The 71,446-nt window shown below is 51.1% G+C and overlaps 1 non-coding gene across 1 annotated transcript; it reads right to left on the bottom strand.

Annotated features, from left to right (window-relative positions):
- Window positions 1–52,519: 52,519 nt before the first annotated feature.
- TRNAC-ACA (transfer RNA cysteine (anticodon ACA)) lies at window positions 52,520–52,591 on the bottom strand. Its single transcript has one exon. It is a non-coding gene; the product is annotated as a tRNA-Cys (tRNA).
- Between the last annotated feature and the right edge of the window lie 18,855 nt (window positions 52,592–71,446).

The following is a 71,446-nucleotide window of genomic DNA, read 5'->3' as shown; positions in this document are numbered from 1 at the left end:
ATCTCTCCATTTTCATTTCTAATTTTGTTAATTTGGTTCTTCTCTCTTTGTTTCTTAATGAGTCTTGCTAATGGTTTGTCAATTTTGTTTATTTTTTCAAAAAACCAGCTTTTAGCTTTGTTGATTTTTGCTATGGTCTCTTTAGTTTCTTTTGCATTTATTTCTGCCCTAATTTTTAAGATTTCTTTCCTTCTACTAACCCTGGGGTTCTTCATTTCTTTCTTCTCTAATTGCTTTAGGTGTAGAGTTAGGTTATTTATTTGGCTTTTTTCTTGTTTCTTGATGTAAGCCTGTAATGCTATGAACCTTCCCCTTAGCACTGCTTTTATAGTGTCCCACAGGTTTTGGGTTGTTGTGTTTTCATTTTCATTCATTTCTATGCATATTTTGATTTCTTTTTTGACTTCTTCTATGACTTGTTGGTTATTCAGAAGTGTGTTATTTAGCCTCCATATGTTTGAATTTTTAACAATTTTTTTCCTGTAATTGAGATCTAATCTTACTGCACTGTGGTCAGAAAAGATGACTGGAATGATTTCAATTTTTTTGAATTTTCCAAGACCAGATTTATGGCCCAGGATGTGATCTATTCTGGAGAAGGTTCCGTGTGCACTTGAGAAAAAGGTGAAGTTGATTGTTTTGGAATAGGTGAAATGTCCTATAGATATCAATTATGTCTAGCTGGTCCATTGTGTCATTTAAGGTTTGTGTTTCCTTGCTAATTTTCTGTTTAGTTGATCTATCCATAGTTGTGAGTGGGGTATTAAAGTCTCCCACTATTATTGTGTTATTATTAATTTCCCCTTTCATACTCGTTAGCGTTTGGTGTACATATTGCGGTGCTCCTATGTTGGGTGCATATATATTTATAATTGTTATATCCTCTTCTTGGATTGATCCTTTGATCATTATGTAGTGTCCTTCTTTGTCTGTTTTCACATCCTTTATTTGAAAGTCTATTTTATCTGATATGAGTATTGCGACTCCTGCTTTCTTTTGGTCTCCGTTTGCGTGAAATATTTTTTTCCAGCCCTTCACTTTTAGTCTGTATGTGTCCCTTGTTTTGAGGTGGGTCTCTTGTAGACAGCATAAACAGGGGTCTTGTTTTTGTATCCATTCAGCCAGTCTTTGTCTTTCGGTTGGGGCATTCAACCCATTTACATTTAAGGTAATTATTGATAGGTGTGGTCCCGTTGCCATTTACTTTGTTGTTTTGGGTTCACGTTTATACAATCTTTCTGCATTTCCTGTCTAGAGAAGATCCTTTAGCATTTGTTGAAGAGCTGGTTTGGTGGTGCTGAATTCTCTCAGCTTTTACTTGTCTGTAAAGCTTTTGACTTCTCCTTCATATCTGAATGAGATCCTTGCTGGGTACAGTAATCTAGGTTGTAGGTTATTCTCTTTCATTACCTTAAGTATGTCCTGCCATTCCCTTCTGGCCTGGAGGGTTTCTATTGATAGATCAGCTGTTATCCTTATGGGAATCCCTTTGTGTGTTATTTGTTGTTTCTTCCTTGCTGCTTTTAATATTTGTTCTTTGTGTTTGATCTTTGTTAATTTGATTAATATGTGTCTTGGGGTGTTTCACCTTGGGTTTATCCTGTTTGGGACTCTCTGGGTTTCTTGGACTTGGGTGGCTATTTCCTTCCCCATTTTAGGGAAGTTTTCAGCTATTATCTCCTCAAGTATTTTCTCATGGCCTTTCTTTTTGTCTTCTTCTTCTGGGACTCCTATGATTCGAATGTTGGGGTGTTTCACATTGTCCCAGAGGTCCCTGAGGTTGTCCTCATTTCTTTTGATTCTTTTTTCTTTTTTCCTCTCTGCTTCATTTATTTCCACCATTTTATCTTCTACCTCACTTATCCTATCTTCTCTCTCCGTTATTCTAGTCTTGGTTCCCTCCAGAGTGTTTTTGATCTCATTTATTGCATTATTCATTTTTTAATTGTTATGTCATTTTCTAATTGGATCTTTTTTGCTATTAGGTTTTAAGAGGTTTCTATAAACATTAGTCCTTTGTCAAACATGCAGCTTGCAAGTCATTTCTCCCACTTTATAGCTTTTCTTTTCACATTCTTTTAATGGAAAGTGAAAGTCGTTTAGTCATGTCCGACTCTTTGCAACCCCATGGACTGTAGTCCATGGAATTCCCCAGGCCAGAATACTGGAGTGGGTAACCCTTGCCTTCTCCAGGGGATCTCCCCAACCCAGGGATCGAACTCAGGTCTCCCACATTACAGGCAAATTCTTTACCAGCTGAGCCATGTTTCACAAATCAAAAGTTTTTCATTTTGATGAGTTTCAAACTGTGAGTTCTTCCTATTTCAGATGTGCTTTTAGGGGTGAGTCTCGGAATTCCTTGCCTAGCCCTGAGTTCTGAAGACTTTTTCATGTATTTTTGTCCCATAGGTTTCATTCAAGTTGCAGTCCCTTTCAATGTGAAATCATATGCAAGAAGCCAATTGAGTTTTTGTTTGGGTTGGGTTCTGGGCTTTGTCTTGGCACCATTTGCTGAAAACGTTATCTTTTCTCCATTAGATTGCTTTTGCACTTTTGTCAAAAATCAATTGACATATCTGTGTGGACTTACTTGTGGATTCCCTGTTTGTCCTCTGGTATTCTCTGCCAATACTGGTCTTGAATACAATAGCTATGTTTAAAAACTCTTAAAATCAGATGTGTGTGCTCAGTCACTTCAGTCATGTCTGAGTCTTTGTGACCCCATGGACTATAGCCAGTCCATGGAATTCTCCAGGCAAGAAAACTGGAGTGGGTTTGCCATGCCCTCTTGGAGTGCATCAAAAAACACAATCAACAGAATGAAAAAGAAACTTCCAAGATGGGAGAGAAAGTTTGCAAATCATGTATCTGTATGAGGTTATTATCAAAACATAAAGAACTCCCATACCTCAACAATAACAACAAAACCAAACAACTTCATCAAACAAGTGGTCAAGTATTGAATAGACATTTCTCCAAAGAAGACACACAAATGGTTGCTGAGCACATGAAAAGACCTCCGACATCACTAATCACCAGGAAAATAAGTAAAAGTCACTCTGAGATGTCATCTCACACCCATTATTGTCAGAAACACAAGAAATAGCAAGTGTTGTCGAGGATGTGGAGAAACTGGAGGCTTGTTGGAAATGCAAAGTGGTGTAGCTGCTGCAGAAAACAGTGTGGTGGTTCCTCAAAGAATAAAAACAGAGCTGTCACTCAATCCACTGACTCTACTTCCGAGTGGATACACAGAAGTGAAAACAGGGTCTGGACAGGGGTTTGCACACGCGCTACACCAGGGTCATAGCAGCATTATTCACAAAAGCCAAAAAGTGGAAATGACTCAAAATAACTGTCAAGCAGCAAATGATTCTGCAGACAAATGATTCTGGTCTGTGTGCACTGGAGGATGCTGTCTTTCAGTCAGTAACTTGTGTCTGACTCTGCGGCCCCGTGGACTGCAGGGCATGCCAGGCTTCCCTGTCCTTAACTTTCTCCTGGAGTCTGCTCAAACTCATGCCCGTTGAGTCGGTGATGCCATCCACTCATCTCATCCTCTGTCGTCCCCTTCTCCTCCTGCCCTCAATCTGTCCCAGCATCAAAGTCTTTTCCAATGAGTCGGCTCTTTGCATCAGGTGGCCAAAGTACTGGAACTTCAATACAATAGGATATTTATTACTTAGCCTTAAAAAGGAAGGAAATTCTGACACCAGCTACAACATGGATGAAGCTTGAGGGCTTTATGCTAAGAGAAACAAGCCAGTCACAAATACTAAAAGCCGACAAATACTACACAATTTCATTTATATGAGGTACCAAGAGTAGCCAAATTCATTGAGACAGAGGTAGAATGGCAGGTGCCACGGGCTGGGTAGAGGGGACGAGGACAAGTTACTGCTTAATGGGGCAGAGTTTCAGTTTTGCAAGATGAAAAGAGTCCTGGAGATTAGCTGCACAACTCTGTGAGCGTGCTTAGTACTACCGAGCAACGCACTTCAATGATTAGGATGGTGATTTCTGTTTTGTATACAGCCCACCACAATCAAAAATGAAAATGAGTCAGGTCAGCCAATTCTTTCCACTTGATTCTTTTTCAAAATGAAAAATTTAGCAGTTTTAAGTACCTTTGCCTTTCCATATAAATTTTACAATGATCTTATCTGTATATAGAAAACAGATAGGCATTGCATTCAGCCTGTATATCAGTTTTGGGTAAAATTGACATCTTCATGACATTCCTTTTTTTTTTTTTTTTTTCCTGCTCTTATCTTTTCTATTGCTTGCTATGACTCCACTGTGCTCTCCTATTTTCAGGCTCTCAAAGTGGGAGCTTCGATGATTATTGATCTGAGAATTTCCCTCTTTGTAACATGTGCATTCAGTGTTATAAATTTACCTCTCATCCCCACTTTATCTGTGTTCCACAAATTAATTCTATTTCCATCTGTGTTCAGCTCGAGTATTTGTTTTAGTTCCCCGGAGATTTTCTTCTTTGACCCGTTGATTATTCAGAAGGGTGTTGTTCAGGTTTCAAATGTTTGTGGGTCTTTCTGTTTTCATTCTGTTACTCATTCCTAGTTTGCTCCACTATGGTCTGAAAGCATGCTGTGTGATTTCAATTCTTTTAAAAGCTGTTGAAATAAATTTCATGGCCAAGGGTGTGTTCTATCCTGGTGTATTGTAAATACTTCTGTGGGCACTTGAAAAGTGTGTGAATGTATTCTGCTTTTGTTGGCCAGAGCGTCTTATAAGATCATACTGGTTCATGGTGTTGCTGGGCTCTTTTCTATCTTCCTGGTTTTCTGTATAGTTTTTCCATCAGTTGTCAAGAGAGTGCTGTGGAAGTCTCCAACTCCAGCTGTAGCTTGTCTTTTTCCCTTTCCTAGCCTACGGGGTTTTGTCTCACGGATTTTGCAGCGCCGTTGTTCACTGCATCCAAATTTAGGATTCTGAGTCTTCCTGGTTGTCATTGTTCGGTCACTAAGCCTTGGCTGACTCTGTGACCACGGACTGTAGTCTGCCAGGCTCCTCCATCCATGAGATTTCCCAGGCAAAAATACTGGAGTGGGTTGCCATTTCCTTTTCCAGGGGATCTTCCCGACCCAGGGACCGAACTCAAGTCTCCTGTGTCTCCTGCATTGGTAGGCAGATTCTTTAGCCCTACGCCACCTGGGAAGTTCCCTGTCTTCTTGGTGGACTGACCTTAACATCATTATGTAGTGTCCCTCTCAGCCCCTGGTAATTTTCTTTGCTTTGAAACCTACTTTGCCTGATACCAATTTGGCTACTCCTGCTTTCCTTTGATTAATGTTTATGTCGTACATCTTTCTCCATCCTTCTGCTTTCCACTTGCCTGTATTGTTGTATTTGAAGTGAGTTTCTTGCAGACAGCACATGGCTGGGTCATGCTTTTAAACTCACTCCTTCACTGTCTGTATCTTAATTAGCATATTCATATTCATGCAATTACTGATATGCGATGAGTTAACTCTGCCACTTTAATTCTTGTTTGCTGTTTCTCCTCTCTGGGGTTTTTTTGTTTACTTCTTCCCTTCTTCCTGTGGGTTATTTGAACATCTTTTAGGATTCCATTTTGATTTATCTGTAGTGTATGAAGTATAGAAGGCTTCCCTCTCTTTACAGCCCTTTATCTCCACAGTTAATCACACATAAAATTGCCTCAAATAGCTTCTCTGCATATTTTGAGCACCACATCAGAGACTGCTGTAATTTTGCTTCAAGCATCAGATGTGATTTATAAGACCCAGAAGGAGAAGGGAAGTCTGTGGCGTTTGCCCACATTTTTGTTCACTGTGCTCTCTTCCTTCTTGGTGTTCTAAGGTCCCTTCATTTTGTTTTTGTTTTGTTTTGTTTTCTGTTTAAAGAACTTATGTGAGCCATTCTTCCAGGGTCGGCCTGCCGGTGACAACCTCTCTTGGTTTTCCTCCATCTGAGATATCTTGGCTCCATTTCATTCTTGAGATACTCTTACCAAGGATACGATTTGGGGCTGGCAGCTCATTTCTCTCAGGATCTGAAGTAGCATTTCCTTCTCACCTCCATGGTTTCCCACGAGAAACCCACTGTTGTTCAAACCGCTTTATCTCCAAGTAATGCGTTTTTCTCTGACCACTTTTCCATTTTCCCCTTGTATTTACCATTCAGAAGCTTAATTATGATGTGTCTTGACACAGGTCTCTTGAGGTCTATCCTGTGTGAGTTTCTTTCATCTTCTTGAATCTGTTGATGTCTGTGTCTTGACAATTTGGGTAGTTTTCAGTCATTATTTCTGCCAGTACTTTTCAGCCCTTCCCCTCTTCTCCTCCTTCTTGGAAACAAAATAACCCACATTTTAGACTTTCATTATCATCCTACAGGTCCCTGAGGTTTTGTTCTTTTCTTTTCAGGCAACTTTCTCTCTGATGTGCTGATTGGTTGTTTTTGTTTGCTTGTTTGTTTGTTTTTTAATTCACTTCACCTTCAGATTCACGGATCCTCCCCTCTCCATCCTGAGTTGAACCCACCCTACCCCACGGTGATTTTTCTTTTGTTACGTTATTCAGTTTTAAAACTCTGACTTGTTTTCCTTTGTAGCTGCATTTCCTGGCTTTTGCTTTCTTTGTTTCACTGTTCGCAGTGTGTTTATAATTGCTCATTGGAGCCTGTTTATCAGGGATGCTCTCCAAGTCTTATCAGCTCACTCGAACACCTCTGTCCTCTGGTGGCCGTCCTTCTCATTCAGCTTCAGATCGTCCCAATTCTTGGTCTGACAAGTGAGTTTCCAAGTGAAGCCGAGACATTTTTGTGTTCTATTGTGAGACAGGCTCTCCTGTGAGCCTGCGTCGGCTGCAGAGCAGGTCTGCTGGTGATGGCTTCTTTTCCTTCTCACGCTCGGGAGGGGAGGGGAGGGGCGCCCTGCTCCCAGCCTCTCTCCTTACAGGTCAGTGGAGGCAGACACGCGTGCCGGGTTGCCCACTGGACCTCCCTCGACTCCCACTGCGGGCAGGGTGCTTTGTTACTCTTGATGCAAATGGGGTTCCCTCCCAACGTGCTGGGTGGGGCTAGGCACGCTCACTCTTCCCTGCGCCCCTCTGACCCCCGCCGGCCAGGAGTAGAGGACTGTCTCCCTCCTGATGAGTGGGAGTGGTCCTTACCAATGTGAGCGAGGCGGGCCACAGGTTCTCCTGGTGTTTCCTGGCACGGGGCGGTTACTGTCAAAATCTTGCAAAGCTGCCCCTTTCCTTGCCTGTGGCTGCAGAGAGCAGGGTTTTGTGCTTCTTTTGCTGTTGCTTGCATCACATTTCCAGACTGTAACTTCGGCTCCGAGCCTAGGATGTAAGAAGCAAAAGGATCAACACCCAGAGAACTCACGGCCGTGGCACTCTTCGGGTCCCCAAGTCAGGCTGCATCTGCCTCTCCACCTCTTAGAGACCCCTTACTTTTGTTTTATATACAATGTCTAGGGGGTTTAGTAGTAGAAACAGGGGGAGTTACTCCATCTTAAGTTCTTAGTGATTTCTAAATGTTGCTTTCATGGTATGCTCCGTTAATGCCCTGGGCTTCCCTGGTAGCCCAGCTGGTGAAGGACGGCAGGCGATGCAGGAGACTCTGGTTCCATTTCTGCATTGGGAAGGTCCCCTGGAGAAGGGGACAGCTGCCCACTTCAGCATTCGGGCCTGGAAAAAATTCATGGACTGCATAGTCCACGGGGTCTGCAAAGAGTCAGACACAACTGAGCAACTTTCACTTTCACTTTAATATAGTCCCCCTTTCTTTTCTATAACATGTTTTCCTTTGATTTGGGGGGATCTTCAAAATACTTAATTTTATGAATAATTATGCAAATCATCTGCAAATAAAAATGATTTGTTTTCTCCTGTTTTCTAGCCCCTGTGCCTCTATTTTTTTTCCTCTCTTCGAATTACAATTATTAAAGGTCAGAGGGACGTGCCCCCCTATTTTCTTCCTGTCTTTAGCTGGAAGGATGTTTGTTTTAGCCACTGAGTTTTGTGCTAGCTTTTGGGCACACCAGTTGATATTTTATCAAGTATTTTTACATAAATGTGTTTGATTAATGTAAAAAGTCTGTTCTGTTTTTGAAGTGATCAGATTTTTTGCTTAGTCCTTATTCATTTAATAAATTATACTAACATGTTTTCTAATATTGAACAACCTTCCCGTTCCTGGTAAAACAACCACTTGGTCATGATGCACTATTTTGAAACATGCTATTTGCTTCTGCTACAGACTGTTTTATATAAGATTTTGGTGTGTCCATAAGTGACGTTGGTCAGTAATTTGGCTTTTTAATAAAAACTCTGTCAGGTTATAAGGGTTTTTACTTGTCATAGAATTTGGAAGTTTTCCACCTTTTCTACTTCTCTAAAATGATTTAAGTAGCATCGCTATTAATTGATCTAATTAAAACTTGGTATATTTCCTCTGTGCAAATGGTGTTGGGAGGAGTTAGTAACCTTTAACTACTGCCTGTAGTTTTTCAGTGCTAACTGGCCTCTTTATATCTTTTCTCTTTAACTGGGTCAATTTTTGTACTTTGTATTCTTCTAAAAAGTTATATATTCCATCTTGGCATTTAACTTTATTTGCAGGCAATGTTACAAAATAATCTTGTTTTTAAAATATTTTAGGGAGTAAACTTGTTTTAGAAATACGCCCTTCTAGATTTGATGGCTCCTTACACTTGTCATTCCTAACCTGTGCTTTCTCGCTCACAACCCTCAACAGCACTTTCTCCAAGATCACCTCATCAGTTCAGTTCAGCCGCTCTGTCGTGTCCGACTCTTTGTGACCCCATGAATCGCAGCACACCAGGCCTCCCTGTCCATCACCAACTCCTGGAGTTTACTCAAAACCACGTCCATCGGTAGGTGATGCCATCCAGCCATCTCATCCTCTGTCGTCCCCTTCTCCTCCTGCCCCCAATCCCCCCCCAGCATCAGGGTCTTTTCCAATGAGTCAGCTCTTCCCATCAGGTGGCCAAAGTATTGGAGCTTCAGCTTCAACATCAGTCCTTCCAATGAACACCCAGGACTGATCTCCTTCAGGATGGACTGGTTGGATCTCTTTGCAGTCCAAGGGACTCTCAAGAGTCTTCTCCAACACCATAGTTCAAAAGCATCAATTCTTCAGCACTCAGCTTTCTTCACAGTCCAACTCTCACATCCATACATGACCACTGGAAAAACCATAGCCTTGACTAGACAGACCTTTGTTGACAAAGTAATGTCTCTGCTCTTTAATATGCTATCTAGGTTGGTCATAACTTTCCTTCCAAGGAGCAAGTGTCTTTTAATTTCATGGCTGCAATCACCATCTGCAGTGATTTTGGAGCCCAAAAAAATAAAGTCTGACACTGTTTCCACTGTTTCCCCTTCTATTCCCTATGAAGTGATGGGACCGGATGCCATGATGTTAGTTTTCTGAATGTTGAGCTTTAAGCCAACTTTTTCACTCTCCTCTTTCACTTTCATCAAGAGGCTCTTTAGTTCCTCTTCACTTTCTGCCATAAGGGTGGTGTCATCTGCATGTCTGAGGTTATTAATATTTCTTCTGGCAATCTTGATTCCAGCTTGTGCTTCTTCCAGCCCAGCATTTCTCATGATGTACTCTGCATATAAGTTAAATAAGCAGGGTGACAGTATACAGCCTTGATGTACTCCTTTTCCTATTTGGAACCAGTCTGTTATTCCATGTCCAGTTCTAACTGTTGCTTCCTGACCTGCATACAGGTTTCTCAAGAGGCAGGCCAGGTGGTCTGGTATTCCCATCTCTTTCAGAATTTTCCACAGTTTATTGTGATCCACACAGTCAAAGGCTTTGGCATAGTCAATAAAGCAGAAATAGATGTTTTTCTGGAACTCTCTTGCTTTTTCAATGATCCAGTGGATGTTGGCAATTTGATCTCTGGTTCCTCTGCCTTTTCTAAAACCAGCTTGAACATCTGGAAGTTCACGGTTCATGTATTGCTGAAGCCTGGCTTGGAGAATTTTGAGCATTACTTTACTAGCGTGTGAAATGAGAGCAATTGTGCGGTGGTTTGAGCACTCTTTGGGATTGTTGTTCTTAGTGATTGGAATGAAAACTGACCTTTTCCAGTCCTGTGGCCAAACTGTGCTGAGTTTTCAAAATTAGCTGACATATTGAGTGCAGCACTTTCACAACATCATCTTTCAGGATTTGAAATAGCTTAACTGGAATTCCATCACCTCCACTAGCTTTGTTCATAGTGATGCTTTCTAAGGCCCACTTGATTTCACATTCCAGAATGTCTGGCTCTAGGTGAGTGATCACACCATTGTGATAGCCTCATAGCTTATCTAAAAATCAGATTTTGGGTACATTTACTGGTTCAATTTTTTTTCACACTTTTGTATTTCCGTTCTTTCCTTTTTCTGCTTTTTGGGAGGCTAACTTTGTTGTTCCTTTTCTAACTTTTTGTACTTGATATTTATTTATTTTTATATCTTCATTTTTTATTTATGTTCATTTTTAAGGCTAAAGTTGTTCATTTAGGACTATTTTTACTGTATTCTTTGGCTTCTTATACTTTTGGCTTTCATTATTGTTATTTTTATGAAAATTTGTAATTTCATTCTGAGTTTGCTTTTGTTCCAAGAGTTATTTAATAGCATATCTTTGTGAGCAGGCTTTTTTGTTTGCTTAATGCTATGATTAACTTCTAGTTTTATTGCTCATGGTAAGAGAATGCTGGTTGTATTATTTCTATGCTTTAGAATTTAATGAGATTCTCTTTATAGCATAAGATGTGGTCAATTTTGAGGGGATGTTTCATGTACTTTTTAAAAGATGTATTCTCAATTACCAGAGTTCAGAGGTCAATACGTATCTATAGGGTCTGCCTCATTAGTCATGTCATTTAAATCTTTTATCTCCTTCCTGACTATGTCTTCTTGATTTCTCTTGGATTGAGAGTGGTGCAGTGAATTCTTCTGTTATGAGCATATCTTTGTTCACTTCTCCTTATATCTCCTGCAGACGCCACTTCCTTGAAAGTTGCTTCTGTGTTGTTGGGTACTTTCTTCCTATTTTTTAAAAAACTTCTTTCATTTAGGCAGAGACTGCATGCACACAGCATGGTGCTGAATTTCACTTTGTTAGCCAGTCTGAAAATCATGCTTCTTTTATTTGAATTAAGTCCATTTCTATATATTACTTATCAGTATAATCAATGCTTGTCCACATTCTGTCATAGTTGTAAAATATGCAGATGTATATAAAAGTCATGTATGCTACACACACATATACTCACCCATCATGATCTATGCTTAATTTGTTCTTTTTATTTACTTATTTTTCTCTTTCTTAGAAATACCTTCAGGTATACAGAAAGACTCGTATTTTTGTTCTCATGAACAACTTTCCACTAATACCTTTATGTTTCCATCACAATCTCTTTCCCTGGACACAGATCACCAGCACCCTAGTGTCTTCCTGCCTCTACCCTTCTTCTCTCAAAGGAACTAATTCAAAGGAACACAGTTGTATTTCTCAGTGAATGCCTGTAAAGTAATCAGCTGTATCATTGTTTTTTCACTATCTTTGCCCCAATTTTGATAGTTTCCAAGATTCAGCATTGTTTGAGCACATGGTCATCACACACCTCCTGTCTTCCTCATAGTCATCACTTCATGTGACCTCTGCAGGTACATCTGGTATACCACACTGACTGTCCATCCTTCTGCCACTTCCTCTCCATTTATTTCTGTTGTAGACACTGGTTCTCAGCTATACACTTCAGGAGGGATTCATAGCAACATTTTCTGAGTTTTCATAAGTTTGTCTACCTGAAAGTCAGTCAGGCTGACTGACTCACATTTCCCCTCCTTGAGTATTTTACATATGTTTACTTTCCTCTTTTATAAAGACCTGTCATAAATTAAGGTCAGTGTCAGTTTATTTCTATTATAAGATTCCCATTCTTCTTGCATGAATATCCAAGAATGATTTTTTAAACCTAAAGCCCAACAGCTTTAATACACTATGCTTTTGTGTTGATCACTCTGTGTATATTTTCTCATACTTGGAGTGTGTCCTTTCTTAATATCTGAGTTTAAGTCTTGTTTTAGAAGGTGTATTTTTAAAATGTTGGTTTCAGGATTCATTGTCTGATGCTTTGGTGTTGTGCCTCAGCATCTCCCACTTTACATATATTGAGTCTTCTTTTCCAGTCTTCTTTATTACTTTCAAATCGTTTTAATGTCTTTTCCAATTATCTTTTTAACATATTTCCCTCTTTACAATTTTTATTCCTGTAATGGCATTTTCTTTGATAGACATTTAATTTCATATCCTTTTAATTGATCTTTTTCCTTCTATTTCTGATTATTCACTAAGTTCCGTGAGCTCTATCTTGTCTTTGCTTCATCATCTAACGTATGTGTCATTTTTAGTATTTTCTGCTCTTTCACCAATTTTGATTTTTGTAAAAAAAAATAGATTGTTTTTGAAAGTTTTTTGTGTGTGGATATATCTTTCTGTTGTGCCTAATTTTTTTGGTAAAGATATTATTACGCTAATTGTTCTCTTTCATTTTTTCTTATACTAACTTTGCATGTAATTCAACCATAATCTTTTGTTGCTACTGAAATTTAAGTGACATAATTTCCCATTATTATTAGGAGGACAGAGTGGACCAGAACAGCTTCTGTAGCTTCAGCAGTCTGGGGCTGCCTTTTCTGATGTTACCACCTAATGTTAAAAATGTGTCTTTGTTCTTTCGGAGATCTGAGTTTTCTTCTTCCTTCCCCTCTTTTATCTGGACCTTCTCTTTTATCCCCTAGTGTCCTGTCTTAGCAAGTTCAGACTGTTACAAAAAGATATTATTACTCTAGACTCAGAGGCTTAAACAAAATGCATTGTTTCTCACAGTTCTGAAAGCTGGCAAGTCCAAGATCAATATGCTGGAAGATTTGGTGTCTGGTGAGAGCTGGCATCCTGGTTCAGAGATGACTACCTTCTTGCTGCACTCACATGGCAGAAAGGATGAGCGAGCTCTCTGGGTCCTTCTATATGGGCACCATCTCCACTCATGAGGGCTCCACTCTCGTGACCTAATCACCTCCCAAAGGTCTCAGGTCCTAATACAGTCACATCGAGGGTCAGGGTTTCCACATAAGAATTGGGAGGGGGCAGGAAGAACCACAGTCATTCAGCCCAAACACCCTTCCAGCAGCTGCTCATCTGGGCAAGAGGCGCCAACGCCCTTGACATGCCCTCCCTCCTTGGTCACATCTCTTTCCCTAGAGCAGGAAGATGGTAGAGCAAAGGGCCGTGCCAGCCAAGGCCACTGCTCCCCTTGTAGACCACTCTTAAGCTTGCCTGGGGCCCTTAATTTAACACCCAGATAGCCCTAGTTCCCCATTCTCTATCCACAATCAATTACGCCAATAATCAGATCCAGACACAGGGTCATTGGCAGGCTTCGACTGAATGAGCACTCTGAATCCGTGTCAAGTGCTGCTCTTCCTGTTCACCCACTCCTGGGGTCCAAACAGATTCAATTTGGATTTCAACTCTTGGTCACTCTGAAAATTGAATTTTACCTAAGATCTAGGTGGAAGGATCCGATCCCCACACAGGAACACCATGCACCTAAACTATGAATGGTGAAGAGCCATGCCATCAGCAGGCCCACTCGTCCATGAGTCACAGGTGCATTTGCCGGCATCCTCTGAGCGCTCACCATATGCAGCAGCATGGACTTCCAAGGCAGGAAGGAAAGAGAAAAGTACAGACGTGTCTATGAATAGGTGCGTCTGTGTGTGTGTAGCTGGGCTTCCCAGGTGGTGCTAGAGGGAAAGAACCTGTCTACCAATATAGGAGACACAAGAGACACAGGTTCTATCCCTGGGTTGGGAAGATCCCCTGGAGGAGGGGATGGCAACCCACTCCAGTATTCCTGCCTGGAGAATCCCATGGACAGAGGAGCCTGGTGGGCCACAGTGCACGGGGTTGCAAAGAACCGACACAATGGAAGCGACTTAGCCCAGCACATACATCTAGTGAGGGAGATGATGCTCTGCTCATTTGTATTTGGAAAGCAAGACACAAAGAGGGTGAACGACTAGGGACATGAATGAGCTGGATTTAAATCTCAATCTGATTCCCAAACTGAGACTCTCAACGCTTCAACTCCACAATCTGTAACTAACTCTCTCATGACCATAATTCATCAATTTCAGTGGAAATTGAATTGAGCACCTCCTACATTCCAGGCACTAGTCCTTATGTTTCTCTTGGAGAAGCACATAAAAGCTATTTAGCAAGTGATCGCATGTCATATCAGAGTGCTGGTACACCACAGAACACTAAGCAGACGCTGGGGGTCAGGTGCCTCCAGGGAAGGGTTTGTCAAGATCAAGGTGGTGGATCTGAAGGACACAGGGGCAGAAGGCACAATAAGCAGTGCTCTACCTTCTTTTATTTTCCCTTCTCAGTCTGGTGTCCTATGACCTTGAGTGAATTACTCAAACATGATTTCCTCAAGCTGTCTCGCTGCAAAAATGTCAAATGAGCACCAACCAACTGCATTGGTATTAGTCAGGATTCTCCAGAGAAACAACCAATAGGATGGATGGATAGATGGATATATAGACAGATGATAGATCATAGAAAGATAGATAGAATGATAGGTAAATAGATTGATAGATGATAGATAAATGGATAGATAGAATGATAGGCAGATAGATAGATTGATTATAGATAGATAATACATAAAGAGATAGAAAGATCTTTTGGATTAGATTGATCTATCCAATAGTACCAATCTATCATTTATCTATCTATTTATCTTCCCTATTAGTCCTGATTCTCTGGAGAGCCCTGACTAATACAAATACAGATATTTTATCTATCTATTCATCTATCTCTCTAGCTAGCTATAGGTAGAGAGGGAGATTGGTTTATTTTAAAGAGTCAGTTCCTGAGACAGAGGTGGTTGGCATGTCCAAGGCTATGGGATGGGCTGGCAGGTTGGAGTTGATGCTGTAGCCCTGAATACGGAGGTGATCTGAAGGCAGGATCCCTTCCTCTTCAGGGAACCTCAGTCTTTCTTAAGGATTTTAACTGATTGGATGAGGTCCACTCACATTATGGTAGGTGATCACTTTCCTTGGAATCTGCTGATTCAAATGTTCATCTCATTTAAAAGGGCTTCCTTGGTAGCTCAGCTGGTAAAGAATCCACCTGCAATGCAGGAGACCCTGATTCAACTCCTGGGTTGGGAAAATCACCTGGAAAAGGGATAGGCTACCCACTCCATTATTCTTGGGCTTCCCCGGTGGCTCACCTGGAGAAGAATCCATCTCAGTGCAGGAGACCTGGGTTCAATCCCTGGATTGGGAAGATCCCCTGGAGAAGAGAACAGCTACCCACCCCAGTATTCTGGCCTGGAGAATCCCATGGACAGAGGAACCTGGCAGGCTGCAGTCCGTGAGGCTCAAAGAGTTGGACTCGACTGAGCAACTTTCACTTTCTTTCTCATTTAAAAAGGTCTTCTGGTAGCTCAGACCAGAAAGAATCTGCCTGCATTGCAGGAGACCTGGGTCTGATCCCTGGGTTGGGAAGAGCCCCGGAGGAGGGCATGGCAACCCACTCCAGTATTCTTGCCTGGAAAATCCCATGGACAGAGAACCCTGGCGGGCTACAGTCCCTGGGGGTGCAAACAGTTGGACACAGCTGAGCAGGTATGCATCCTTTGACCATCTTAAACATACCTTCTTGGCAACATCTAAACTGGCATTTGACCAAACAAGTAGGCACCAAAGGCCAGTCAAGTGGACACGTGAAATTCCCATCACAGGATTAAAAACTGACTGCAGGCTGTGACGTCAGAGGTGTCCTAAGGCCAGGATGAAGGGAAAGTAGCGGCAACCTCCCCACTGAATGCTCCAGACTCATCTTTCCCCACCACAGCAATGCAAGGTCATTTCTGTAGCGACAAAGCTGACATTTGAAGATGCCACTGATTTCATCTCTAACTGACTCCCTACATCATCCAGCATGACCCTGGTTGGCCACCCCAGGCTCTGCAGCCAGTGTGGGGGGCCAACCTGCGAGGGGGCGGAGTCGGAGCAGGGGATCCTCGTCTCAAATGTCACAGTGATTTATAGACTATATTTCCCGGGGAAAGCACCAAGATTTATTTCCAGCAGACAGGCTGTTTATAAACACACAGCTCACAGGTGTTGCTGCCTGGGTGGGTGAACCCTCAGGGGCTTATGCCTGCAGCCAGAAAGAGGAACACAGGCAGACCAGAGGCCAGACCAAGGCCATGGACCCGGAAAGCCCACCCAAGGATGCGTGACATAATAGCTCTTTTCTTTATCTCCTCGGGAGACAGGGTACCTTATGCTGCCTCCCTGGTGAAAAGGGAGAGGACAGAAGTAGTAGTGGTAAATCTGCATGCACAGAATAAGCTTCAGAAGCTATAAAGCGATTACTGATGGGAAACAAGACGAGGCTAACATATCTACAGTCAATCTGGGAGATGCTGACTCACCTCGCCCCGTCACTGACAGCTGGACGAGAAGTCACCTCCCGAAGCCAGGACTCAGGGGTCCCTGGAGAGAGGAGGTGAGCTGATGGGGGTGTGGGTGGAGTGAGGGAGGAAGAGTCCTGCAGAAGCAGAAGGCAGCAAAAAAGGTCTTTCTCAGCCCTGTCTTTGGTGGAAGGAGAGGAGCCTACCCAAGAACCCCAGGCCCCGTCACCTCCTCAAATAGGCCCTTCTCCGGATTTCCACAGGAGAGATCAAACCTCTATGAACTCATAACTAAAACTTGCACAACCACAGGGATGAACAAGTCACCCACAGAAAAGCCCAGCAAGCAGCAAGATCAGGAGAAAAGAACAGACCCAGACTTCAGAGGTTTTGGCCTCCATCCACGGAATGCAAAACAGAGCAAATGCAAAACCGGAAAAAGAGGGAATCAAAGACATGAGTGAGGATCAAAAGACTCACCTACAAAAAAAAGGGACAGATTCAAAAGAGGATGACATGGAGCCGCGGTGAATGGAAAATAGAATGCACGAGCTCTCTCGTTAGTTCTGATCTGTAGACGGTTTGGATTCTGGGCTCATCACATCTCTGCGTGAAGTCGTATGAGGGACGCAGGTGTCGAGTGGGCTTCCCTGCCCCTCCAGGGTCCTCCAAGCCCCTAGCCGCCTCTGTGCTCACACCCAAGTGCAAGGTGCACAGTTCACGCACCAGTGACACGCAGAGTCACTCACAGCCTGCAAGGAGCCGGCGGGGAGGGGGATGCTCCTGTCACCTCCAGCCCCTGGCCAGCATCTTCCTCCAGAGCGACAGGTGGGTACTTCCTCATCAGCTCGCATCGTGACCAGCTGGTATCCGCTCACACCCTGCCTCCCGGGAGCCCGCGTTCTGCCCCAGCGGGGCTGTCAGGAAATTCCCTCTGCCCAGGAGCGGGTAACCCCTACCTCGCCCGGGACGGTGGGCTCTGGGTCTGTGCCGTAGGCCCGCCCAGCCCCCGGGATGACCTTGCTAAGAGCAGGGCGAGGGCGGGAGGAGGGCCCGAGCCTGTGAACTGGGGCAGGACGTTTGCCCCCTGAGAACACCTTTCCACGCGATGGAAGGGACCTGGTCCCCCGAGCCGCCTGCCTGCGTGCCCCGCTGACCCCGCGTCTCCGCGAAGGGCAACGCGCCCCCCTGGCGCCACGAGGCTCCGCGCGCACGGGTAATGTCTATGCAAAGCAGTTGCTTTTAAGCTCTTTTATGTGCCTATCATATTAAAAGCAATCCTTTGGAAATTACCGAGACGTGAGGCGCACCTGCCTGCAATTTTTATAGCTTCTTTTAGCCCCCGAAGTGAGGAACGTAAAACGCCCGGCTCTAGACTCTTCTGTCAAAGCGGGGCCTGCGGGTGCCCCCTCACGCCCGGCCTGGTGGTGGGGAAGCTCCTCGCCCTGCGGGTTCCGCAGCGGCTTCCAGGCGCGGTGCCCCGCGGAGGCTCCGCCGCGGTCTCGCCTCCTGCCCCGGCCCTCTCCGCCTGCCCAGGCGGTGCCACCACACATGTCTGCCCCAGCAGCCCTACCTACGGTGTCACTCCTTGGCTTAAACCCACCACGTCCTCGGTGCTCCCCCACGGTGGCCCAGACCGCTGCCCGCACCCCCTCTTTAGGCCCCTCTCCCCCGGGGTCCCCCACCACCGCGTGACACACAGGGGCCCGCTGGACCCCTTCTCCCCACCCTCCACGTGTCACCTTTGCTATCTGAATGCTCACATCTCCCCATCAGCAGCCCAGATGCGCTCAGCCACCTCTGAAACAGAACCTTCCAGAACACCAACAGAACTCGCGGAGTCCTTTGCACACAGCTCCCTCTCGCTAAAGAAGCACCTGGCCCTGACTTCCCACCCTGCGTCCCTGGAGTTGTCCAGGTGGACGCGGATCTCAGGCTCCCGTATCCAGCCGCCACCCCACAGCAGCAGGTCAGCCTGTTCTTGGTCCCCCACCCTCGGTCCCCTTCTCCCAGGCCCACCCTTTGCCAGAATGCTGTATTTTCCTCAAACTTCAAGTGGTCCTATCTTTCTGAAGGTCCCACCTGGCACATCCCAGGAGCCCCCAGAGAGATGCCCTGGGTCAGCCGGGTGTAGAGCAGGTGGCGATGCTGGGTTTCACCTTAGAGACAGACTGCCTTCTCATTTCCAGAAGTATCCAGCCTGTGCTGTCTGAGTTCAGCATGGCAGCTCAGGGGCCACGGGGGCCGGGCTGGCTGGATCTTCTGCCTTGACCTCCACCCGCCCCCAAACACCTCGGGGACACCCCTAGCCCGGCAGCAGGAAGAAGGAGGGGCAGAGGACTCCAGCAGGCTGGCTGATCAGTAGTCCCCAGACTCCCCAGAGGGCTTCCCTAGAAGTCCCGCCGGAGCCGTGACTCCGCCCCTCTCTCTGCAGCCCCGGCCTTCTGGGAGGAGCGGGGAGATCACAGTTCGGGTTGGCTCCCACTGCCTCTGTTGCTAAGGAAGAGGGGAGCTTGGATTTGGGGTCCACAGCTGCCGCTCTCCAGCTCTACGCGTCAGGGCGAATCCGCCTCCACCCCCAGCCACGGCTCTCCTGCTTTCCCGCCCGCCACCGGCTGCCCGCCCCCTACCTGGCGCCTCCTCTCCCCTCCAGCCCTCACATCCATCCACCCCTAGCCGCCTCCCCATCCTCCCAGGGGACCAAGTGCCTGTGGACTCCGCCTGGCTCCAGGGGTGGGGGTCTTGAGTCACTGAAGGGGGGTGCGTGTAGGGTGCGGCCAGCACTGCTCTGTGTCCCAGAGGTAGGGGTGGGCCCTGGCTGGGCCTGTCGGCAAGGGGCCTGGGCACAGAGCGCGAGGTATGCCGTGGGCTGCCCCTTCCAGCTTGACTGAGACAGGTGTCCAGAGAGGCGCAGCTGGGCTTGGACAGAAGATTCCCTGGAGAAGGGGGCTCTCCATGCAGACCAGATCAGAGACAAGGGCATGGACTGGACAGAGAAAGGTGGCCGAGGGAACCCAGCCCAGCCCTGGGGGCGGGGCAGGTGTGTGGTCCACCTGAGATCCTGGATGCAGCTCTAGCTGAGCCGGGAGAGGGGCCTCCCCACCTCCCCTCCCTCAGTCCTGGTTGGAGTCGGGAGAGGCCTTCCCCGATGGACACCCGGGAAGGAGGGTGGTGTGGACTTCAGGGGCGAGCCCATGCCTGGAGCTGCGCTTGGCCATCTGGGCACACCCAGGACCCAGGCTGCGTGCAGAGCCCTGCTGCCGCACATGCCCCACAGGGGCCGGGGGTACGGGGTCTGCCCGACATTCGTCACGCATGTGCCTGGGCCCTGGGTGTGCACACAAATCTGGGCGAGCCTGTATATGTAAAACCACACGACATACTGGACTGTGCGTGGCTACCAGGCACACACACACTCTCACACACTCAGCACCGTGCCCCCAGCCAGGGCATGTGGGCCCTTCTCTCTGTGAGTGTCTGTCAGTCCCGCTGCTGCCAGGATTCGCCCTGACTTTCCCCAATTTCGTTCCTCAGAGAACATTTTATTAAAGACAATTTGTCAGGCCCATCTCAGTTTTTATAGGAGTAACAAGCTCCCTCTTTATCGCTTCCCGAGCATCCTCTGACAGAAAGAAATATGTTCCCTCCCCTGACCCCCGAGCTAGTAGATCAGCAGCGCCCCCACCCACCCCCAAGAGGCGAAGATTGCATCTGTTTGATTTATGGGTCATGCAGCCTGGCACCCGAACTTGCCTAAAAGTTGGGAAATATGATGACTCATCGTATTTGGCAGCTCATGCATACATATTTTTTCTAGAACATTCACACTCATACCCGCTATAATTGGGAGCTGTACAATCAGACATTCAGCTGCCAAAACAAAGAGCACAATTCACATCAACCTCCCAGACCAGAAGCAGAAGGAAGACTGTGCAGCAGAAAAAGGCTTAAAATGGGGCAGCACGCGTTTGCAGCAGCTCAGTGACCCCCTCAGAACACAGCCAGGAGCCCATTTCTCTCCAGGCTGCTCGGGAAGGACACAGGGTCCCGAGGTCAGTTTCTGGAGCTGTCACTCAGACAAGCAGATGCTTCTGGAAGGCAGGTAGCAGGAGGTGACAGTCCCTCCCTTGCCTGTAATCCACACTCTAGGCGATGCAGTAATTCTACTTTTACGGAGCAAGTGAGCAAAGCCCAAGAGAACCCACTGAGGCATAAGGGAGTGTGTTGATCCACAGGAGTGAATGGTTCAAAGGCAGCGTAGTTTGCAGTTTCAGCTTGATGGAGGAGTCTCAGCTCTCACTCCGTGTGTTTTACTAACAAGATGGCAGCCGCATCCTCCTAACAGCAAGTCCAGAGGGAACATCAGGTCCCTGCAACATGTCACTGAGTCCCCTTGGCCACGTGGCTCCCTGTCCATCCCTCTGTGGCTGGAGAAGTGGACCACCCAAGACCTCCTCCATGCCAGAACAAGCAGTTTTCCTGAACCCCAGAGCCTGGGCGTGGGACTGGGGAGACTGCTCTAGGGAAGTGTGTGTGTGTGTGTGTGTGTGTGTGTGTGGTGTGTGTGTGTGTCTGCCTGATGCTGAGTGGCTGAAAGACTGATTTATGTGACACTGTGTGTATATGAGTGAAAGTGTTAATCACTCAGACCTGTCCAACTCTTTGCAGTGCCGTGGACTGTAGCCCGCCGGGCTCCTCTGTCCATGGGATTCTCCAGGCAAGAATGCTAGATGGGGTAGCCATTCCCTTCTCCAGGGGATCTTGTCCACCCAGGGATCAAATCCAGGTCTCTTGCAGGCAGACTCTTTACTGTTGGGTTCCCCCTAACGCCTACGTTGAAGTCCTAGTCCCCACTGTGATGGTGTCAGGACGTAGGACCTTGTGGAGGTGATGAGGTCACAAGGGCGGGGCCCCCCAGGGTGGAGTTAGTGTCCTTCAAGCAGAGGAAGAGACCAGCTTGCTCTCTTGCCTCCACATGGGGACAGAGCGTGTGAAGAGGTGGCCTGAGGCCAGGAAGAGTCTCTCCAGGAACAGAATCAGTGCCCCTTGGTCGTGGACTTCAGCCCCCAGAATTGCAGGAAACAAAGGTCGGTTTGATTTAGGCAGCCTGGTCTGTAGTGTTCTGGAGTGATGGTGGCCCAGGCAGGCTGATGCAGGCCTGTCCCAGGGAGTGGGAGATGCACCCTAGTGGACAGCATGGAGTGAGGGGCGTGGTCAGGACCGGCCACTGGACACGAGGGCCCCTGGGGGGAGGCAGAGGGGAAGCTGGGCCTGAGCACCGGCCCAAGGTCAGTGTGGAAGGGACTAGAGTGGAAGGCGGGGCACATTCGCCTCTGGGAGGAGCTGGAGGAAGAGGAGAGGCCAGCAAAGGGGGACAGGTCAGGGGTGGCAGGACCAGGAGTGTGAGCGGGAGGAGGGTGTCTGTCCACCGTGATGCTATGACTGGCCAGGGCCAATCAGTGGCTGGAGGACACTCCTCCCCTGTCCCCAGGGGCCTGGTTTCTCCTCCAAACTCAAAATTCAATTTCTCCAGATCTTAGCGCAGTCCTGCTTTGCCTATTTTGGTGCCCTGCCCAGAGTGGGTGTGGAATTGGGGCCATCAAGGGGTGAGAAATCACTGCACTTCCCAGGCCTATTTCTCACAGTAATAAGTCATCACTCCTGTGTCTGGAGCCACTTCTCAGGATCTCAATACGTCCACTTATCAATCTATACTTAATTGACATTCATAAAGCGTGTTGACATCAGAGGTGAGAGTCGCCCTTGGAGAGGGGGCTCTGTGGTGAGGCCACCTCTGCTACGGGGCTGGATCGACATCCCGGGAGGCCCCGTGGCTGGATGTGCAGGGTGCTCACGGACCCCACCCCATTTGCACATGGAAACCAGGCCCACGGGAGAGCAGCTGCCCCCGCCTTCTGGGGGCCCACAGCCCTCCTTGGCTTCGCTTCGCAGTGGCAGCTATAGCGGTAGACGTGAACAGAAGCTTTTACTGTGCAGCCCGGCTCCCAGGTCGGATCCGCTGCCCGTTTGCTTCCGCCCTTAGCCAGGGCATGGCCGCCCTGGGCCTCTGCCGTGGGCTCAGTGAGCACGCCTCTCCGGAGAGCGCTGAGGGGCGTGGGGGGGTGTGGGAGAGCGTGCTCGGGAGGGCTGTCACCGAAACTCCATGTTGCTCGGTCACCAAGACGTGTCCGATTCTTTTGCAAACTGTATGGGCTGTAACCCGGCAGGCTCCTCTGTCCAGGGGATTTCTCCAGGCAAGCATACTGGAGCGGGTTGCCGTTTCTTTCTCTAGGGGATCCTCCTGACCCCGGGCTCGGACCTGCGTCTCCTGTGTAGGCAGGTGGATTCTTTACCGCCGAGCCTCCTAGAAGCCTCTGTCAGGCAAGTTCATTCAGCCCTGTTGTCCCTCCCTTCCCTGCACTGGTTCTGTGACTGCCGATGACCCAGCACGGAACCGGCTTGGCCGAGCCCAGGGCCGACCCTCACGGGCTTGGAGGAGCCTGGTTGCCAGGTTTGGGAAGGAAGGCCTGAACCGCCACGTCACCACCTGGCACAGGTGTGGCTTTGGCCAGGTGACTGCTGCTCTCCCCTCCGGGCCGTCTCCTCGAGGGGGAGATCCTGGGCTTGCAGACAGCATGAGGCCCCAAGGGAGATATAGGAAGCAGTGGAGGGGCGTCGCGGGGGCACCCTCCCCACCGCTGTGCCCTGCTCCCCTCACTGACCCAGCCTCGCTCGCTGCCCAGGTGGGTACCGGGTGGGTGTGCCCACCTCGTGTCAGGTGATAGACGCGTCCAGGCCACCTGGATGGAGGCCACCTGGATGGAGGAGGGTCCCTGGTACGCTGGCCGAGCGGCCAGGGGCCGAGTGCGCTAGGCCCTCGGCCGCCCGCCTGCTCCCAGCTCCCCTGATTGCACACGCCCTGGGCATCGTTTGTCTCCCTGACATGCTGTTCCGAGCAGGGCTCCCAGGTGCCCGCGGGGCCCGGGCCCTACGGAGAGCGGTGCCTGAGGCCGAGTCTGTGACGGATGAGGACGAGGCCGCCGTCCCTGCTGTCCTGGGAGCCAGGACGTTGATGGAACGGCCATCTCACTCTCTCCAACAAGCAAGGAGCAGTGTGAACTGGGGGCCGATTTATCAAGCACGGGCGCTTGTATTCTGCGCGGGCCGTGTTCCTGCTGAAATATGGCTCCTGCCCGGCTCCGGGCCCACGTGTGTACGATTTTATGATATTTCAGTTTTATGGAGGACATCTCACTGATGAATGTCTCTTAGTGAACGATCATTCTGGAATCTATTTTGCCTTCAAAAAGGCTTCTGCTGGAATGGACTGGGAGGGGGCGGACACCCTGTGATATATAAATCCACTGCCGGGAGCAAGGAGCTGGGAGGAACGCGGCCAGCGAGAGACGAGAATGAAGCGTGTGAGTCTGCAGCCAAACGCGCTCCCTCTGTCACTGTCTCAAGACTGTGGCTCGGGCGGCAGGGGACCCTAGGATCCAGCGGTCGGAGGGAGCCCCTGGCTCCCCCACCTGCCTCTGTGGGGCCCCAGGCAGCTCCCTGCCTTCTGCGGGGGCAGGGGTTCATTATTCGCGAACAGTTGCATCCCCCTGTTCCGCTCCGTCTTCATGCCCCGGCAGGGCTGGGAGGCAAGGCTGAGCTGCACCTTGAGTTATAAGCGGGGACCCCGGAGACCGTGAGCCTTCCCTCCACTCAGTGCTTTCTGCCTGCTGTTTGGCCCAGACATCCCCAGCTGCCCCGGGGTCCTTAGAACTCAGATTCCCTGTTCTCTCTCATCTGAAATCTCGGCAGCTTCATCCTCTTGCGCGTGTGGCCCCAACACAGTTCCTGAATTCACAGAACCCAGATCCGGACCCTGGACTGGACCCTGTTCTCTGGGCTGGGCTAAATGGCTTCTGCACCTGATTTAATGTCCCAGCCTGTTAACGAGACTGACAGCTCCCCTCTGGGGCTGCGAAGCGTGGGAGTCCCAGTCTGGGCCCTCCAGCCCTGCCGGTCCGTACACTCACGACATGGACCCTGGCATCCCAGCCCAGCCTCGGGGGAGCAGCTGTCAGCCAGAGATGACCGCCAGTCCCTCTCCTTCCCAGAAATCAAGGGCCTGGCCCCGCTTTCTGCTTCCTCGTCCTTTTCTAGGACAGCGGTTCTCACCGCAGGATCCCCAGACCAGAGCAGCAGCATCTTCTGATAGACATGCAGACTCCCAGGCCCTGCCCCGGACGTGGGTCCGGAAGCCCTGGGCGGCTTAAGAAGCTGTATTTTCTATCACTGCCGGCACAGATGGAAATGTACTCAGAGACCAAGAGCAGCACAGACTGGTTGCCTTACAGCCCTGTGCGCAGAGGTCTGATCCGGGTCGCATGGGTTAAGACCAAAGCGTCTTCCTTGGGAACTTCCCTGGCTGTCCAGTGGTTAGGACCCAGCTTCCACTGCAGAGGCCATGGGTTCCATCCCTGGTCAGGGAACCAAGATCCCAAGAGCCATGCAGTGTAGCTAAAAGAAAAAAACAAAAGAGTCGTCTTTTCTGAGGTTCCGGGGGAGAAAGGGTTTTCCAGCTTCCAGAAGTACCTGCATTCCTGGGCTCCTGAGCCCTCCCCATCTTCAAGGCCAGTGGCAGGCATCTCTCTGAGCATCCCGTCACATCCCACATCTCAGACCCCATGGGTGTGACTAGAGTGGTCCCCCTGGACTCCTCTCCTCATTCCAAGGCACCAACTCAACCCCAGCTGCCAGGCCCCCTTTGCCACGTGAGGTCACAGAGTCACAGGTTCAAGGACTGAGGTGTAGACCTCTCCAGAAGGTCATTGCTCTGCTGACCACGGGTGCCTTCTGGTGAGTCTGATGCAGCCGGAACACTTGAGATACAAGTGTGGTAACGGATGTCATGCCTCAACAGTGAGCTCATCAGAGACATCCTGTCCTATTCACGATGTGTCCCTGACGAGGTCTGTCCCCACGCCCATCAGACAACAGAACTTCAAGGAGCAAAAGGGTTCACCTGTGAATGAGTGAGTGAGTGAGTGAATAAGGAGACGGCCACCCCACTCTCACTCAGCCTTCCATTTCAGAGGACATGCTAGAAAAAAGAGTTCAGAATTGGGATCAGAGAGCCTGCATGGGGCTGCAGATAAAATACGTGACACCCAGCTAAACCTGAATTTTTGATAAACACGTTTAAGTGTAAGGATGTCTCTTGCAATTTGGGGACATACACATGGTAACACAATACAGTTTGTCTGATTTTTTTCTCAAATTTGACTGGGCATCTTGTGTCTTTATGGGCTGAATATGGCACTCCTAACCACGGGTCCCAGCCAGGCCCCGGTGCTGAGACTGGGGAATCCGCAGTTTCTCTGGAAGACTCTTTTTCCTATCTGATGGTCAGGAAGCATCCTTCTCTCTCCCCTGGACTCTCCTGTCCAATCTCAGGGGTGATCTCCTGTCCGTTCCCTCTACTAATCCTGGGACTTGGGGGAGCCCTCCTTGAGGAAAACAAGCCAGGGGTGATCTAGGGAGGGACTAGGGCCTGGAAAGTTCTACCAGAAGCTTGTCTGTTGTGCCCGCCCAGAGCACGGGGTTCTCGCACGCACACTGGGCCCCAACTTCAGGAGCAAGAAGAGTGCGGATCCCAAGATCCTGTCTCACACCAGCGTTCCAGGTATGGGGTGAGCACTGGACCGCCCAGTTTCCCCCACGCTGTGATGTTCTCGGGGTCAGTGCTGGAGTAGGGGGCTGCCCCCGATAGCCGGGACCCTAGTCCATCCCCGTGTCCTCTGCATGGAGCTTTGGAGAACAGGAAGAGTGCCCACAGCATCTCTGGGCGAGACCCAACGACCAGCTGCTGTCGTGGGTTCTAGGAAATTGTCCTCCATAAAAGGGCTAGTGACAATTCTTGATTTCATCTTTGGAGACATTCATGGAGCAGAAGCTACATGAAAGAGAAGGCACTTGGACATGTGACCTGCTGTCAGGAAGAGAAACCACGGAAACCTCTCACGCAGCGTCGACCGTGCATTCAGGACCCACCCCCGGCTCTTCCCGGAGCCTTATTATCCTTTGATCTTTGTAATAACGTGTTTCTTTCCCAGTAATAGGTTTTCATCATCCTCCTAGCCTATTGATTAGAACTCTTTTCTGGGGTTCTGAAATATTGGCTAAAATAAGGGACAGAACAATTCAGCCCTGGGATGCTCGTGACGCCGTCTTGCCCACACAGGGTGGGGTCGGAGACCTGGGGGAGGAGGGGCCTGATCACCGTGCCGCTGTTGTCTCTGCCCTTCCGGCCTCATCCTTCTGTTTCTGCCTTGGTGACTGCGTGACCACAGCTGCCGGCCAGGCCGACCCCCCGGGGGACCCAGGGCCGGCAGAAAGGAAGGGGAGGTGGGTAGCCACCCGTGTCTCCTGGCAGAGGTCGGGGTGTGGTGATCTGCTACTGGAACCCCAAGTTCAGAGACTCGGGCACAGGATCTCTACCTTTAAGAGGGAAGGAGGGACCCACCACTTAGTGAAGTGACAGTGAGGGCTCGTGGACAGTGGTCTGGAAGGTTCTGAAAGGACGGATCTTCAGGTCCCATGGAGCAGAGGATACAAGGCTGAAAGGCACGGGGGGCCGTGCGGGCTGCTGTGGAGTCAGGTCAGGAGGCCCGGCTGGGGAGCCGGGCCTTCAGTGGAGTGAGAACGGCTGCAAGCTCAGGAGTGGCGGGTCTGGCTCCGCACAGCACTGTCCGAGTGTCCCCTCTCGCTCCCTCCGGACGGAAGCTGCCTCATCGCTCTCCCTATAAACACACAAGTGAGTGGTTTTCTAGCCAATGAGTGAATTTTTAAAAAGTAACTGAAGCTCCCTCCAAGGAACCCCAGGACTAGAGATTCAGAAAACAGATGTCAAGGTAAAAACTCCACTTTGCTTTTGATTCCTGACAACACTGAACATACATATATTTTGAAATTTCTGTCTCAAATTGCTCGGTGAGACAGAGAACCACTTCCAAGCACAAGGACGTGGCTTTTCTCGACACCTCTTACAGCAGGGCCCCATCCATCACTTTCACAAGTTCGATGAAACCGTTGCAAATACAATCAATCATCTTTTTATTGAATTAAGACAAATGGGTGGTTATTAATAGGCTAAGACATAATGAGGAAAATGGATCACACAGCACAGAGAGAAGGGAAAAGAAATGCATACACACTGATCTCTCCTTGGAACGATCTGGAAGCATCTTCAGTAAGGAAAGATCTTGGGTGGAAGCCCCCTTTGACTCACACTGAGAACGAACATGAATGAGCTGAGAAATCAGAGACTCTTGGTTGGACTTCTTCTCCACTGCCTTCTAGCGGGGTGATCTTCAGGCAGTGACTTGACGTCTCTGAGCTTCTGTGCTCTCTGTTGAGGGCACGTGGAAGGTGCTTGGCTCTTAGGCCGTGTGTCAGGGCTGGGTGCCCCAGGGAGCCTGGTCTGGGAGGTGCCCAGTCTGGTTGGACCCGACGGTGTGGATTCTGCAAGGAGGCAGAGGGGCGCTGCCTGCGGTCCTGAGGGGCTGCAGCTGGAGGGGCAGGGAGGGAGGCTTGGGGAGGCAGAGTCAGGGGTGGGGGGTGGTCCCCCAGAAGTCCCACTTCCGAGCCGGGTTTCCAGGAATCGCCGGGAAGGCGCGCAGGAGGGGGCAGTGTTCCAAGTGTGTGGTCTTGGTGGGTACGCCTGGTGTCTGTTGGTGGCAGAGCTTCTGGGGAAACAGCTTGTGTTTATGTCAGAAAGAGGAGACCACGTTTCGGGGCAATCACTGCAGCTTGCGAGGTCAAATCAACACGCCCATCCCCATCTGCCCAAGCAGGGTGCTCAGCCTCCCGCAGTGCCCGCAGCCTGGAGCCTCGGCGGGCGGTGGCCAGGCTGCAGGGGAGGGCCCCGCCAGGCTGTGGTCAGCATTGTTTCCTAAGAGCAGGAGGCAGGCTGGCTGTCCCTCCCTCTCTCAGGAGGCTGCCCGCTTCCCGCACCAGGCCAGGCCCTTCCCTGGTAAACACAAGTGAAGTGTTTTTCTGAATTCTTGGGTTGGGCTAGAAATTATTGTACCTAAGGCAGCTTCCCTGGTGGCTCAGTGGTAAAGAATCTCCCTGCCACACAAGAGACTTGTAGGAGACACAGTTTCGATCCTGGGTGGGGAAGATCCCCCAGAGAAGGAAATGGCTACCCACTCCAGTATTCTCGCCTAGGAAACCCCAAGGACAGAGGAGCCTGGCGGGCTATGGCCCATGGGGTTGCAAAGAGTTGGACACAACTGCTCAACTAAACGTCAGCAAGGGGGTCTCATGGTAACCCCCACATTTACAGCTGGTTGTCAGAAGTTCAGGGTTCCCTAGACGTGCAGCTGGAATCCGGAGGGAGCAAGGCTGGGAGAAGGGAGCCTTTGCCCCGGGGGGGCCTATGCTGACCCCAGGAGTCTCTGTGAGGACTGAACCGAGCTGTGGGGCGCCCACCTGGAGACGGAGGACACAGGGGAACCTCACACCTGGAGCTCACGCTTGGCTGTCTCCCCACCCCTCCCATTCACCCCAGCTGCCTCCAGCCCTCGGCCTGTTTCCTGGGCACAGGAGTGATTTACATCCTTCTGTTGGCCCCGTGTCCAGACACGAGTGGGCAGGGGTCTCCACTCTTGGGGAGGTTACACCCTGGTGGACAGGGACTCTGCCACAACCCCGTGGGCATCAGTTGAACTGGACCTTGTGTGACCGATCCAAGGTCTGGATCCCAAGCCCAGCTCTTACAACTGCTGATGGATCGACACCCCCAGCGCCCCAACTCTAATGCAGCCTGAAGCCGTGAGCCTCACTCCCCTCACTTGCCGTCCTTTTTACCTGCAAAGAATCAGTGAAGCTTGGTTTGCGGCTCCTCCAGTCATTAGAGCCGCCTCCAGTTGTTGCATCACGTTATGCTTGGGCCCCGTCCCTACCGTGGATTAATGAGGCCCGTAACGCACGGTTCCCACACCGACTGGGACACAGAGGCCTGAAGGACAGAGGGCGCCTGTGAAGAGCAGTAAAAACCCACAGCATGCTCTGTCGAGCATCAGTAACGATTCATCCCAAGAGATGGGAGCACGTTCCCAGCCAAACGGCAAGGATCTTTGCTCTAGTCTCACATTGGTCTTGTCCCACGTTTCCAGAAACCAGATCTGCTAAGTGTTAAAGGCCACCTCTCCAGGTACCAGGAGCTTGAGTGTACAGACGAGTCTTGTGGGCACCGTCCAGACACAAGTCTGAAGGAGAAAGTTCTAGAGAAGGAGAAAGCATTTGGGGAGGATGGCTGGGTCTGTATTCTAGAGCCAGGCACTGTGGCCCCAGACCAAGAACAGCTTCAGAGCATGGCTTCGGGTGTTTGCAGGAACTTTAGAGAGAGGGGAACGTTCCTTACCAGGGCCCCTGAGGCACTGTCCACACCGAAGCACTTGTGTGATAAGAGCAGGCCCCTGCACGCCGGCTGCAGGCCTCTCGGGCACCCGTCCAGGCCCTCTGCCGCTCCCCCAGGCTTGCCTGTCCGCATTCACGACCCAGACATGCCGGTCCCCCACGGCTGTGTGCGCGTCCCTGCCCGAGGGCCGCCCTCTCTCCCTGGAACGCGCCGCTGTGAGCTGTCTGCCAAGGATCAGGCCACTCCTTTCTAGGACTGAGCTTCGGCGTCTCACCCAGAGCAGGTGTCTGCCACCCGCCTCCCGGTCTCCCTTCCGCCGGAAAGGACCAGCCCTCCTCCCCTTCTGGGGACAGAAAGCGGTTCCTCTCATCATTCACTCCAGTGCGTGTGGCCAAGCGCAGAGCCCCGCCCTGGAGACGCCGATGGTCCAAGGAAAGCCAATCAGTGTCGTTCCCTGCAGCTTTGCTCTGGAGTGAGAAGCCTCCTTCCCCATTCGGAAAATGCAGCCCACACATGACCAGCAATCTAGAAAGAGTAAGCCGGGCACACATCTCCACTCTAAAGGGTCAAGTTTATCCACCTGAAAACATTGGTTTTGAGCAGTAATATGTGATGACATGGAAAGGGCTCACCATATGAAAAAAAATAAAAGGGAATAAGGATGTGATCCCAGTATCTTCCCCAAAATAAGGAAGTAGGGTAACTGCAGATATAATTGCAAAAGACATAGAACAGACTCCCTCAACACAACAGGGAAAGAGAAGAGCAAAGTTGCAGGACTGGCAGGACCTGGCGTCAGGGCTTTTACTAAAAAGCTACAGTTGTCAAGACTGTGGGGTTGGTGAAAGAACACCCAAAGAGGTCAATGGAACAAAACAGAGGGCCCAGAAATAGACCCAAATAAATGTAGTCAACCGATATTTGACAAAGGAGCAAAGGCAACATGATGGACCAAATACACGCTTCTAAAAATGGTGCTGAAACAACTGGGCTTCTGAGTGCAAAAAAAAAAAGAATCTAGTACAGACTTCACACTGACCACAAAAGAATTAACTCAAAATGGATCATGGACCTAATGTAAAATGCAGCACTCCTAGAAGATAACATAGATAACCTAGATGACCTTGGGTGTGACAATAACTCTTTAGATATCACACCAAAAGCATGGTTCATGAAGGAAATAATTGGTAACTGAACGTCATTAAAACGGAAAATATCTGCTCTGCAAAAGACAACGCCAGGAGAAGGAGAAGACCAGTCACAGACCGCGAGGAAATATTGCAGAAGACACACCTGGTAAAGGTCTGTTATCCAAAATATATTATAAAGAACTCCTAAAGCTCAATAATCAGAAAACAACCAGATTTTAAAATAGACCAGAGATCTTTCCAGATACTTCTCCAAAGAAGATGGTAAATAAGCATGTGAAAAGATGTCTACCTCCCGTGTCATCAGGAAAATGCAATTTAGACAATGTTATCATTGCAAACCTATCCAGTTCAGTTCAGTTGTATCCAACTCTTTACAACCCCATGGACTGCAGCACACCAGGCCTCCTTGTCCATCACCAATTCCGGGAGTTTACTCAAACTCATGTACGTCAAGTCAGTGATGCCATCCAACCATCTCATCCTCTGCCATTCCCTTCTCCTCCTGCCTTCAATCTTTCCCAGTAGCAGGGTCTTTTCAAATAGTCAGCTTTTCTCATCAGGTGGACAAAGTATTGGAGTTTCAGCTTCAGCATCAGTCCTTCCAATGAATATTCAGGACTGATTTCCTTTAGGATGGACTGGTTGGATCTCCTTGCAGTCCAAGGGACTCTCAAGAGTCTTCTCCAACACCACAGTTCAAAAGCATCAATTCTTCTGTGCTTAGCCTTCTTTATAGTCCAACTCTCACATCCATACATGACTACTGGAAAAACCATAGTTTTGACTAGACGGACCATTGTTGGCAAAGTAATGTCTCTGCTTTTTAATATGAATGTCTCTGCACAGCTATTAGAATGGCCAAAATCCAGAACACTGACATCACCAAATGTTGGTGAGGATGTGGAGAAACAGGAACTCTCATTCACGGCTGGTGGAGATGCAGAAGGGTGCGGCCACCCAGGAAGACAGTTTTGCTGACTCTTACTACACAGCCTAGCATCCCAGTCTTTGGCATTTACCCAAAGAGGCTGAAAACTTACATCCACATAAGAGCCCACACACAAATGTTTATAGCCGCTTTATTCACAGTTGCTAGAACTTGGAAGCAACCAAGATGCCATTTAGTAGGTGAATGGAAAGATAAACTGTGGTCTATCCAGGCAATGAGATATTGCTCAGCACAAAAAAAGGAATGAGCTGTCAAGTCACAAGAAGACATGAAGGAAATCTAAGTGTGTTACAAGAAGTCAGCCGTATGGCAGAAACCAGCACAGAATTGTAAAGAAAGCAGCCTTCAATTAAAAACAAAAAGCTTTAATACTTCATTCTGTACAATTTCAACTTGATGACATTCTGAAAAAAATAAAACAATGGAGACAGTGAAACTTCAATGGTGACCAGGGGTTGGAAAAGAGAGAGAAACAGATGGTGCACAGAGGGTTTTCAGGGCAGTGAAAAAATGCTCTTATTGATATTGCAAGGATGGGTGCATGGGAACCTAATTTAAACCCTGGGCTTTGGGAGGTGATGAGTGTCAATGTAGGTTCACTGATTGTAATGAATGAACCGTCTCCTCTGGTGGGAGATGGTGGGGGGGGGGGGCAGAGGAGATTGTGCACTTGCGGGGCAGGGGGTACGTGGAAGATCCCTGTTCATGGCCCTCAATGTTGTTGTGAGCATAAAATCTTGTACAAAAATTGTCTTTAAGATATTTAAATGCTAAGACTTTTATCTCAGACTGAGCAGCTGTCAAGGGGAAGACGTCATGGTATGTTCTGGGAAGACAATGGTCAACAAGACAGACCCCCGCCCACCATCTCCCCACCTCACCCCCACGCTGTCTCCATGGCAACCAGGGGACTCTGCAAATCAGACGTTAAAAACCACTGCTCAACCAGGGGCAGGTGCCCCAGACCCTCATCTCAGGGTCAGGGCAGTGTGGTCACCACACCGAGTGCCCTTCCCCTGGTCTCAGCCCCTTGGGGATACTGGTACCCATTCTCCCTCCATCAGGAGGCGCCACGCATGGAGGCAGGGGTGGGCCCAGCCAGGGGAGATGAGGGCGACGTTTGCCCCCCAGATCCTGCTCCCCACAGCCCGCTGGGGGACAGCCTCTCTCGAGGCCACATGTACGGTGAGGCGGAAAAGTGGACAGAGATCAGCACTCTGCATCTCCACAGAACGGTGTTCCAAAGGCAAGTCGTATGAAAGCAATATGCCTCCTCTAAACTATTAAATATTCTCCCGGAAATGCAGCCTGGCAACGAGCAAGTCCATATGTTTGCATTAGTGGGGGCCAAGCCATATTCCATCTGTGTTACAGTCTGATTGATCAAAGGCTTGTGCCATAAAAGAGCCTTATTTATGGCCTTTTTTCCTACCCTGTCGCATGCAAACCCACATCCTCCCTGGACAACCGTAAACAAACGTAACGGAAACGGGTGCTGACACCACCTGCCCCCACCCCCACTTCCAGCCCGCTCTGTCCAGAAATTTGGAGGGGCCTTCGCTACTTCCCGAGGTCACCCATTCCAGACAGGCAGCTGCTGGCAGCTCTGAGGGAGCTATTTAAAAGCCCGCTAACAAGGCATCTTTGGCGGAGTGCAGAAACCAACAGCACGGTGCACTCACGGCAACTTATTCATTTTAGTGCCATTCAGAGAGGTCTGAAAAGACCTGAAAAATACTTAGAATCAGAAGCTCCTTGGAGTGTTCCCAACACCACTGGTATTTAATTAGTCTCCTTCCTGGCTTGGGGCTTCCCGGGTGGCTCAGTGGTAAAGGATCTGCCTGCCAATGCAGGAGACACAGGAGGCAAGGGTTCGATCCCTGGGTCGGGAAGATCCCCTGGAGGAGGAAAGGGCAACCCACTCCAGTGTTCTTGCCTGGAGAATCCTGTGGACAGAGGAGCCTGGCGGGCTACAGTCCATGGGGCCGCAAAGAGGCAGGCACGAGCGAGGGGCAGGGCACACATTCTGGGTCAGGAAGGCTCGAGAAAGACACCGTTACACCAGGAATGCGCTCCGGTGGCCCTTCCCCGCTCAGCACTCCCGCTTCCCCGCCTCCCACCTGCGTCTCAGCGGGGAATCACGCAAACAGTTCTGCACCAGGCGCCAGGTAGGGCTGGGCCCCGGGAGATGGCACCCGGTCCCAGGCTGGCGGATGGAACGCCACAAGGAAGTTCTTCCCTGTTGAGCGGGTCAGGCACCAGGGCAGCTAGACCAGACATGCAGGAGGGGTCAGGCGACCGATAGGGTCCGTCACCACCCAGGCTGTCTCCGGGGGCCACAGGGATCTACGGGGAGCAGATGGGGCTTGGGGGGCATTTCACTGGCCCGGTGATACAGGCAGAACTCTGACCTCTGGCCTGCCCATGGGGGTGGCTCATAAGGGATCCGCCATCACATCACTGGTCGTCATATCATGTCTTCTAGACACAGCACATATGGTCCAGAGAAGCAGACTCCAGACTGTCTGGGGCACTGGTGTACACTGGTCCCCCGTGTAGGCATGGTTACCATAGAAACATCCTCAAGGCCACAGTAGCCGACCCAATGCCAGAATCCAGGTCCGAGTCTGCAGGTCGCTCTGTGGGCGGCGGAGGGGCTCAGGGAGGGTATTCTCCACCCAGGGTGTTCTGTGAGCCGATCACCATCCCAGGGGCCGAGGACACAGCAGAGTGAGGCAGAGAAGCAGACCTGCCCTTGGGGAGTTTGATTCTCCCGAAGGAGACAATTAACCGAATTACGGGAAGTTCGTTCAGAAGCACATGAGAAGGCTGTCTCAGTTCAGGCGCTACAACAGAAGGTCCCAGACTGGGTGGCTTCTAAACGGTGAAGCTTGATTCCTCCCAGGTCTGGGGGCTGGAAGGACAAGCATGTCCCAGTTCTGACCTGGGCCCCCTCTTTCCAGTGGCGGACTGCCGACTTCACCCTGTGACTCACAGGCAGAGAGGGCTGAGAGCTCACTCGGGTCCCCTTGATAAGGGCACAAATCTCAAGTGCAGGGCCCCACCCTCGTGACCTCATCGTCTGCCCAAGGCCCCACCTCCCAAGACCATCGCACTGGAGGTTAGAACACAGGACATTCGGTCCATTGCGGAGGTTGTGTGTGGGGAGAAGAAGCAAGATGGAGTCAGGAAGGACAGGGGGGCTGCCTTTACGGGGTGTCAGGGGAGACCACGTGGAGCGGGTGATGCTCTGACTTGAAGGACTTAAGGAGCTGCCGGAACGAGCCACGTGGAGACCCGAGGGAGAGCAACCTGGTGGTGGGAAGACCAGGGCAAAGGCTCCGGGGAGACCGTGTCGGGAGATCCTGAGGGACCACGGCGGGTGAGTAAGGCGAGCAGGGGAAAGTCGGGACAGAGCCTTGCCTCCGGACTTCTGCAAGAGTCTGCCTTTCCCCGGGATCGAGATGAGATCCACAGGAGGGCTTGTGCAAGAAGAGGCATGCTATGACTTAGGAGTTTTAAAAGATCACTCTGGTGATCGAGCTGACCTCGGATGATGGGGACCAGGTGGCAGACCAGTTAGGAAGCTGTGTTGCTAGTCCAGGGGAGAGTCGGTGGTGGCTTGGACCAGCCGTGCAGCTGTGGGAAATGGTCAGGTGCTGGGCATTTCTGAGCATATTTGCAGGAGACGCGTCAGACAAAGAGAAGCTGCGATGCCTCTGAGGCTGAGCAGCTGGAAAGGGGAGAGGTTAAGTGTGTGGGCCCAGCCCTACACGCGGGAGAAGCTGAGTGGGCCCACGTAGGAGCAAGCTTGAGATGCCTCCAGACAAGGAGGTGGCAACGTCAGCCAGGCAGCCGGACAGACCATCAGGAGATCGCAGGAGAGATCTGGGCTGCACACAGCAAGCCAGGCGTCCCTGGGGCGTCAATGGCTGTGAAGCTGCGAGGCCTCCAGGGCGTGAGAGGGGAGTAGAGGAGAGCAGGGGTCGGGATGTGAAGTCCAGGCTGCTCCGGCATCAAGGGGTGGGTCAGAGGAGGCACCCGCAGCAGAGCTGAGAGGAAGCCAGCCAACAGGCAGGACCAGAGAGCGTCTCAGGAGAGGGAGGGCCTGCATCTGCCGGGCCCCGCCAGTGCAGCTCGTGTGGACCGTCTGCAGAGCAACCGCTGGGTTTAGCGGCACAGTGGTCCCTGGTGACCACGAGGTAAGCGGTTGCCCCCAGAAGCCCAACTGGACTAGATGGGTGTGGACTGAACAGGATGAGTGGGCCTGGGTGTGTGTTTTTTCACCGAGGTTTACTGTCAAGGAAGCAGGACAGAGCCTGGAGCTGGGGGGAGAGGGAAAGACCGTTTTAATATAGGAGAAACCCAGGCAAGATTGTGCGAATGCAGTGACCCAGTGGGGAAGAGGTGCGTTCTCAAGCTGGAGAGGAGGGAGAAGGCGGCAGTGGTCCAGGGCTGTGGGCAGTGATGGTGGAGCCCGTGGGGCACCAGGCTCAGTAAATGAAATAGTAAAGAGTGTCTGACCGCAGGTACCGTCAGCACTCCCCACCTGCCCTGGGCAGGGGCTCGTCTGGCGGTGGCTGCTGACGGCGTGGGAACAGGTGTGGCCGTGCTGACCTCGAGGGAGGGGCCCCGAGTGGGGCCCAAGTGATGAGGGGGAAGAGCTGAAGGCAGGCTCCTCTGCCAAGTCCGCCTGCCCCACTCCCTCCCTCCCTCCCTCAATGATGAGTGTGTGCCCACTACGCGCCACGGAGGGTCCTGGATCTGAGACCCGTCCGTGAATACACAGGGCTCCCCCCTCGCCCCGGGGAGCTCAGCGGTGTAGCCTCAGCAGTGAAAGAAGTGGTCCATCCGTGCATGACTGATTGACGGCTCGCAGACAGCATAGGGCTCTGATCCCAGGAGGTCGACGTGCGCTCAAGGCCACTCCGAGTCTCTGAAGGCTTCTCTGCCTCACCGAGCCCCTACCCAAGGCCCCATCTGGCCAGGCTCTGCTGGAGAGAGAGAACTTCAGTAATAGCTTTTAGCTCCAGGCCATTTCTGGCCGTAATTGGCTGGCGTGCACACACTTTGATAAAGATGGATATCTCTCGCCCCAGCCTGGCTCAATCCATCACCTGCGTGGCCCTGCTGGGAGAGATGACCTTCACTGTCTACCTAGCGTGCTTCCAGCAGCGCCTGCACCTGCCACACAGACTCTGGAGGCCATGTCTTCCCCAGGGCTGGACCCACCACCCCCGGGGGTCCGCGGAGCGTCAGCCGCTTCCATCACCCAGATCTTTATTCCTTGTCCTCGTGCCCAGGAGAGCAGGGTCACCTGTCACACCAGGCAGAACCAGAAAATCAGAGCTCAGGACGATGTGAGATAAGCCAGCCCAACCTGCTTGTTTCAGAGAAGGGGAAACCGGAGTTCAGAGGCGCAACTTCGGTCGCAGCTGAGAAAAGGCAGGCTTGACAGACAGACAACTTATTCTCCATCTAGAAGATTCTGCTGCTCTCCTCAACTGGAAAAGCACGTTTGCAGGCCTCCTGGCAAGATGCTGTCGGTGTGATGAGAGCCGACAGATTGTTTCAAGAGGTTTGTCCACTAGACCAAGGTATAACGGAACCATCTCTCTGAGTGAGAGAAATGGTGATTTCTATCTTTTTTTAAAAAAAAAAAGGACAGACCAGTCTCCTAGGTCCTGGCTTTTTACAAGATCATCTTCTTTCTTGAAAGTGTGATTTGTCTGGTCTGTAAGATCACCACCTGCAAGGGAAGCTATGTTACTGGGCTTCTCTGCTGGGAGGAGCCTCACAGCAGATACGGGGACAGCATCTCAGCCAACCTGAATGCACTGGCTGTGTCGAAGTTTCATCAGCTGCTCCTCCAAAATGTTCTGATTCGATCTGCTCAACTGACAGGAGGCAAGGGGCAGATCCTCCCTGCAGCCCCGGAGGGAATGCTGGCCCGCCGACACCTTGGTTTTGAACTTTCGTGTTTCCTTTGTTGTTCAGCCGCTAAGTCACCTCCAACTCTTTGCGACCCTGTGGCCTGCGGCGCGCCAGGCTGCCCTGTCCTCCACCATTGCTGGTCTCCTACCAGCAAAACATGCAGTGGGGTCAACGTGATTCCCTTTCAAAAGTCTGCCTTTTTTGCTTAGTTTCTAAACAGGAAAGAGTTCTGAAGTCTGCTCGCCTATGACAGATGTTTGTTTCCTCGGCATAGTGTACAGAAAATGACCAGATGTGGGCTTCTCACCTCTTACTAGAAGCCAGGGAATGGAGCCCCAGTGACGTCATTCGTTAGAGTCGCCCCGGAGCTCTGTACACCCTGCCGGATGTGGTCCAGAAGACGCTCCCCGCTGGATGGGGAGGAAAGCTGAGGGCCCCAGAATTTCTCCAGCCGTTAGGTGGATGCTAGGGTCACCAGAGTGGAGGGTGGAGCTGGTCAAGAGCGGTCCCCACCCCGTGAGAGTTCCATGCAGTGGCCAGAGGCGGTCACCCATCCCTGCCTCTTTCCCAGTTCAAACCTTCCTTCCAAACGGAGGTTCTCAGGAAAACCTCCCATGGTCCACACCTCTAGGCCGTCGACTCTAGACGCCACCATCTGTTAATCCCACACTTTCCATCCTCTTTCAACAGAGTCTCCACTGCAAGGACAGTGACTGCACTCCCTCAGAAAGCTGTTGTCTTTTAAAGCTTCCCTGGGTTTGCCAGTGACCTTCCAACGTAGGGAAACTCCCATTATTCATGTTTCCCCAAGTGGCAAATTGCAACCTTGCTGGGGTTTGGGGGTTTGGAGAAAGATGAAGAAGGGAATAGTAAAAATATTTCTTTTTCACTACACAATGCTGAAAGTACAGAATATGTTTAAGTGTATTTGCAGTTCTTAAACAGCCCTTAGCACAGAGCTTTGTCCCGGCGTATCTGACCGTGAAGAGGGCACAGGTGACATCTCCCCCCAAACCAGGGTCTCCTGGTGCACAGGGCACACTGGCCAGGTGCTCGCCTCCCCTCCAAACTGAGGCACCGAAGCCCCAGCGTGGCGGTGCTAGAGGATGGGGGCCTTCGGGAGGTGATTAGGGTTGGATGAGGTCGCGAGAGGGTGGGGTCCCCTGATGGAATTAGTGTCCTTACAAGAGGAGGAAGAGATGCTAAAGAGGTCTTCCTCTCTCTCCCCTAGGTGAGGATATGGTGAGAGGGTGGCCATCTGCACCCAGGAAGCCAGCTCTCCTCAGGAGACGAATCTAGCAGCACCTCAGCCTTGGACTTGCAGCTTCCTGAAGTGTGAGAAGCACATGTCTGCTCTGTAAGCCCCTCTCAGGCCGGGGTGTGTTCTTGCAGCAGCAGGAGCTGATAAACACAACTGTGAGATGCTTTTCTCCAACTCCAAGGAACAACAAGAACAACAGAAAACAATGACTGAGCCAAATTTATTTTTCTCACCTAATGAGATGGGTTTGGGTAGACTCCAGGAGCTGGTGATGGACAGGGAGGCCTGGCATGCTGTGGTTCATGGGGTGGCAAAGAGTTGGACACGACTGAGCGACTGAACTGAACCAAATGAGATGTTCACAGATGCATGGTGGCTGGCATTGGTTCGGCGTTTCCAAAGTGTCAGGCTTTTCCCTCCAGGTCTCAAAGTGGTGACTGCCGCTCCAGCCATCACACCTATAATCCAGTAGGAACAAAAGAGAAAAGTGATGGGACTAAGACATTTCCTAGAATCTCTCATGGCATCTGTTTACCTTTCATTGACCAAATGTGTCACAAGATCACCCTTAACGGCAAAGGGAAACAGGAAGTATAGTTATTCTAGATGACACATTGCTCCCCCAACACCAAAGTTATTTTAGTAAGAAAGAACAGGAAAATGGCAAATAACAACTTCCCGCACAACTAGTGGAACATATTCAATTAGATTCTAAATATAATTCATTGGTAAAGAAAAAAAATATATATATATACACATATTCTCCTTGCTAGGGTTGATTATATAGTCTTAAGTATCTGTTTCTAAATGATAAATTCTAGGGCTTTCTGGAACTTTTTAATGAGAAGTTCCTTGAGAAAACTAATTCTGCATTTCCCTCCTAGGCCTTTGTATTGAATTGCATGATCGAGTATCTCCGTGTAGGACTTTTCCTCAAAGTATAAATGGTTTATTGACAGAGAGAAACACCCTTAACTTGTCCGAGTTGTAAAATATATGCTTCATTCCAAGGTTGCCAAATGCTGAAGTGCAGTCACGTTTTCCCCAGACAGGAGCACAGAGTTAAGGAGAGAGTCCGATGGGGGATGTGATAAACTCTGTAACCACAGACCCCGTGGGAACAGGTGGTCCCGGTGATGATCTGGACCTTTTACCGGAAACCTCTCTGCCAACAGACGCACTCTGTGAATCCCCTCTTTACGGAAGCAGTTTCTGCAGCCACTCAGCGCTCACCTGGACAGGCAGGTGGCTTGGGGTGTGCTTAATGAGGACAGGGACATCCGGGGATGAGGGGCAGGACGAGTGTCCCCACGGAGCCGGCAGCTGAACCTGCAGAAGGCTGGTGACTCCAGGGCCACTGGGAAGGCTTGGTCCTGTTGGTCTGAGGGGTCTTGGTGAGGAGGCTGGAGGAGGCCAGGAGAGGCGGGGTGGGGGGCAGCGTACGGCCCCACTGGGGCCCAGAGCGTTTCTGGGACCGTGGTCTGTAAGGCTGGGCAGCCGGCAGGCTGGATGGGCCAGAGGTCCCACGGGAAGGGGCTGTGGACACGCCTCTGGGCTCGGTGAGCTCAGCCCAATGGGAGAGCGGAGACGGGGGTCGGGGTGGGGCGGGAGTTGAGGACGACACGGAATGGCCCCATTGGAGACCTGGAGGTCCGTGACTAGATCAAGAGTGACAGAGAGTCAGGGAGAGCTCCTTGAAGGTAGAATCTGCAAAAATGAAGCCCCTCCAGATGTGGTTCACAAGTTAATAGATGCATCAGAGATGCTTTTCAAAGGCTCCAGCCTTGGCAGTTTCTTAAGGGATAATCCCATCAATTAAAATAGGAACACAGCTGAATGGTGGGATCGGGGAGGGGAGACATCCAGTGGGCAATTTACTGCAAGAGTCCTCCAAGTAGGAAGATTGGGGAAAGGGTGTGATTTGAGGGTCCCCAGGGAACAGGGGGCAGCTGAGGCTCCTCAGCAAGGGCGTGGGATGCTTACCAGGGAGAGAGGGGCGAGTGAAATGCCCAGGACTCAGCCAGACCCAGGAAGAGTCCACGGGCTGTTGAGGGACTCACAGGTGCCTACCAGAGGAGGGGTCAGGGGGGGCACCTGGCCAGCGGGGCCACCGACCAGGCATTGGGGCCCTGCTCCCCCCTCCCTAAACCGCCTGGGCCTCCCCTCCGTCGTTTCTGTTGAGCAGAGATTCTGGAGCTGTCATTTTCATAAACAACTTCCAGTTAACATCAAAAACACAAAAATGCACAAAGTCTACTTTCAATTTTTGGAAAAACGACACTCTTCAGAGTGCAAGCTTTGCTGGAAAAAAAACATGACTTACAATTGACAAATATCATTCGAGATGCTGAAAGCTTGGGCTCAATTAAAGGCCGGGGGAAAGTCCTGAGTGTCCACCCTTCCGGACGGTGCTCGAGAGGGCCCAGGAGGAGCAGAGGCCTGCAGCCTGCCCCTGGCCCCCCGAGCCCACAGCCCCACCCACCCACCCTGGTCTCTGCACTCCTGCTGCCTGACCACAACCAGCCTTCTCTCTCAAGCTGATGAATGTCAATAGCGGGACTCATGGGGCCTCGGGGCCTAGAAGTTCCTGTCCTTAAGTGGTGGCAGGTCTATGGGCAGCTGGGTGGGCTCTGTGCTGGGCCCTGGACCCCCTCCCCACCTGCTGCAGTTCAGATGTTAAACGGAAAACGAGTGTGAGCCCAGTGATTAAGGGAAGGATGCCCAGGGCTGAGGAGGTACAGAGCAAGAACTTGACCCTGTTCAGGACGCAGGGTGGCCTCTCTGGGGGATTCGTGGAGAAGCCAGTCTTGAAAATGAAGCAGATGTGTCCCATCTCCAAGCTGGTCCTCAATACCAAAGCCCTGATGGAATTGGAAGAGGGGTCCCAGCAAATCAAACAGAAACCGAAGCAGAGACTGACCCCATGCCTCCTCCAAGACCCATTCTGGGTGTCGTGTCTCCAGGAAGCCCCCGTGGGGACCCCAGGCTGGGTGGACCCCACCTCCTCAGGACGCTCACAGCACCCCCACCCGCAGTCTGGGTTAGCACCCACTTCCATCTTGACAAGGTTTAGCAGACCACAGCTCTGTGTTAGAAGTCAGAGACAATGGGTTTCAATGGCTTCAACCCTTTATGAAGGGATGACTGGCGTACAAAACAGTTCATACTTTATGTGCATGACCCATGGAATCTGGAGATAAGTGTGCACCCTGAAGCCATCACCACTATCTATGCTGTAAGCATAGTCATCACCTCCCAGATTTTCCTCCTGCCCTATTTATTATGTTCACGTGTGTGTGTGCAAGAGAGAGGAATACTTAACATAAGATCTGTATTCTTAGCAAAATTTTAAGTTAACGAAACAGCATATTAACTACAAATACCAGGTTCTGTAGTCCATCCCCAATTCCTGGAACTCACTCATCTTGCACAACCGAAATTTCTCCTTTACCGGCACCTTCCGATTCCCCTCCCCCCAACCCCTACCCTCGCTCAGCCCACCCCCCCAACATTCCGCAGTCTGCCTCTGTGAGTCTGACCGCTTTAGATTGCACACCTAAGTGAGATCACGCAGTATCTATTTCACTCAGCATCGGGTCCTCCTCCAGGTTCATCCATGTTATAAAAACTGGCAGGACTTCCTTCTTCCTCAAGAGTAAATAACGTTCTTCTGCATGTGTCTATCATCTCTTCTTGGTCCACGCATCCCTCTTTGGGCATTTAGGTCACTTTCCTCTCCTGGCAGTGAACATGGCGGTACAGATATCTCTTTGAGATCCAGGCTTCAATTATTGATGGTTAATGACCATCTTGTCACGGGCTTCCCTGGTGGCTCAGAGGTTAAAGCGTCTGCCCGCAATGAGGGAGACCTGAGTTCGATCCCTGGGTCGGGAAGATCCCTTGGAGAAGAAAATGACAACCCACTCCAGTATCCTTGCCTGGAGAACCCCATGGACGGAGGAGCCTGGTGGGCTACAGTCCACAGGGTCGCAATGAGTCAGACACAACTAACTGACTTCACTTCACACTGATGAACATCTTATGACTTTAAAGAAACGCAAAGCCTTTGGGAACGAGGCCGACAGATACGCCGTGCTCCCTACCAGGAGACAGAGCACAAGGAAGGGGCCAGGCCTCACACTCGGGTTTCCCTTCACAGCCATGGCCTCTGGAGGCAGGCCCCGCCTCTGCGCCTCCGAGCCTTGGTGCCTGGAGGGTACCCACTGCCCTGCAGGGGCTCATCACACATTTGGTCACCGGTCAGTGGGCGCCTGGGGCTTCCTAGGCAACTCAAGTGGTAAAGAGTCCGCCTGCCAATGCAGGAGACACGGGAGGCTCAGGTTCGATCCCTGGGTTGGGAAGATCCCCTGGAGGAGGAACCAGCAGCCCAGTCCAGTATCCTTGCCTGGGAAATCCCATGGACAGAGGAGGCTGGCGGGCTACAGTCCATGGGGTCACAGAGAGTCAGGGACAGCTGAATGACTGAGCACGCACACATGATGGATGACTGAGCGGGGCCCCGGCTCCTCTGCCTGGCGCGAGGGGTGGGCATGTCTGTGGGGGCACAGAGCACCGAATGGAGGTGGTCTGGGAGTCCCTCGGCTCTGCTGGGGGTGGTCGTGAAAGCCCCTGCTCTGGGGGGAGCAGGAGAAAGTGGACCAGCTCGTGGGATGGGGAGGCAGGCTCAGCCTTGTGGTCAAACGTCCTTCTCTGCGCCAGCCTTGAAGACAAACGATCCTCCCAGCCTCCAATGCCGTTTGCAGGAAGCATGTCGGCAGCAGGAAGTTAAGATAGACCGTGTTACAGGCAGGGAGTTTCTGAGCCATCTTATGCCCCATGGCGAGCACTAGTGTGAGTCTGGGAGTGTTTCATGCTTACATCAGCCCGTCAATCACAGCATAACCATGGCAACAAGGCAGTCAGCAAACCCGGTGGGACCAATAGCCGTTAGTCTCAGGGAGGAAAGGGGTCTCCTGCCTGTCTGCTCTCACGGCTGCAGGTCACCTGCAGGCCAGCCGCCTGCCAAGTCTCCAGCACAGAGGACCTTGGCCTCAAGGTTCGGAGAAACTATTCACGTGAGCTAATTAGCGGTGACAGCGCCTTCCACCTGATACTCACAGAGCACAGGGCTGTTTCCAGAGGGCACCCGGGGCAGTGTGAACACGGGGATTGTCCCCAGTGTCCTCCGGGGGTGGGATCTGGTATCCTGGGGCAGAGCTTCGGGTCCCAGCACGTGGCAGTCATCCTGCCCACATCATACTCGGGGGTGAGGTCACATCCCTGGGCTCAGCCCCTCTATGATGGCCCCGAGGGCGGCGCCTGGTAGGACCGGCCCGGCTCCCGCAGGTCATCAGGCTGTGAGTCATCAGGGCTGCGAGAGGTCCTGAGGCCTCCAGCGGACGTGATGGGAGATGGCAGGCCTGGGAACCCCATCTATCACCTGCCAACAGGCACCCCTAACTCAGGGGTCAAGAGAGTCACTCCATCCCCCCAGGCTCCACCCACCCAGGCGTGGGCTCCGGCATAGAAACAACACCCCTGGGTCCCAGGATGATAAGCAAATGGTGTTTGCATCTTCCCCTAATTTTTCAAATCATGTCTACTTTTTCATTATAAGGATAATGCATTTTCAGGATAAAAAACAGAAATGCACAAAAAGTCCAAATGAGAGCTCACGTCTCTCCCAGCACCTGCTCCGGCCCCACGGGGGACCAGGGAGCCCTGGGGAACCCGCTTGGGCGTCTCCGCCCCAGTGCTCCTGACATGGAGCCCGTCCTGGCGCTCTGGACAGCTGACCACGACGGCGGTCTCTACCCACTGCTCCAGGAGCAGCTCCCCAGGCGTGACCCTCAGGGTGTCTCCAGATGCTGTGGAACGTTCCCTGGGGGCACGGGCACCCCCAGTTGAGAGTGACTGACTGGCCTAAGCAGAGAGCAGATCAGGAAAGTCTCCAACTTTGAGCATGGGGACCAGGAGGCGTCTTGAGGGATAGGTGCCAGAATATTTTGGAGGCTGAGATTAGACACTTTCAGGAACATCTGCCAGGATAGAGGTCACAGGTCATAGAGCCCAGTGTTCAGAGGCCCCCTGGGGTGAAGAAGCTGCCTCTGTGTGGCTGTGCCTGCCCCCACCCAGACACCCCGGGATCCAGGGCTCCTGTAGGACCCAGCGAACAGAGGGGAGGCCTCTGCCAGAACAAGAGAGGTGACCTGGGGCTGACGTGGCCCCGACCCCCTGGGATGCGCTGTCGTGAGATGGCCAAGGGCCCCGGGGGGGCAGGTGACCATGGCGGGCCTGGCCAAGCAGGAGCATAGGGACCCCAGTGAGGGCCCCCCAGGGCAAGCTGCCACAGCCCCGCACCTGCTCCAGAGGCTGGAGCCCAGGACCCCTGCCCTGGTGCTGGCCTCCAGCCTGGATGAGGATGTCAGCAGAGGAGAGAGAGTGAGGCTGACCCACAGATGCAAGCAAAGAGGAGAGCGGCGCCCCTGGCCCAGCCCCCGGGCCCCAAGAGCTGCTCCTTGATCCTGGACTTGGACCCTTCCACACCACCCGCTCCTGAGCAGACAGCCACTTTCTGCCCCCAACAAACAACCAGGCCTGGCCTGAGAGGGTCTTCTCCGAGGGGAGGGGCCGCCATCAGGGGTGCAGGCCGGGTTCCACTCCCCCCGCCCCCCACCGCTGCAAGTGGATGCAGAGTTGAAGGAAAGCGACCGGGACAGGTTTCAGGGGCAGATGGCCCGAACGCTTTGGTCCTGCCATTCCGCAGGCTGATGCCATGTGAAGACACGCCAACTACCAGGGCTTAATCAGCAAATTAGTGAGAAGTCAGCGTCTGGTGACACTGGGAGGAAGCAAGGGCAGCCTCTGGAGCCGGCGGAGCTGGCCCTGGTCCTCCAGGCTTCCCTCTAAGCTGTGTGACCTTGGGAGAGCCCCTCACTTGGAGGACAGGTCAGAGGGGAACAGCACCTGCGATCCCGGCAAGGATGACACGAGAAGACACGAGCCGCGCGGGCAAGGTACCCAAGCGCAGCAAGAACGACAGACATCAGCGTCTTCACAGCATTGTTCGTATCGACCTGCAGTGGTCAAAGGAGCCCCAAGCAGAGGGCGGTGCCAGGAACCCACGTCACCCCCCCCACCCCCCGGTTCTGTTGGCATCATGGCCAGACTGGCTGTTGGGGGGGTCAGAGCATTTGATGTCAGCGTTTAATTTCTGGAAATCATAGCACCGACTTGAAGTAAATGAATATTCTAGGGTTTGACAGTGTTTGCAAAGAACAGGACAGCAGAGGTCCCCTGGGAGGATGTTGATGGTTTTCTTGCGGAAGAGCCTCCTCCCACCGGAGCCTGGGGTGGTCAGACGATCCAGACAGACGGCCCAGAGACAGACACCATCCCTGGGGAGCCAGAGCCTGGGGTGGAGGGGGGACACGCTGTGTTCACCATCTCCAACCCCCCTTCAACGGCAGCCACAGTTCATGTGGGGCCAGGTGGCATCACTGAACCGTCACCGCTGCCCTGCGCGGCGCTGGACTCGTGTCTCAGGTTGCTGTAACAAGCCACACAGACGTGCTGCTCAAACAACAGAAACGCATGTTCTCGTAACTCTGGAGGCTGGAGACCAAGGGGTCAGCAGAGTTGGCCCCCTCGAGGCCTTTCTCTTGGCCTTGCAGACAGCCGTCCTCTTGTCCTCATGTGGCCGTGTGTCTGGGTCCCAATCTCCTCTGCTTATGAGGCCACCGGTCACATTGGACTGGGGACACCCTAAAGACCTCATTTTAACATTGGCCTTTCTCCAGACATAGTCACATCTGAGGTCCTTGGGGTTAGGGCTCCAACAGGGGAATTTGGGGACTGACACAGTTTGCGCCATAACCAGTGGCTTACGATCCCGAATTCACTGGTGAGGACACAGCGCCTTCAAGCGCTAAGGTCCAAGACCCCCCCTCTAGTTAACCTTCGTCTGTCTGCGTCTCCTTGGCTGAAAAACCCATTCACCCAGTGAACACTTGTGGAGACCCTGTGATGGGGGGGACGTGGGCATCCCAAGCTCTGGAGCTCATGTTCTCGAGGACGCAGTGTTTCCCTTGGCTGGACAGCGGAGTCTACCTGCATGAGGCCGTTGTATGGACTGACCCGGGTGCAGGCCACACTGATCTGCCCTCATAAGGCAGATCTAGTGCAGAAATGGACTCAGCACAGCAGCGCCAGTTTCTCGAATCTGTGGTGTCCACAGGGCGGGGCGGCCTTCACCATCTCTCAGTGATGCCCTCAGAGCCTGAAGCCTGAGCAGGGCTCACCCCTGGACTTCCAGCCACTCTGGGGGAGCCGTCACCCGAGGTTCTGCCCCTACCCAGGCTGCCCTGCCCCCTGCAAACCTTCCCAGGGTGTGAACGCTACAATCAGGAAGGGGCGAGGGTTGGAGAGATGGCTGGGGGGTGACTGGAGTGGGTCTAAGCAGATGGCTAGGGGTCACTGGAGAGAAGAGAAGGCCTCTGGGCCCAGGTACCCATGTCCAGAGCTGGGGGCTGTGCAGCCCCGCAAGACTGGATGAGAAAGGAGAGTGCGGTGGGTGGGGGGGAGTGGCTTCAGGAAGCCCCGCCCAGTGAGCACAGAGCCAGCTCCTCCCAGCATCTTTCTCTGGAGCTCAGCCCTCCCGGCTTTGTGGTGATACACTTGTCCCCTTCCGTCTCTGTCTTTTAAAATGGGCATTCAACGCCTTATCAACAGATCTTTTAACTTCCAAGGAGATAAACAGTCCAGAGGTCACAACTAAAGCCCTGGATCTGCCTGCATCTCGATGACCTCTACCGTCTCACCTTGTCCCCACCCCACTCCTCCAAAGGACGAGCCCCTAAACCCGCCTCCTGCGGTGACATCATGACCTCAGAGGTGGCCACAGCATTTTGGTGACGATAAAGCCCTTGGCAAACATGAACTGTTATTGCTATATTCCTTCCCTTGGTGCAGAGAAGACGCTTGTAGGAACTATATGAAACGTTGAAGCAAATTAAGTTTTCGTCTGCCCCTTGATACGGGACCAAGTATAATTGAATTTCTGAACTTCCACCAGCTGTTTTTAGTGGTAGGAATATCTAGGGTCCTTTTGAGTCCCTTTTTTATTTCGGAAACATTTGAACCATAGTTCTTTCAGTTTACAGAGGAATCCTCAGGATAAAACCTCACAGGCATTATGCTGACTGGCTTTAATGATGAGTCCTGAGGGTTACCCTGGGACATTCAGCCGTGGAGTGCAGGGTTTTCTGGAGAGTCACCTGCAGGGCAAGAACGTGGGGCTGACCTGAGAACACCTGCACGGGGGACAGAAGACCTCGGGCTCCTGTGACTGCCCACGTCAGAGCCCCAGGGGGCTGTCTGCTCACCTGCTGAGATCCAAGAGGGCAGGAGACCTGGTTTCACAGACCCTGGAGCATTCCAGATCCTGGCGTGGATGGTCAAGAATGGAGCGGGGGGGGGGGGGGGGGGGGGGTGGACTTCAAGCCAGGAGTGTTCTCAGGAAAGCTTGGAGCTGCGGGGCTGCCCTCCCCACCCTCAACTGCCTCCCTGTGGGAACGGTGATCAGGCCCCTGCCTTGGGGACCCTCAAAGCCACATTTACAATCTGCTCAAGGGAGAGTCCTGGTGGCTCAGAGGGTGAAGACTCCGCCTGCACAGCAGGAGACCCAGGTTCAATCCCTGGGTCGGGAACACTCCATGGAAAAGGGAATGGCTTCCCACTCCAGTATACCTGCCTGGGAATTCCTATGGACAGAGGAGCCTGGTGGACCACCGTCCATGGGGTCACGAAGAGTCAGGCAGGGCTGAGAGACTAATACGTCACTTTTTTCGAGAGAAACAAAATAACCCAGAGCATGGGGCCGGAAGAAGGCGGGGCCAGAGGAAGGCGGGGCCGGAAGAAGGCGGGGCCGGAAGAAGGCGGGGCCGGAAGAAGGCGGGGCCGGAAGTAGGTGGAGCTTCAAGAAGGCGGGGCCGGAAGAAGGCAGGGCTTGAAGTAGGTGGGGCCAGAAGAAGGCGAGGCCGGAAGAAGGTGGGGCTTGAAGAAGGTGGGGCCAGAAGAAGGCGGGGCCGGAAGAAGGTGGGGCCGGAAGTAGGCGGGTCCGGGTGGTGGCCTGCCCCAGCGGGGTCTGTGGGGAGCGTTCCACCTGCAGAGCTAAGAGGCAGTCACCCCCGAGGCAGGCTCCCCTCACCGCAGGCTCCCTCCTTCCTCCTTTTACAGTCTGATTAGAACTTAAGCAGAGGGACTCGGAGAAAAACTTGCAGGGAGAAGCAGGCCCAGCGAGCCCCGCCATGGTGTAATTTAAAGCAGTTTTGCCGACGGAGCAAAACAGTCAGAGGAGACCAGCTGAGGCGGGTGGTTGAGAAGTTTTTTTTTTTTAATCACTTGGGCAAATGGTTTGTGCCCCCTCAGTGTGACTTATGTGAGGTTCGATGTTCCCCCACGGCCATTCTTCATTCGTGAAGGGGAGGAGAGGGTTGGCGGGAGCTTAGAGATCTCACCGAGCGTTTTCACTATCGATTTTTCGGGACTGGTTGACGAATGGGGCCATTTGGCACCAGGATCCTAGGGAATCGGAGGGGATCTCAGGTCTGCTGTTGATACGGGAGCTGAAATGTGTGTTCCTGGCAGGGAGGTGGGGAAGACGAGTCCAAATACATCTTGTCTTCTGTACAGATAAACCTCAGTCCCAGGAGGGCGCCTCGCTTTACAACCAACACATAACTCACGGTAACATTTTAGAGAGGTTTTACGGTGGCGTATTAGAAAACATGTTTGGGGAACCTCCCTGGAGGCCCACTGGTTAAGACTTCGCTTTCCGGTGCAGGGAGGTGGGTTTGATCCCTGGGCAGGGAGCTCAGATCCCACATGCTTCGTGGCCAAAAAACCAAAACATAAAACAGAAGCAATACTGTAACAAATTTGATAAAGAGTTTAATAAAAATGCTCATTTTAAATATATAGTCCGTCTAGTAAAAGCTATGATTTCTCCATAGTCATGTATGAATGTGAGAGTTGGACCATAAAGAAGGCTGAATGTTGGAGAATAGATTCTTTTGGACTGTGGTGCTGGAGAAGACTCTTGAGAGCTCCCTGGACTGCAAGGAGATCAAACCAGTCCATCCTAAAGGAAACCAGTCCTGAATACTTATTAGGAGCTGATGCTGAAGCTGAAGCTCCAATACTTGGGCCACCTGATGCAAAGAGCTGACTCATTAGAAAACCCCCTGATGCTGGGAAAGACTGAAGGCAGGAGGAGAAGGGGACGACAGAGGATGAGATAGTTGGATGGCATCACTGACTCAGTGGATATGAGTTTGAGTAATCTCTGGGAGATGGTGAAGGACAGGGAAGCCTGGCGTGCTTGTGACCCATGGAGTCGCAGAGTCAGAGACAACTGAGCAACTGAGCAACAACAATACATACATGTGTGTGTGTGTGTGTGTGTGTGTCTGTGTCTGTGTCTGTATGTGTATGTGTGTGTGTCTGTTTGTGTCTGTGTGTGTGTCTGTGTGTCTGTGTGTGTCTGTGTGTGTGTGTGTGTCTGTGTGTGTCTGTGTGTGTGTCTGTATGTGTGTGTGTGTGTATATGTGTGTCTGTGTGTGTGTGTGTCTGTGTGTGTGTGTGTGTGTGTCTGTGTGTGTGTGTGTGTCTGTGTGTCTGTGTGTGTGTGAGTGTGTGTTTGTGTATGTGCATATTCAATCTTTGTCCTGGGTTCCAGACAGAGCTTCTTAAACCCTTGGGGTGTCTTGAGGGATAGGGGCATCTTTTGTTTTCATAAGAAGCCCCTCTGTATCACCCCTGAGTTGCTGCTAGCAGGGTGACTCAGATGGGGCCCCCTCAATAGTATGAAGATGGCGCTGGTCAACAGGTAGATCCCGTGATTAAGGGTTGGAACTTTGAGCCCCACCCACCAACCTCCAGGATGGGGAGGAGGCTCAAGACAGACTACAGAAATTCTTGGACAACGAGACGTGATGAGCTTTGGGGTCAGCGGACGCCCAGCGCTGCTGGGAGGGTGGTCTGCCCATCCCAGGGGGCCTGTACCCTCCCTGCCCTCTCCCCCCCCCACCCGTCCTGGACCTCTCTTCCACTCAGTTGTTCGCAAATAGGACTCTTTATCATTAACTAGTAAAAGTGAAGTGTTTTCCTAAGTTCTCTTCATCATTCTAGCAAATCACTGAACCTGAGAAAGGGGTCAGGGGAGCCCCCAGGTTGCAGTCGGCAGCCTGCAAACTCCTCTGTGGCTGGCCTCTGAAGTGGGGGTTGGTTTGTGGGCCTGAGCCCTTAACCTGTGGGGTCTGCACACTTAGAGTCAGAATTGAACGGAATCAAAGGACAGCCAGCTGGTGCTGGGAAACTGAGAACTGGTTCGTTGTCAGAGAAATCACACGCCAAGAATCATGCAAATAAAGACCAATGAGAACGATCCAAATGATAATGATAAACAAAACCCACAGTAATGCAGTCAAACGCACATGATGCTGACGCCATCCTGGCTGCTCACCCAGAAGGGTGAGGCACCCCGCTTCCTGGGCGGTCAGAACCCACTGACTGCGTCCACTGGGGGTGTCCTACGTCAAGGTCAGTGTTAACACACCGGGAGGCCAGAGGGCCTGAGCGCCCTGAGCTCTGAAGGTCGGGTAGAGCCGGGGAGGAAGGCGGGGTGGGCAATGCCCGGCTGCAGTCCGCAGAGGATTTGCAGCACAGCGGCCTGGCAGGGGCCCAGCCCTCAACCAGCATGGGCGGTGCGGCTGCCCCCCAGGGACCCTGGCTGGCTGGTGGAGGGGCCAGGCCCTGTTCCTCGAAGTGGTCTGTGCAGCAGAGGAAGGAACTGAGCGTCTACAGTCCCACGTGTCTGTGAAGTGGGAGCCGGGACCCCAAGGAAGCACCTCGCCTTCGCCCCAGGATTCTAGTCCCAGCCATGCTCCCAGGGGCCTGTCATCCTCGCCAGCCCTGAGCCAGCCCGCCTGCCACCCCAGCAGCTCTCCCAGCTCCAAGCTCCAAGCCTTCCTCAGCCCCCAAAGAGGAGAGGAGAGAGGTGCTGAACCTGCCTTTTTATTTGCACAATCCCACCCTTTCCTCTGCGAGGAGCTGCCGAACGTTCTGGGCTCAGGAAATCCTGCACGTGATCAAGTGAAAGTGAAGTCGCTCAGTCGTGTCCAGCTCTTTGCGAGCCCATGGACTGTAGCCCACCAGGCTCATCCATCCATGGGATTTTCCAGACGACAATACTGGAGTGGATAGCCATTTCCTTCTCCGGAGGATCTTCCCCACCCAGGGATCGAACCCGGGTCTCCCGCATTGTAGGCAGACGCTTTACCGTCTGAGCCACCAGGGAAGCCCAAGCCCTATTCAAACGGAACTTTCCAGCCGCCCTTGGAACCACAGATGGACGCTCTGTCAGTCATTCTACAGGCACCTGCCAGCTGGGAGGTGGGGGCCGGGGCAGGGCAGGATGGACCCACCCGTAGCCACTGCCCTCAGAGAACCCACAGTGGACGCTGTGAGACAGGCCGGTGCCTGGAAGTAGAGGGTCCCGGACAGTCTGGAGGGCCCACGGGGGCAGGTGGGCCTCCCCTGCTGCCCCACCCCCAAGCCCTGAGGAGTCTTCCAATTATGGGAAGCGGGAACACGGGCCTCTCTCCCGGAACCCCCGGGTCCCTGCACACGGCCCACCTGGCTGCCACAGACTCTCTGTGAGAGCACTCCAGAGTAACAGCGTTCTCTGGGCCAGTCTCAATGAGCAGGTGGCCTTGGGTATTTACAAGAGCTCTGACTGTTTAGTCACTCAGACACAGTCGACTCTGCAATCGTATGGACTGTAGCCCACCAGGCTCCTCTGTCCATGGGATTCTCCAGGCAAGAACACCGGAGTGGGCTGCCTTTTCCTGCTCCAGGGGATCTTCTCCACCCAGGGATATAACCCAGGTCTCCTGCATTGCAGGCAGGTTCTTTACCATCTGAGCCACTGATGGTAGACTCAGGAAAGAGGTCTTCCAAGGGGGTTTGTGGTTTTTGTTGCTATGAAGCATCACTGATTGCTTAACTGTTTCTTTCTTCTCCTACTTGAAGTACTGTCATCATAATACACCACCCAAGAAAAATACACGCATGTACACATGTACACAGACATGTACATACATGTACACACACCACATATGTGTATACACCACACACACTCACATTAAAAGCGACCACCTTCCCAATGACCAGTCGTCAAAATTGCCCAATATGTAAAAAGTGCCTGCAATATGGAGAGAAAAAGTGGTATCTGGGATTCTTGGCTCTTTATGGATTCAGAGCCCAGTGGCCTGAGGCATTGACAAACCTCAGGCTTAGCTTTCAGTCCAAAGTTTCATTTCCAAACTCGCATCTGGAGAAACGAAAGTGGCCCCAAATGGCTTATCCTTGCAGAAAACAGGAGAAACGATTCAAATGCAAAAAAACATAAACTGAGAAGACACACAACATAACGCATGCTGGGAATTAAATAAAAGACAAGTAGGCAGAAGAGAGCCAGGGAATAAAAATATTTCACACTCATATTCACACATGACGTCAAAGTAGGTCCTGGCGAGCAGAGGGAGAGTGGGTGGACGGCCAGCTCGGGATGACAGCTTCCAGGAACCGGGTCAGGACAGGAGGCTGTCACTGGAGACGCAGATGGGGATGCCGGGAAACGGGTTAGCCTGATCCACTTAAAGACACATGGAAGCCGCATGCAGCACACATTGAAGCCAGACATCTCAGTCCTTCACGATGGGGGAGATAGTCCATCATTCATTAAAAGCACTATCTAAAAGCCTTGTATTCAGAAAAATTGCTGCTGTGTTTTGGAAAAATAAGCTACGCTTGACCAGCCACTCTCAAACTTATAAAATGTTCAACACACACACACACAACATGTCGCGTGGCTAAAATCCAGCACCACCCCCATATCGTCCATCACCACGTGGGCGAAGCTGTCCAGGAGCTTCAACGAACTGACAGTCCCAACTGTCACTTCCCGCCTGGTCGCCGCCTCTGCAGAATGGCAGCTCCTAAAGCACCGGGAACTCCCATCAGAAGAACAGCGCCTCCCAGACGCTCACGAGAGAAGCCCCGAAGCACAGCCTCCCGTCGGGATCACCCCATAATGAGATTGCCATGTGCTTCACCATCCCTTGGCTGAAGGAGGGCTAGGCTTGGAGAAGACCTCCCACCACCCTCCTGAGTGTCAGCAAACCTGTCACACCTTCTCCCCCGAGACGTCCTCTGGGGATGGATGGCAGTGGGAGCCTTTGTCGTGGTCCCAAAGCATTAGAGGGCTTCCCAGGTAGTTCAGATGGTAAACAATCCGCCTGCAATGCAGGAGACGTAGGTTTGATCCCTTGATGGGGAAGATCCCCTGGAGAAGGGAATGGCCACCCACTCCAGTATTCTTGCCTGGAGAATCCCATGGACAGAGGAGCCTGGTGAGCTACAGTCCACGGGGTCACAGAGCGTCAGACACGACTGAGCAATGAAACAACAAGAAAGCACGTGAGAATGTCAGAGCAGAGCAAGCGAGAGGAATAAATTCACAGCTCATTAACGATTTCATCAAACGATTTCCACAATCAGGGGTGAAGGGCCGTCCGAGGCACAGCAGCTGCACAGGCTGGCATGAAGGTTGGTGAGCCGTTTGGGCCGGCCTGGCGAGGGCAGGGTGAAGAATGTCCTGCAGTCCATAGAAGCAGCTATTTCTCATAAAACAACAGGGGAAATGAACCGGAGCCAGAATAGGGACACAGGCTTCTCATCACGTCTGACTCCGTCCTGCAGGTGGCACGTGGCAGCCACAGGTGGGGACTGGACTGAGCCTGGGCTTCTGAGAGGCTGACTGCCGGCCCTTCTGTCTGGAGGCACCAGAGGTGAGGGTCTGCGGCAGGAGGCAGCCGCCTGGAGCTGTCCCCTGCGTGCTGTGCATTGAGGCCGGGCTCGGGGGCACGCTGGAGGTGCTGGTCCAGGAAGGCAGAGTCCCTGTGTGTCCCCCGCCCCAGCTCTCAGTGGAAGCCAGTGGCTACGAGGCTTTGTTGAGTGTGACATCTTACATGGTGGGTTCAGGGCAGCAGGTCTTGCCTGCCTCCTCCAGGAAGTCTTCCAGGGCCTGATGCAAACAGGGGCCAGAGCCAGGAGGGTCTGACCCGAAATGCACTGGGCCTTCCATCCAGGCTTTCTGGAAGCTTCTCCCTCTGACCCAGCTTCCCGCCTCGCCCATTTTCAGGAAGCTGTCTGGCAGACAGCTTCACACAGGAGCAAGCGGCACCTCGTGGTGAGTGAGCTGATTTCCTGATGTGGCTTCTGTCACGTTGCTTCTTTTATTATGTGCTTTTGACAGAAGGCGTCAGCCCCATAGATGTTATTGATGGCTCCTTGTATTTGCATTAAAAATATCCATGAGCTGGAAAATGTCATCTCTCTTGGCCCAAGCTTGCCGGTCCCTGCCACAGTGTGGCATCTCAAAGCAACAGAAAACAAGATTCGGCTTCATTGGACCCCAGATCCCGAGTGAGCACCGAGGGGTCCCCAGGGAGGGAAGACATCCCACGAGAGGTTAAGTCGCTCAGAGCCCTAGGACACGGGCCCCAGCCTGGAGCTGCAGAAGCTCCTAGAATATATACGCCATTCCTGGGCCTGATGAGGGCCCAGAGCTGAGGGACCTCAGACAGGAACAGTCGAGGGCGTCAGGAGTGCGGGAGAATTCAGGCCATGTGGGGGCTGCTGAGCTGCCTCTCTGCCTGGGACGGGTCACCGTGACTCCTGAGAACAGAACACAACCTGCTGTGGCCACCACGAAACAACGGACAGATTCAAAATTGGGAGAGGAATGCTCCAAGGCTGTATGTTGTCACCCTGCTCACTTAACTTCTATGCAGAGTACATTATGCGAAATGCTGAACTGGAGGAAGATCAAGCAGGAATCAAGATTTCTGGAAGAAATATCAACAACCTCAGATATGCAGATGATACCACTCTAACGGCAGAAAGCGAAGAGGAACTAAAGAGAGTCTTGATGAGAGTGAAAGAGGAGAGTGAAATACTGCTGCTGCTGCTGCTGCTGCTGCTGCTAAGTCGCTTCAGTCGTGTGCGACTCTGTGCGACCCCACAGATGGCAGCCCACCAGGCTCCCCCCTCCCTGGGATTCTCCAAGCAAGAGCACTGGAGTGGGTTGCCATTTCCTTCTCCAGTGCATGAAAGTGAAAAGTGAAAGTGAACTCACTCAGTCATGTCCGACTCTTCGAGACCCCATGGACTGCAGCCTAGCAGGCTCCTCCGTCCATGGGATTTTCCAGGCAAGAGTACTGGAGTGGGTTGCCATTGCCTTCTCCAGGAGAATGAAATAGCTGACTTAAAACTCAACATTCAAAAAACTATCATGGCATCTGGTCCCATCACTTTGGAGCAAATAGAAAGTGGAAGAGGTGACAGATTTTGTTTTCTTGGGCTTTAAAATCACTGCAGACAGTGACTGCAGCCATAAAGGTATAAGACACTTGCTCCTTGGAAGGAAAGCTATGACAAACCTAGACAGCATATTAAAAAGCAGAGACATCACTTTGCCGACAAAAGTCCAAATAGTCAAATCTATGATTTTTCGAGTAGTCATGTACGGATGTGAGAGTTGGACCTTAAAGAAAGCTGAGGTCAAAAAATTGATGCTTTTTAATTGTGGTGCTAGAGAAGCCTCTTGAGAGTCCTTTGGATGGCAACAAGATCAAAGCAGTCAATCCTAAAGGAAATCACCTCTGAATGGTCATTGAAAGGACTGTTGCTAAAGTTGAAGCTCTAGTACTTTGGTACCTGATGTGAACAGCCAACCCATTGGAAAAGACCCTGATGCTGGGAAGGATTGAAGGCAGGAGGAGAAGGGGGTGACAGAGGATGAGATGGCTAAATAGCATCACTGACTCAATGGACATGAGTCTGAGCACGCTCCAGAAGATATCGAAGAATAGGGAAGCCTGGCGTGCCGCAGTCCATGGAGTCACAAAGAGCCAGACACAACTGAGCAACTGAACACCGACAGCCAGGGGCCAGCCTCGCGGGCGTCGTGGAAGCTGAGCCGGTGCAACTCAGCTGTGGCTCCTTTTCAGAGCAGGGCTGGGCCCCGAGACAGAGGAGATGGAACCGGGACCCACAGCTTTTTCCCTCCAGGAACCCGCCTGCTGCGGGCAGCTGGAGCTGGGGAAGGCCGTCGTCTCCAGACAGAATCCCGGGGCTAGCACTGAGACGGGGCCTCACTCATGGGCCTTTGGGACCCAAACTGGGCTCAGCAGTCAAGAAATAATAACCCTGGGGGCCAGGCAGCCTGCCCTTCAACCCTGCTGAAGGCAGGGCCAGCCTTCAGCTGGAAGGGCCACCCAGAGCTTCCCAGAGCCCTGGCCACCCTGCTCACCCTGCTCGGCGCAAACCGCCCCTCGCCAGCAGGCCCTCGTTCCTGCATCCACGTCCCCCTCTCCTGTGTCTCCTTCCCCCCTCTCTCTTGCGCCTTCATCCCCCCTACCATGCGTTCATCCTTTCCCTTTGTAGATGCTTTGCCCCAAGATCTCAGACAAGCTCCCTCGTGGCTCCCCTCCAGGCAGCACTGTGGTTAAAGGGTGAACGTGGATACCAGGCGGAGCAGGCAGGGCTCGGGGCTCTGCTACTGACCATCTGAGTGTCCTGGGGCAAATCTGTGAACCTCTAGGGTTCTCCGTTTTCTTGCCTGAAAAAGAGGATGATGGTGTTGCTTATACTTAGAGGTTTGTTGTGAGAATTACTAGGGTCGCAGATGAGAGTGCTCAGAACAGCACACGGCATGTGGCAACCACATGTAAGGTCTTGCTTTCAGGGCTACGTTCATCTTACCCATCGGCTACATGTCCCGAGAGCATCATGGGTTCTCCTGGTTGTCTGCCCCCCCCCACAACCAGCCCTGAGACCAGCACTGCACAGCCTCTGCCCCACCCCACAGGGCCCCGCTCCCCTGAAGGACATGGTGGGCTTGACCTTTGTCTTCTTGGAGTCACTGTTGACCAGTCAGCCTCCTGGCAGAGTGGACAGCTGGGGCCCATCCTGCATCCTTCTCCCTCCCGTCACACCACCCCGATGTCCCCTGGGGGACCCCCCTCAGTTTTGAGCCCTTACGGTTCATGGGCTGCCCTCCCTTCCTGGTGCCGAGGTGCCCATGTGGCAGGGTGACCACAGGCTGGAAGCCTGGCCACCCAGCAGACATCCAGCCCCAGCCCTTGCGACTAGCTCTGCGTGGACGCCTCCCTCAGCAGTCAATCCGAAGCAAAGCTGGGGCCCCAGCTGGAGCTGTGGAGAAAGGGGTCCCCTGGGTCCTCAGATTGACAGAAGAATAATTGCAGCCTCGGGGGAGGGTGGAGGCAAGGAGGTACCCTTGGGGGGAAAGCTTGCCTGGAAATGAGCTGAGATGAGAAGAAATAAATTACCAATGGCATTTTTAATACACTTTGTTTGGGAATAAATTTAGGTTTACAGAAAAGCTGCACAGATGTAATAAAGGATCCCTGTGTGCCCCTCCCCCAGTTTCCCCGGGTTGGTGTCTAATGATATGGCTCTCACCGCTGATACCAATATTGGCTATTGGATGTCACCTGTTTCTCCACTTAAGAGCTTGCTGCCCCAGGATCCAGTCCAGGAGGCCACGCTGTGCTGAGTCACACCTCTCCAGTCCCCTCGTCCACACAGTCTCACTTTCTTCTGTTTTCTCATGACCTTGACCTTCTTAAGGAGTACTGCTCAGGTATCCCATGGAATGTGTCCCAGTTAGGATGGACTTGTCTGATGATTTTCTCATGATTAGACTGGGTTTAGGGGCTTTTGGGAAAGCCCAGAGGAGAGTGCCCTTCCCATCACCTGGAGGTTCCTGGTGTCCACCTGACATCACGGGTAACGTACACCTTCCCCTGCATGCCTAAGTGGTGCATCCCATTGTTTCCGCTGTGAAGCTATGGTTTCTCTTCCACACTCTGTCCTTTGAAAACAAACCCTAAACTCATCCTCAAGGGAGTTGGGGAGAAAAATTAAGCTTCACTTCTTGAAGACGGAGTGTCTACATATACTCCCAGGAGTTGATGACTTGCTTTGAGGATGTGACACAGCCAAGGCAGAACGAATTCTACCGCCAGATACTTGAGTTGTGTGAGTTAATGTTTCCTTTCTATTAAAAAATATAATTAGGCAAATTTGAATGGGGTTCTGTCATTTATATCATTATAAGCACACTCAAATTTTGTGACATAACTGTCTTTTAAGTGCTTGTATTTCTTAGGATATAAATTGACTGTTATACCTGAAAGACCCAAATATAAAAGTTTCATAATGAGATCATCATTTTATGTATTTCTCCACTTGTGGCTTCTCACTCAAGCTCTAAAATGGTTTAGAGTAGAATTCCAACCAGCTGGACTGAGAACATGAAAAATGGAAAGTATTTTTTGAAAGCTAGGAATAATATTTTCCCATTTTCCCCTTATTTTCCAAAGTTGATCTTAAGGGAGCATCTAGTTGCAAGAGACTTTGATAAATGGGGTGTCTATTTGGGAGGCCATGTGCCTAACTAAAAAATGTTGCTCTTAGTAAGAATAGCCCTTTCTCTTGTGTAAACGTGTGTATTTCCCACAGCATGGCCTGTAGCCCAGAGCTTGGCTCACTCAGCAGCATCATTCCTGGAAAACCACAGCTCGCTCATGATTTGAACTATCTCTTTGTTGAGGGTGGTGCCCGGATCTTTATCTCCATCCCTGAAATCTCCTCCAGGTTTAAGGCCCTTCCTGCCAATCCTTGGATAGATTTACTCAAGTGTCCCAACAGCCGTTCAAGCACCACACGTCCAAAACCAAGTTCCCGATAGTCCCACAAACGTGCTCCCCTCCTCCACCCCCATCTCTGAGGGTCCACTGCCTACCCTCGTCCAGGACAGGAACCTCTTTACACTTCATCCCTTCTGCAAGACACAGCCCGCCGCAAACACCCTGACTCAATTTCTCAGTGTCTCTGGACTCCCCTCCTCACGATCCCAAAAATCAGTACGTGCTGTGATCACTGCTCTTTTTAAAGTGTCCAGCACAGGGGCTGCAGTGGAATGCCAGACTTGCTGGGTTTATCGTGGGTCTGAAGGCTTCTTAAGGACAAGCGTGTGGAGATGGCCAGTCACCTGCTTTCTGGCAGAATTCCCGGTGCCCACACAGAGCCTTTAATAAATTGCTAAATGTCCTCACCAACCACGCATCCACTGCAGACCTCATGACAACCCTCGTGGGAAGCTGACGTCAGCTCCCTCGGCGTCAACCCGGAGTCCACCTCCACGCTTCCCTCTGCTCGCCTGGGTCGCGCCCTGTCTGTCTCCCCAGCCTCCCCACCGCTTGTGTCCTGGTGGAAGCCCTGCCCGGAAACCACAAAGTCAGCTTCTTCTGCACCGACAGGAAACCTGCCCTGTCTCCCACTGACCACTGCCCAGCCAATGAAGGTCCCCGGAGCCTCGCAAATGTCTCTCTGGAGCTGCCCAGTCCAAAGACCTGGTGTCTGTCTGCTGGCTGCGTCATGCATGAGTGTTGGGAGAGGAGGAACACAGGGAGGTCCATGGGGTCCCGGAGACTCTGCCAGCTGGAAGGATGGCCCCGCAGCTTATCCACTCACAGTCCTACTGGTCACCACTTTCCCAGCATTAAGTCTCCCATTTGACAGAAGACCGCTCCCCTTTTCATCTAGGATCCTAATCCTCATTATCATGCATGCAAATAAATCTGTTTTACATTATAAAAAGGGAAAAAAAATTGGTTGACATGATTGAAATAAACACCCCTTTACAGATATCAAAGAAAAGTATAGGTAATCCTTCAGTAAATGGTCACAAAATGATGTCCATCCATGTTTGCTAAATGATTAGCCTCAGTTTTGTAAACCACAAAAAAATCAGTTTTGGGGACTTCCCTGGTAGTCCAGTGGTGAAAACTCTGTGTTCCCACTGCAGGGGACATAGGTTCCACCCCTGGTTAGGGAACTAAGATCCCACAAGTCACATGACCTAAAAAAATTATTTTAAAAAAAATCACAGTTTTCAGATCATTGTATCAGAAGATTTATGAAGCTCTTCTGTCGTCTAAAGAAGCCCCCATTGGTAAAGAATCCACCTGCAATGCAGAAGACCTGGGTTTGATCCCTGGGTTGGGAAGAGACCCAGGAGAAGGGAAAGGCTACCGCTCCAGTATTCTGGCCTGGAGAATTCCAAGGACTGTACAGTCCACCGGGCTGCAAAGAGTCAGACACGACTAAGCAACTTGCACTTTCACTTTCTTTCTGTCATCTAAGAGGATTTGGAACTGGTTCACAAAGCAGAGAGAGCTTCGTCCCTGAGCAAAGCACCGGTCCTCAGGCCCACAGACCAGGCAAGAACCGCGGCAGGGATCTCCCTTTCCCACTGGGAGGTGAAGATAGTAATATATTACCCACTTCACAGATGAGATTGCTCTCGGACTTCAAATTTCATGCTCGTTACAATCATTTCTTTTTTCTTCTTCCCCCAGCACACAGCACAGGGGTGGGTACAAAGCCATGGATTTTAAAAGCTGGAAGACTTGAGCTTAGCTGCTTGGCCCCAGGTTGAGGTCCTCCCTCTGCAGTCAAGTTAACAGACGTGGATACGTGTTGTTAGTATCATGATCCACCCTAATCAGAGCATCTGGGAAGCCGGACTTGGGCAGCCTGTGTCGTGAGCTTGGTGGCCACGTTCTCTGTAGACGACCGCGGACTCGTGTTTCCCGAGTGTCCACATCGAGGCTCAGCTGCAGATGGCGGGCGCACGCTCTCTCCCAGCCGTCTCCGCATCCACTGGCCACACCCCAGAGGCCAGCTGCAGCCAGCTGTTCAGTGCAAACACCCACCCCTCCTTCCAAGAACCGTGCTATCATTATCCTCTGTCATGACAAGCTTGGCAGGGTAATTTGAAAGATAACTTATTGAACACTTAGTCACATGTGTCAAATCAACAATCGCAAACAGTCTGTCTCTCTCAGTCACCGAGCACGCCCGCCTGCAGACTTCAGAATTCATGGCAGACAGAAGGGAGTCGTGGCTCTCTCCAGCTGAAAGTGACAACTGTGGGCGCAGAGAGAAATCGGAGCTGGCCTCAGGCACGATTCTGATAGAGTGACGGTTGTCTTCGAAACACGCGGTCCTGCACCGCAGAGCCCCCTTTTGCTACAAGATCCAGCAGTTGTGGGAAGTTTTAGCATCCAGGTTGTCTTTGCCCTCAATACACAGCCCAAACCCGGGAAACATTTTTTCCAGTTGCTTAGTGAGTGTCTGTCCTGGTTTCTTTCCCTGGATGTGCGGATCAACGTCCACCCCAGATGGGCTTGCTCACCGCCCTACAGGTCAGGAACCTGGACCAAGCCTGTGGTCTGCCTCTGGGCACCCCTGCTGGCTGTGTGCATCCTGGCCAATGGGCATCGCTTGGCAGCTCCTCTCCATCCCCGTCTCCCGTCCAGATGCCAGACTGTCCCACGCCTGCCTGGCCTGGCCCCTTCCATGCCCACACCTGCTCCCCCCGCTGTCTACCAGCCACAGCTGTAAGTGCCACCGGGTACTGAGCGTGCCCGAATGTCCCTCACCTGAACCTGAGACTGGATCCTCCAGCTCCCTCCTCCACATCCCTGGGGATGTCCAATGGGCACCCACAAGCACACACCCACGTGTCTCTGCCCCCAGTCCCCTGACCCCATGCGCCTCCCTGTGTCGGAAACTGCACCCCACCACTCCTGCTTTCAGACCAAAGTCCTGGTATGCAGTCCACCCGTGGGCACCAGGAGAAGCAGAGCCCAGAGCCTCTCCCCTGGTCACCACCAAGCTTCTCGCTGGTCCCCACTGCCTCTCGCTGCTCCCACAGCCCATTCTCAGCCCTGGAGCCAAAACTGATCCTTCTGAAGTGCAGGTGGAGATGGAGTGGGGCTCAGAGCTCCTCGGCGCCTCCTTCTCTCGAGGGATCTCACTCTGCCCCCCTGACCTGGTCCCTCCCTTCCGGGTCCCTCACCTGCTTGAACCCGCTGGACACTCTCCTGGTTCGGCATCTCTGTGGTTGTCCTCCCTGCCCCAGATGGCCCCAGGGTCTCTCCCCTCGGTCCCCTCCTTCCAGCCTGTGCTCCGTGGCGGGGTCTTCCAGGAGCCTCCTTTTTAAAACTGCCATCTTCCTCACCCCAAACCTCACCCCCCTAGGAGTGACTGTTCTCCCTAGCATTTGTTGTCCAATAAAACACCATTTATAATTGACTTATCACTTTTGTAAATTTATTGTTACCAACCCAGGTCCCCGCACAGAACACAAGCCGCAGGAAGTCAGATTGTTTTGTTCGTTCACTTCTGTGCCCCCGTCCTGAACCTCCACCTGCTCCCCCAGGAGCACTGCGCACACATCGGTGGAAGGAACTCCCATCCGAGTGGGAAGCAAGCAGCACCTTCAGGGAGGCCGCAGAGCCAGGAGGCTGAAGCCAGGCCGGGAGGGCAGGGGATGGAGACGCGGCAGAGAGCAGGCCGAGCGCACTTCCCGCTGGCGCAGGCCCCCATGCCATCCTTGGCCTCCTGGGGAGCTCCCTGCATCTCCAGGTGCAGGGAGGGAATGACCCTATCTGTGCAGAGAGCCTCTATGTGCAGCGTGGAAACTCCACCAAGGAGGACCAGACCCGCCCCACCCAGCAGGCAGTGTGGTGACAGCGAGGGGCAGAGAGGTGGGCAGGGGAGAGGCAGTCGGGGGCAGAGGATGCTTGGCGCCCTGCCCAGTCACTCATCACACCCCTGCCGCAGCCCCCCTGCTCTCCAGCCCTGTCCTATTTCCTTTGTCATCTCCTCTCCACCCTCCACGTCAGTGCTCATCACACTTGACCCTGGGTTACGTTCCCTTTCAGGCTAATTCCTCGTATCAGACTCTCCCGAGTGCCGAGAGCTCTGCTGGGTTGTGTTTTCCTGTCTCTGCTTCCTGCTGAGATCGATGACCCATCTCCCCTCAAAGGAAAGAAAGATGCGATTAAACCAGTTCCTTCAGCACCTCCCCCCACTGGGTTCCCAAAACACTTTGGACCACCCTCTGCTAGAGCACTTAGGGGATTGCAATTGATCTGTCTGTGTCCTTCATGGCCGTGAGCTCACGGGGGTGGGTTCTGCGTCCCATTTGTCTCTGTGCGCCCAGCGCCTCCTGCAGACCCTGCCACCCAGCCGGAATGTGGGAGTGTGCCCTGAGCAAATGCACGGGGAGGAGGTGGGGGGGACGGGCTGCTCTGGCTCCACGCTAGCGTGAAGAGGGTCAGGTCTCTGGAATTCCGGGACGACTAGTCACACCGAGAGCAGCCGATGGCATCGCCCTCCCCGGCTATGTGCAGAAGGGTCTCAGTCTGCAGTGATGTGTTTCACAGGAAAGGGGAATATGGATTACCCTGAAATTAATGAAACATATACAAAAAATTAATGATATGAAAAATGGCTTATGAAAGCAGCAAATAGCTTCTATTGACCATATGCTCTGCAATTGTCTGCCTCCTAAATCATAATAAACCGTTGCTGAAACCAGACGTACCTTCGGCAGGAGTGGTTGGTTGTGTGCACCTGCTGGTCTCTGCCCTCACTCTGCCTGCAGGTGCTTTCTTCAGACGACGGCTATCTCCAGGGTCATCCTGAAGATGGGATGAGTAGCACCTGGAATAAATTGAATCACAGGAGAGAAGTAAATGACAATTTGGGGACTCCACTAACTCAACATTTAAGCCAATTTCAGAGGTGGACCAAAAATTCCCTGAGCATTTGCTTGACAAAGCGCACCATAAGGCACATAATCGAACGTGATTGTAAGTACTCCACTTAATTCAGGAGGAAAAAAACAAGTAGATTCAGATTTTTAAAAGCAGACATTTCAATGTAGTGGGCTATGACAGATGATCCAAACCTAGTAAGACCTCTCCACCACCTTGCTCTGTTGGAGAACTGTTGGTTCCCAGTATGGGTTCTAGAAGCTTCTTATTTCTAAAAAGTGACTTCCCGGGTGGCTCAGCCAGTAAAGAATCCGACTGCAAAGCAAGAAACCTGGGTTCGATCCCTGGATCAAGAAGATTCTTGGGGCAAGGAAATGGCAACCCACTCCAGGATTCTTGCCTGGAGCATCCCATGGACAGAGGGGTCTGGTGGGCTGCAGCCCATGGGGTCACAAAGGGTCGGACATGACTCAAGGATTAGTACACAGGTGGGCTCTGATCCAGCGTGACTGCGGTTCTTATGAGAAGAGAAGAGCAGGACACACACACCCAGAGGGATGGCTCTGTGAGGACATGGGGGAAGATGGCCATCTTCATGTCACGGAGGAGCCAGTCCTGCTGGCACCTGGAGCTCGATGTCCAGCCTCCGGAACCCTGAGGGAACAAAGGCCTGAAGTTTGAACTTTGTGTGAACTTTGTTACGCAGCCCAAGCAGTCTAATACATCAGGCACTTTTCTCAACCCTTCAAAACCCACATTTCCTCTTGGATAACCAGTCATCTCACCACCTGCCTTCCAGCCGAGGTCCTAAGTCGCACCTTCTGCCCTCTATTGCTGCAGACGCCAACCACACTGGCCCTAATAGCTTCCTTCTCTTCCCTGTCCCCCAAGATGCTCTTCTCCACTTTATTCACAAAGCTCATTTCAACCCAATCCTAAACTACTTGATTCAAATGGCACTTCCTTCAGGAAGCCTTTCTTATATCTTCACAACACTACTGTTTTGTTAAACACCTACACACACACATACCCAGGCATCGTTGCATTATTGTTGATGACAGAAACTAAAACTGGAGACGATAAAAGTACCACCACTTGTGGACTGATGGAGTGAGTGAAAGTTGCTCAGTTATGTCCAACTCTTCACGACCCCATGGACTGTAGCCCACCAGGCTCTCCTCTGTCCACGGGATTCTCCAGGCAAGAATCCTGGAGTGGACTGCCAGGCCCTTCTCCAGTGCGGACTGACTAGGAGAAGCCTTCTGGTGGGTGTGTGTGGTGGCAAAGCACGTGGACACAGCAAAGGACAAGACAGAATACGTTCACGCTTGTAAAACCAACCAAGCCAAAACTGAAAATAATCCCTCCAAGTCAAAAGCAAATGAAACGAAGACTGTAACGGTGCCCCCAGTCAGAGCTCAACCTCAGAGAGAGAAACCATTTCGGTGAATTTATTGTTAGTGTTGATGGTTAGATGGCACAGGGGTTGTTGCTGTCGTTCAGTCACCAAGGCATGTCCTGCTCAGCATGGTCCATAGCTTCACTGAGCCACACAAGCCCCTTTTCCAGGACAAGGCAGTGATCCATGAAAGGGGGCACATAGGCAGAGATATATAAGTAGAAAATCCTCATTTGGTAACCATTACAATAATAATTGATCCAAGCAACAGTCATTAACAGATGGATGATAAAGCTAAAGGGTGAACTTTGAAAAACAGCAGGATATTTACATAAGCTCGAAGCATCTCTCCATAAGACACTTGTGAACTGCAAAGGGGATGATTATAGCTTTCCAGTGGAGAAAGCTGGCTGACCCCACCTTCACCCAGAGGTCAAAATGCACTTCCCATGGCACAAGCCCACCCCATGAGCCTCCTGGTTCTGTGAGCTGAGAAAGACATGACACTGTCTGTGTGTGTTTCTGCCCAAATTGCATAAACTGAGTTGGATCTTTAGGAAACATTAGACAAATACAAAAATGAGGAGCTCTCCATAAAAATCTTAACCCAAGAATCCCAAGTCGTGAAATACTAAGGTACTCAGAGGCAGGTCTCCAGGTGAGAGGAACACGGAATGCAGCCTAGATTCAGGGTCTTCGTTTTGCTGCAGAGACTTCAGTGGGACATTTGGCAAAATCTGCCTAGCATCAGCAGAGAAGATAGACGTGTTTTTCCACTGCTGACATTCTGACATTTGCAACTGTAAATATGAAAGAAAACGCTATTGTTTCTAGGAAATACACATGGAAGTTTTTGAAGCTGAAGGAGCACCAATCTATACCTTTTCTCAAACATTTCAGAGAAAGCACAATACATCCAGAGAACATGGTAAACACACCATAGGAAAAGAATTCAGCAAAATTCAAGATATAGGAAAATCTCTAGGACAAGCAATAGATAAAGGGTAGGGGGAAAGAGGGAAAGCAAACTTCTAGATTAAAAGGAATAAGGAGGCATTTTGACAAATGCGAAGTCTGTACTCATTTGGTTTCATAAGTCAAAGAAATAGGAAAATAAAAATAATGATGCAAAGAGGGAAATTTGAATAATGGATATTTTATCACCTTAAGGAATCATTGTCAAGTGATTCAGATACAATATACCACTGGATCTTTTCGAGACAGATATTCAAGTATTTATGAAAGAAAGGAGATGATGTCTGGAATTTGCTTCCCGACAACCCTGTCAGGGTGGAGAGTAGGCGAGATGGGCCGCGGTAATTATAGAAGCTGGGTGATGTGTGCGTGGAGGTTCATTATAACACACTTCTTACTTTTCTATATGCTTGGAAATTTCCATAACACAGAACTTAAAACATAATGACGGAGATTTTTCTGTGCTGGTGTGGGAAAACGAGTAAGTCACAGGAAGGGAAATGAGCAAGGTGAATTTTATAAGCAAAATGACTCCTTTCTGTAGAAAGATGGATGGAGAGACACATAGACACACCACAGCTAACAGGTACACAATGGGATGGATGATCTCCTTGCAGTCCAAGGGACTCTCAAGAGTCTTCTCCAGCACCACAGTTTGAAAGCATCAATTCTTCGGTGCTCAGCCTCCTTTATGGTCCAGCTCTCACATCCACACGACTACTGGAGAAAATCATAGCTTTGACTATATGGAAATCAAACCAGCCAATCTTAAAGGCAATCAACCCTCAGTATTTATTGGAGGGACTGTTACTGAAGCTGAAGCTCCAAAACTTTGGCCACCTGATGCAAAGAGCTGACTCACTGGGAAAGACCCTGGTGCTGGGAAAGATTGAGAGCAGGAAGATAAGGGAACAGCAGAGGATGAGGTGGTTGGATAGTATCACCAGCTCAATGGACATGAATTTGAGTAAACTCTGGGATATAGTGGAGGACAGGGAAGCCTAGCGTGCTGCAGTCCACAGGGTGGCAAAGAGTTGGACATGACCTAAAAACTGAATCACAACAAAAACAGGATTGATAGATGGATGGAGAGATGGATAGATAGATATAGATGAACTGTAGCTTCCCTGGTGGCTCAAAAGGCAAAGAATCCGCCTGCAATGCAGGAGACCCAAGTTTGATCCCTAAGTCGGGAAGATCCCCTGGAGAAGGGAATGGCAACCCACTCCAGTATTCTTACCTAGAGAATTCCATGGACAGAGGAGCCTGGTGGGTTATAGTCTATGGGGTTACAAAGAGTTGGACACAACTGAGAACAAACACACACAGAAAGATAATAGGTAGATAAGACGGATGGATAGGTACGTAGACATACAGTTCAGTTCAGTCACTCAATCCTGTCCAACTCTGTGACTCCAGGGACTGCAGCACGCCAGGCTTCCCTGTCCATCACCAACACCCAGAGCTCACTCAAACTCATGTCCATCGAGTTGGTGATACTGTCCAACAATCTCATCCTCTGTCATCCCCTTCTCCTCCTGCCTTCAGTCTATCCCAGCATCAGGCTCTTTTCCAATAAGTCAGTTCTTCTCACCAGGCAGCAAAAGTATTGGAGTTTCAGCTTTAGCATCGGTCCTTCCAGTGAAAATTCAGGGTTGATTTCCTTTAGGGGTGACTGGTTGGATCTCCTTGCAGCCCGAGGGACTCTCACCAGTCTTCTCCAGCACCACAGTTCAAAAGCATCATTTCATTGGCGCTCAGCCTTCTTTATGTTCCAGTTCTCACATTTGTACATGTTGAGAAACCTGTTTGCAGGTCAGGAAGCAACACTTAGAACTGGACATGGATCAACAGACCGGTTCCAAATAGGAAAAGGAGTACATCAAGGCTGTATATTGTCACCCTGCTCATTTAACTTATATGCAGAGTACATCATGAGAAACGCTGGGCTGGAAGAAGCACAAGCTGGAATCAAGATTGCCGGGAGAAATATCAATAGCCTCAGATACGCAGACGACACCACCCTTATGGCAGAAAGTGAAGAAGAACTAAAAAGCCTCTTGATCAAAGTGAAAGAGAAGAGTGAAAAAGTTGACTTAAAGCCCAACATTCAGAAAACTAAGATCATGGCATCTGGTCCATCACTTCATGGGAAATAGATGGGGAAAGAGTGGAAACAGTGGCTGACTTTATTTTTTTGGGCTCTAAAATCACTGCAGATGGTGATTGCAGCCATGAAATTAAAGGATGCTTACTCCTTGGAAGGAAAATTATGACCAATCTAGACAGCATATTAAAAAGCTGAGACATTACTTTGCCAACAAAAGTCCGTCTAGTCAAGGCTATGGTTTTTCCAGTGGTCATGTATGGATGTGAGAGTTGGACTGTGAAGAAAACTGAGCGCTGAAAAATTGATGCTTTTGAACTGTGGTGTTGGAGAAGACTGTTGAGAGTCCCTTGGACTTCAAGGAGATCCAACCAGTCCATCCTAAAGGAGATCAGTCCTGGGTGTTCATTAGAAGAATTGATGCTGAAGCTGAAACTCCAGTACTTTGGCCACCTCATGCGAAGATTGACTCATTGGAAAAGACCCTGATGCTGGGAAAGATTGGGGGCAGGAGGAGAAGGGAACGACAGAGGATGAGATGGCTGGATGGCATCACCAATTCGATGGGTATGAGTTTGAGTAAATTCCGGGAGTTGGTGATGGACAGGGAGGCCTGGCGTGCTGCAATTCATAGGGTCACAAAGAGTCAGACATGACTTAGTGACTGAACTGAACTGAACTGAACCAGAAAAACCATAGCTTTGATTAGACAGAGCTTTGTCAGCAAAGTAATTTACATAGACATCTAAGTGTACTATAGATCTTGAATTTCTTGAAGTATACAGATTAAGTAATATACACACAGGTATGTATTATCTATCTATCCACCTATCTCTGTATATTTGTGTGTATATATGTACATATATATACATACACAATCATGCTTGTGAGGGCCTGGAAACTTCCAATAAAGGTACCGTTAACAGTTGTGACTTCTCAAGACCAGAGGTGAAGGGAAAGGTGATTTTTTTTTTGACATGCCCTTATGCACCATTAGTAATTTTTCCATGACAGGTAGTAATTTTGCAATTTAAATCCAATTTACATTTCAAAATAAAGATGGTATTTTTAAAAACTGGAGAAGCTTAAATATCCTACAATGGGAGACTGATTGAATGAATTAAAATGAGAACAGATAGATGAACATTCTGACTCAGTCCTGAAACAAATGATGTGGTTCTAGTTTAACTGTCACTGAAGGATGTGAAGTGAATAAAAGACACATTGCAGAACACAGTGTGTGATCAGGACCTCATGTGAACACGTCTGGGTCTGTGTTCCCAGATGATTGTTTCCTGCTGGGGGCTTGAGAGTAACATCTTCTTCCAGTTTATGTGGAATTTCAAAGCATTCCTCAATGAATACATCACTTTGTCAATAAAGGGCCATATAGTCAAGCTGTGGTTTCTCCAGTAGCCAGTACAGATGTGACAGCTGGACCATGAAGAAGGCTGAGAGCTGATGAAATGATGCTGTTGAACTGTGGTGCTAGATAAGACTCTTGAGAGTCTCTTGGACTGCAAGGAGATCCAACCAGTCAACCTTAAAGGAAATCAACCCTGAATTTTCATTGAAAGGACGAATGCTAAAGCTAAAGCTACAATGCTTTAGCCATGTGATGTGAAGAGCCAGCTGATTGGAAAAGACCCTGAAGCTGGGGAAGATTGAAGGTGGAAAGAGAAGGGGGCAACAGAGGATGAGATGGTTGGATGGCATCACCAACTCAATGGACATGAGTTTGAGCAAGCTCTGGGAGACAGTGAAGGACAGAGAAGCCTGGCGTGCTGCAGTCCACGGGGTCACAAAGAATCAGACACAACTTAGCAACTGAACAATAACAATGAACACAAGCGAATTCTGAAATTGAAAAGTTAAATCTCTGCAAGCTTCACTCTGCAAGCTGCTGTGTGTTTTCCCCACTATGCTCAGGAACAAGAATTTTGCCTGAAT

Source organism: Muntiacus reevesi, chromosome 1 (assembly GCF_963930625.1).
Source record: "Muntiacus reevesi chromosome 1, mMunRee1.1, whole genome shotgun sequence".
Classification (NCBI taxonomy): Eukaryota; Metazoa; Chordata; class Mammalia; order Artiodactyla; family Cervidae; genus Muntiacus; species Muntiacus reevesi.
Note: the sequence above shows the minus strand (reverse complement) of the source record. Positions and strands in the feature narration are given on the sequence as shown.